The following is a 72089-nucleotide window of genomic DNA, read 5'->3' on the forward strand; positions in this document are numbered from 1 at the left end:
ACATATTCATTCGTATAAGCATTCCATAATAACATTCAATATTTCGTCATACACATATCATACACATGTCATACGCTTACCACTTAAGGTAGGTGTATTAACAACTATCACATAGGAGTATGCACACAGCCACGAAAACATAACAGATAAAGGGGCTAGAACTCACCTGGGTTCTGTTTCTTTCACCTGTTAATAGTAATCCCTTCCTGAGTTGTGCACGACTAACTGTGTAACACATCACGAGTGTTAATTATCTATTACTACTACTTCATACATCTATATTAATGAAACCCTCAACTAACGGGGGTCCGGGGGCAGCGCCCCTGGTAGCTGGGTCTAGGGGCGGCAGCCCCTAGCAGGGTCCAAGGGGCAGCGCCCCTGGCTGGGGTTGATAAAATTTCGCATGGAAGAATTTCGCTTCGCATGCTTTTTCGCTTCGCATGAAACTTTTTCACTTCGCTTGGTCATGCGAAATTCCTGCCTTGCGTTGATTTTACCATTTTAAAGCCATTTCTCCCATTGTATCTTCCTTAGGGCCCGATCCTACTCTTTTTATGGGTTTTGGGTTGCATCAACTTTGTATACTTGTGTTTTATAAGACCCGAACATCACATTTTCACCATATAACACTCTCGTGGGGTTATAACTTATCAAGTTCATATTTTTCTTCCATCTTACACCCCGATCTATCCTTCTATTGGTTTGCATGTCAAGATTAACCGTAAAAACTTAACCTTTTAAACTAAAACTCACCTTTTTCTTCGGGTTTGGTTCGGATTGTAGATCTGGACGTGTTCTTGCCATTCGAAGGCACTTGAACACCGAAATCTTCCTTACTCTTGCTTGGATCCGAATCCAGAACGCTTAGAAAGAAAGTGTGTATTTTCTAGTGTGTGTGTAAAGAAATGGTGGAAGGGTGGGGATGGCCTCATATAGAGTGCTATGGGCCCCACCACCCACTGCCCTTTCAAACCAAATCCTTATCCAAATACAAACATGCACACCATAAAACTAACGACACCCGATAACAACAAAACTTTCCGTTATTTATTAATCACAAAATACAAATGTTACAACAAAGCCGTTAGGAGCAATTCAGTTTAGTTTGTTTTTTTAAGTCAAAAGAGTCTATCGTCTTTCTTTCTTTTCTTTTCCTTTGCGCAAACTCTCCACCAGCATGCTGTAGTCTAAAGCCACCACCACCAGCAGATCCGTCCAATCGCCACCGCAAAATGTCACAACACACCGAACGCGACGCCTTCCCACTCAACCAATCCGACATCGACAACCGTAATCAACTACTCCGTCATCCCGGCCCAACCACCCACATCCAATCCAACTTCACGGAGCCGGTATGGGACACTAGATTTTTCAAGGATTGGGTGAGTAATTTGAAGCTCGTTTTGTTTTTAATTGTAGTTTGTTGATCATTGATAGTTGGTTACTTGGTGGATCTATAGTTGCAACTTATTGTGGCGGTTGGTTTTGGTTTGCATTTAGAACACTGAATATCAGTGACCTGAATTCTTCACCTTCCACTTTCTATACTCTACTCGAGTCTCATAATTTACAACTATAAACATCATAATCATTTAGGATCAAATAACTCGACTTGAACATAATCCGGCCAGAAACACATACCAAAACTCGACTACAAGAAGACAAACAAAAACTCTAATTGAACATATAAAAACCTCAGTTACATATCACAAACAAAATCATGAAACTAACAAACTATATTGTGCCCAATCTTAAACCACCGATCCAATATATCCATGGGCACCGCCAACTTACTCCCATCCACTCCACAAAACGACTGCATAAACTTGAAACAAGTTCTCACCGATCTTCTTCTCCGTATCATACTACTTAATCTCTTGGTATGGTACTATATGTATATGTTTTTGATCAATGTTTATTTGATTATTTTCATATATTTTAGTGTCTTATGTAGGACTGAATTGAAAGTTGTTGATTTTCTTTTTTTGGGAGTTATTTCTTTTTTTTTTTTGGTTATTCTTATTTATTCCCACTATCATGCACAAGTCAACCTTTCGAGTTATTGGTTTTCTCGTCATTTTTACTTGATTTCTATTGTTGCTGTACAAAGATAATAAAATGCTTCACGGTTGTGTGCTCCTGCTTTATTTTTATTTTAGTATTTTCATTTTCCACATTTCTATGCAAGTCTTTATATCTGGTTAAGATATCTTTGCATGCTTGTCAAGAATTTCTTCATGTTCAAATTATCTCGTTACAGATAAATTCTATTGTTCCTGATAAGCACTGGAATTGTAGAAGTATGTGCCCATCTATGGTAGATAATTTGTTTAAATGTACACTTTTTCTATCCCAATAGGGGGAATAAGAATTAAGAACAACCAGACCTGGGAATATGAATTGATGACTTAAAAAAGTTCTATGGCGAATTCATGAACGTTTGTATGAAATGTATATTGACGATTAGCGATTGTAGGCGTGACGTCCAAAAGTACAAACGTGAAGCTGTGAATTTGATTTAAAACGGTTTGTAATTTGTGTATTTGTTTTCTTTCAGTCTGAAGTTTTTGCTGTTGCTTTTGCACTACTTGCAACCGGTGCTGTCATCTTGACGTTGAATGTGCTACTGCTGGTACTCCACTCTACACACATAATATACAGGTATATTTATTACAAAGTCGATTATAAGGAGAGAACTACAAACTGCATAAACACTCACTACTAGAAAATGTACCTTTAATAACACGAGAATTATGATACAGAATCATTTTCATTAAAAAATGTCATCTTCTATAAAATATGAAGAAAACATAATAGACATTTTTGCATGTCATAAATTCTCAGTCATAAAAAGCAAAAAGAAAAAAAAAACACGGGGTACACTTTTAAAAGTGTCATGATTGAATGTCACTTAATAATTTCAAGGGCACTATTTCATCATCGACCTCTCGTACAAATTCACGAATTCATCATCCTTCCCGATCTCACGCTCTGCATTGTCGTCATCCTCAGCATGAATTCATCATCGATTCACGCTTTGCATCGTCAATTACAGATCTGAATTCATGTTAATTGAGTCTGTTACGGCTCTGCTGTGTTTGATTCACGATTACGGCTCTGCTGCGTATGTTTCACGATTACGTATCTGGATCTACGCTGATTACGAGTGTTTTATGGCTCTGTATTCATGTCATCGTCTGATTACTCACTATTACTCGGTCTGATTACTCACCGGAACTGATAACACCATCGCCGTCGGTATAATCTCTCGTTTCTTCTATTTAATCTATCAATAGTCCATTTTGCTTAAATTTATCGTCGTCGGTATAATTTGTTTGTCGATTTGATATATAGAGAAGCTTGATTGTTTACTGTTAGGTTTAATATATTGACATGATTATTAGGTTTAATCTGTTTATCAATTTGGTATATGGAGAGGCTTGATTGTTGATTGTTAGATTTAATTCTGTTGAAATGTTAGGTTTAATGTTTCTAATCTGTTTTGACAATTGTTAATTTCAGACATATTTTCAAGGGATTACGAACTTACGGTTGATATAAGCAGTTTGCTAATTGTTAGGTTTAGTCCATTGCAATGCTTAAATCATGTTTATTACTTTAGCGTAGGGAATTAATTGACCCAAACCGTGTGTTGTGCTTTGAAAATGTTGTGCTCAATTGCTTTAGTGTTTATCACCATTCACCAATTCACAAGCTATCACTAACTGATAAAGTGTATGTCTTCATTCTTATTTGTGTAGTCTTTTTACGTGTTCTGCATCACTTTAATCCATGAGCATTGAACACAACATTTTCAAAGCTCACAAAGCTTGTCCGCATGATTATGTTTCAATTGCAATTAGACACACAAATATTTATGTACTTGCCTATTTAATTTGATGCAAAAGATAATGAAATCTTTGTATGTATGCTTTTTTTTCCCCTCCCACTAGCAAGTAAATGAACAAGAATTTGAACCAAATGCAACCATTTCATGCGCAGGTTACGTTTTCATTACAACCATCAAGTTATATAATTCACTAGGTTTTAGTTAGAGGCGCCAATTTCAATCCATTTACTTACAAATGGGTCAATTTAGGCTATGTTTTATCTCAAACAGGTCAAATTACAAAGAAAGTTGACTAAAAGTTGTATATGTGAGCACAGACTTTATGTTTATTTAAGTTCTCACAACCCCTAATTTATTTTCATTCTAAGATTCAATTATAATAATGTTTTATCTCAAACGGGTCAAACATGTTGATTTAAGTTTCTTTAACATATCTAGAATTTGCTTAACTTAATTATCATTTGTAGGAGACAAGGGTATAAAGTAATTGGTTTTTTAGCATGCTATACCAAACTACTTTTTATATTAACAACTTTATTTATGCTTTACCTATGGGCAAATTATGAATTATTTAAACATGGTAATTCCTAGTTGACTGTAATATTGTATTCTGAATATAAAGTTAACTTTTTTTTTTAATTATAATTTCCATTTACACAACATGTTTTCAAGTGTCCAAGGTGCATGATGACAGTTAAGCAGGAGTTACACACATTCATGCAAATCAGTGCCGAAGCTTGGACGAGTTCGTCAAGGGGGCCGGACTCAAAATGTATTAAAAAAATTCATAAACGCAGGGGGGCGGCCTCAAATGGGTAAATTTACACTACGTATAAAAATTTGCGGCCGAAAACAGATAAATTTACACCTCTGCGTAAAAAAACAGGGGGCCCCGGGCCCTAACTAAGCTCCCCCCTGCATGCAATGAACTTATTTAAAGTCAATTCTATTGAGTCATTTGAGTGTCATATTTAATAAGTTCTTTTGGTATAAACTATATTAGTTTGATGAAAATGTATGTGTGCAACACTATTTTGATTACTTTGTTCTCATAATTCTAATGTCAGGTGCTACTCAAGTTAGAAAGGGCAAACCGATGTTTAGTCGACCTCTATCGGCTAACAATGACTCAAAATGAAGACGACTTTGCTAACCGGAGTACCAGACTAAAAGCAAACTGAAATTTGCATTGATAATATAAGTTTTTATATATTTAATCTTCTCTGCAGGTGGTAAATTGGTTAGGCTGTTTATAGGGTCAACATGAGACCCTTAAATAGTATGCTGCTATCTACAGTTTAAAACCTTGCAACCCAAAATGTGGAACAATGTTTTTATTTTTAAGTTTTCTACATGCCAAAATGAGTTTGCGTCGGCATTTTCCTAGAAAAACATGAAAAATTTATACCAAGTGTCTTAAAATGCATTTACTTTGATTTTAATTAATTAGCATTTTTTTTAATGTCAACCAAGTTGTCTTCCGCTGCAACATGCAGGGGCAAAAAACATGTCTTCCAATGTAGTTTCCTTTATGGTTCCCCTTAATCGTGTGTGGTCTTTTGTGATTATAACAGCTTTTGATCAGCGTTGGTGTTGTATGCTGTTGGTTCTGCACAGGGTGCTTGGCAGCTGAGTAGTCTAAGGCTTTTCTTTTATACACTTCCTTTTTTATTAAAGCAACTCTCAGATGACATAATTGCTCACTAGGTAATCAGATATTTCCAATTCTTGATTGTATTTTATCTTAACTAATTGGGGGAAACTGCAGTTTCATTAATGCATAATCAATTCCATGTTATCATAGCTAATCTTGATTATTTTACATCACATAGTGATGGTTTTGACTTAAAACAGCGAAGAATTAAAAGCGATCAGTCAAGGATTAAGCTGTCTGCATCTGTTACGGTCCGCGACAATAGTGATGGTTTAGACTTAAAAACGAACTCGAACAAGCGTGTGGAAAGTTAGCGAAATGTGTAAGCACATAAGGTGAGTTCATTAGCCCTCTTTTAATCGTTTTTTTTGTTATCATTAAGTCTTCATGTTTGTCTGTATGTATATAGATCTAATCATCATGAAGAAATGTACATTATGTAAAAGAAGCATATAACCGAATAGCACGAGTTAAAGATGGAAGATGCTAATGTATTTTTTTTATATATTGCTAACTATTTTGTTACTGCAGCACAAAGGCAATTAACAAGGGTATTGATGTGAATAATATGCATTACATTATTATGGTCTCTGGAAGGTAATATTTGTATGGTTTTTATATATTTAAACGTTAACACTTTTAAGAAACTATGAATTAAACTTCTGTCTTGCTTTGAGAGTTTTGTTTTTCTTGTTTTTTTAGGGACATAGATAAGGAAATGGGCAGATTGAGGGTAAAGTGGCAACAAGATGTACCAAAGTTATTGTTCCATCCTACATAACCATTTTGATAATTTGCCTACAAAAATCAAATTACCAAGTGATGTCCGCCCTTTCATAGATGCAGCAATGGGTCAGGTAAAAGTTTTCAACATAATTAATAAGCTTCATATAGTTTTAATCGCCAATCACTAATCTAATATTTTTCTCAGCTTGGGAGAGGGAATGATGAATACACAGATGATGATGATATTGATTGGAATTCGTGAAGAATGGTAGACCTTATTTTGACATCATTTAGTTACTAGTGAAATTTTGTATCAGCATTAATGAAATGCTAACTTTGTTAATATTGTTAATTTCGAATGCTTTTTAGTATTTTATGAAATATTATATGACATAAATTGTTTTGCTATGTATGAATTTTAAGTTGTATTATATACATTAACTGCGTGTCAAAAAATCATTTTTTAATACTTGAAACCATGACACGTAAATGCGTGTCATAAAAACATGTCAAGAATGTGTGTCAAGAACGCGTGTCATAAAAAGATGACACACAAATTCGTGTCATCTTTATTTTATAACATGGCCTTCCTTGACGTGTCATCTACCCCCGTTAATGACACGCATTACGCGTCATTAAAGACCTATTTTCTAGTAGTGACTTGCAACTTTGCTTTAAATGTTGCGATGCCTTTTGAAGTTATGGCAATCAAATGTTTAATAAATCCTTATTTTATTTAATAAATGAATAGAAAAGATGACAAAAGTAATGATTTCTTATTATTGTTAAAAATATTGAAAATTTAACTATGGAAGTCCATTTTTAGCTATACATACTTTATATAAAATGTTTACTAAGAATTTTGTTCTAAATTTTCGTATTTTTTAATAATTAAATTATTTGTAATAGCATATTTAATAACAAGAAAGTGTTGGAAAGTATATAAAATGATTAAAGTTAAAATGCAAATCTAAGACAAAAATGAGAAGGGTAAGGAAAATATGTGGCCATAAAAAAACTCCTTAAAAAATAATAAAAAACCAAATATATAAATAAAAAAAATATGCTAACTCAATATATAAATAAAATATATAACTGATCAATAATAAAAAAAATCATAACTCAATATATAAATAAAAAACAAAAAAATTAAAAAAACCAAAATATTTCCCCCGTCATTCCCGTTCCCAAAAAAACGACGAAAAGACACAATGCCGAGAAAAAAAAACATGATGCCGAAAATGAACAAACAACACAGTGATAAACAAAAAAAAGACACAATAGACCGCAAAATATAACACAAAGCCGAACAAAATATAATATAATCTTGAGTAATATAACACAATATCAAGGAAAAAAAAGACACAATCAATAACGAAAATAAACACAAAACACAATGATAAATAAAAAGACACTGATACTTTTCACTCAACATTGTTTCTTTTTTGAGGTTTTTTTTTCGAGAACAATGAAGACGGTGGAAACATTTTTATGTTTTTATATTTTTCGTTTTTGTATTAATTGAGTTGATTTTTTTTAATTAATTTTTCATTATTTTTGAGGGGGAGGGGGTTGCTACAAATCATTTTCATTGTTTTCATTTTTGTCCCTCTTTACAAAATAAAGTGACCCATATAAACTAACATATATTTTTAGGAATTAGAGTAACTATAGTTTTGTTGTAATTAGTAATAAACTGATTATTTACCACTAAGTTGTTAATTAAATAATAATCATACTATTCATTTATCCAAATGCTAGAAAGCTGAAGTCACAATAATTGGCTTAAACTAATAAAAAAAAATCGAAACCCGATCTTAAATTAACTTAAAAACCAACTTCAAATATTAAAAAAAACTCCACTCCATTTTTAGCCATGTCTGTTTTTCATAATTTCAAGTTTCTAACAATATTAGTATTACTCTTAACACAAACCCCTCAAAAAATCTTATATTATACATTTGGCTATACCTAACGTAGCTTCTTACGATGTGGTTGTTTGTAGGGTAGTCATATAATCTTCTTTCAAAGCCTAAGAGCATCTTCACCCATTGGTTTTTCTTGACATGGCATGACGTTTGAATTGATTTATGGGCGGAGACAAATGTTTGTGTTACGTTTGGTTTGCATTCTCAAACATTTGGAAGGTGGGTTTGTAGTGGCCCCACCACAACCACTACACACAAATCATATATATACATATATATACATATTTATTATATTTTAAAGAGGTTTAGATTGGTTTATGGGTGGAGGAAAAGTGAGGTTTTTTGGTGAAAAGTTTAGAATATGATATGACGATGAGGTGGACGTTTGAATTGGTTTATGGGTGGGGATGCTCTTAGCCTATTAAGATACTATATATTCCCCCTAGAGATTGGAGCCCTAATCTGCATGTTGAAAGACAACGTGATTTTAAAATTTGTGGTGGTTTGTATGTGACATTGGCATGGAGGTCGTGGGCTCCGCATCGATTCATAAGCATGGCGGTTAACCCGAGATGAAAACCCTTGCCCTTTATCCGGTCCTACTAATGTATGTATCTGCCGGGTTTCTTATCATTGCCATTGATTGATTAGTACCTCGCGATATCATAACTTCATTATACAAGATTCTTTTATGACCTTGTTGTGTATCATTGTGTCACCGATCTGACCAATGCTTTTGCATTTTATGTGGTGTAGTGTTGAGCATGATCGTTATATAGGAAATTTTTGAATGAACGATAGCAACAATGTTTGTTAATATATGGGTATATATGACCCCCCCCCCCTTTTTATTAAATGCGTTTATTTTTAAGCTCAAGATTAAATCAAAGCTCGTTTAAGTTTTGCTTTATTCAAGATTTTAGGTGCTTGGTCTTTGATAGTTTATGAGTAGCTCAACGCCTCGACTCTTTTCACCCTCTACAAACTCTAATATCAAACAATAAAACTGAAGCAGTATAAAAACTTAGGTGCACAAATTGGGTTTCTGGCCTGAAGAAACACTAATTGACCCCAGCAGATTACGGATAATCTGAGGGTTAAATAGATGTTTCCCACGAGGGTTAGGTCCGGCAAGATGGTTATTCTTCTGATGACCTGCAAAACAGACACCGTGAGCTCGTCACTGAGAAGGGGGGGTACCTCCTTGTGACCACCCTCCGGCGTGAGAATCAGACTAGATTGCTCTTGAATATAAGTGTATATTAAGAGAAATAGCTAGAGAGAAGATGATGATACCGTTCCAAGGTGTTGGAGTATTTATAGCCGAAGGTCGGTGTCCAAGAAGGTACAGCCGGCTGTATTATATTCCTTTTCTACCAACTGTGGGCTACGCACGTGCCGTGCTGGTGGTTGGTGGGTAGGCAGCGGTTGATAGTGACATGGACGGCTGTGTACTATTCCTTTTCCACCAACTGCAGGCTATGCACGTGCCACGACAAGGGTTGGTGAGTAGGCAGCGGCTGATAGTGACATTAAGTACTAGAGCGTGCTGCTCGTCGTACTGTTGTCAGTGAGCTGTTGCAGATTTGGTCAGATCTTTTGTCCATACCTTGGCAGGTATAGTACAAAAGGTCCTCCAGTAGCGTACGGACTGGCTCATTTGGGCGGGAGAATTCCTGGCTTTGGGCGGGAGTATTCCCGGCTTGCTCATTCCCTCTTCAGGTGACATTACTGAATTATTTGAGTTAGTGCCTTGTGCGTGTAGCCTTGGTGTGCGGGTAGCCTTCCCTGATGGCTAGTATCCGTAGCTGCGGGAACAGGCGGAGTACGTCACCATTGGGAGGCTTTTCCTGCGGGAACAGCTTGCGTACTGCGCGTAAGGACGTCGCGTCTCTGAGCATGGTTGGTCCTGCGGATCCAGTTGGTCTTTGCGCAGACGTCCCTCTAAGGAGTCTTGCGAGTTCAACTGTGCAGACGTCTCTCTTCGAGGTGAGTCTTGCGGGTCCAACTGCGCAGACGTCCCTGTTTAAGGTGAGTCTTGCGGGTCCAACTGCGCAGACGTCCCTGTTCAAGGTGAGTCTTGCGGGTCCAACTGGGCTCTGCTGGGACCTACCTCTTCAAGTCCCCCCAGTCCAATGTTCTTCTCATGAATTGTTAATAAGTGAGGTGAACTTTTGGACTTAAGCAAGGGGTTTTGAAAAGGGTTTAGTTTTAAGGTTTTCCATGGGGATTCTTCCCGCGGAAGTCCTAATGTCACGTGCAGAAATTCCCGACTTTTCTGCTTGATCTTTGGGTATGATGCGGGTAGGTCTGTAACCTCCTCGCAAGTCAGGAGCGTTGAGTTCCACTTGTGTAGATTCTCCATGAGGTTTTGGTAGTTTTAAACATAGTAATCAATTATGTTAAACAACCAATTCCATCTTGAAGCTTCAAACAATCTAGTTCTCAACGTTCCCGCTATGCGGGGATGTTATTTCCGTTTCCGCAAGCATGGCCCAGAAGATCCTTCTTGGTTTCAATTCCCTGTGAGTGCTAAGTATGTGAAGGGTTTTGCCTTGACACTGTACCCGCACTCGTCTTATAGTTACTTTACTTCCAAGGTATTGTTGGCTTCAATTCCCTGCAGGTGCTAAGTATGTGAAGGGTTTTGCCTTGACACTGTACCCGCACTTGTCTTATAGTTACTTGGTTGCCAAGGTATTCTTGGCTTCAATTCCCTGCATGTGCTAAGTATGTGAAGGGTTTTGCCTTGACACTGTACCCGCACCTGTCTTATAGTTACTTGGTTGCCAAGGTATTCTTGGCTTCAATTCCCTGCAGGTGCTAAGTATGTGAATAGTTTTGCCTTGACACTGTACCCGCACCTGTCTTATAGTTACTTGGTTGCCAAGGTAAGGGGGTATAGTCCCGCTTACTTTTGAATCTTTTTGAATTTTTTTTTTTAAATTCGAAGAGTTGGTGAAAGGATAAGAACAGTCTAACCGTTGAAGGGACGTCAGCGTGGTCTGACGGTTTCTTCTGACAGTTTCAGGACGTGCATGAAGTTATGGTGACGTGACAGTATATGGTCATTCCAGATGATTTTTCAGGCGCGTGGGCGCAAGTTTTCGGGCGCGTGGGCGCGAAGTTTACGGCGCGCGTCCTGTCAACAGCTGTTGCCAGCTTGCTTTTTCCACGTGTCATAGTTTCATTGCACCTGCGCTTTTCCGTCTCTCCCGCATTAAATTCATCGCATTCATTGCGATGAGTATATAAAGGGAGGAGAGGATTCATCTCAATTCACAGTTTCACTTCATCTTCTAAGCGATTTCCGGAGAATACTCTAACTTTTGTCGAGCATTCTCCTGAAATCGTTCTTCTTTCCATCCTCCAAAACATGTCTTCCATTCGTGATCCTGAGGCTATTGCCGAGGAGTCCGACGTGTACATCGAGAACCCGACGTCTGACAAGGACGATAAGAGTACTGCTGGGGAATGCCAGTGTGCTCTTTCCGTCGACGTTTATCAGTACATCGTCAGGAAGTTCATGCTCGAGCCCTTCGAGCCTGAGTTTCCTGAGCCTCACCAGACGGTGTACGATGCCCCCAAGGGCAAGATAGGGGTGTATGCTGCATTCTTCATCTATGGGAATCTCAGGTTCCCATTGACGAAGTTTGTGTACCGTGTTTTGGAGAGACACGGTGTACACCTAACGGAGGTGCACCCAATGGCGATCGCAAAGGTTCGCCATTTTGAATGGGTGTGCCATATTCTGGGCGTTGAGCCCCGCGTCGACCGCTTGATGACCTTCTACTCCTGGAGGTGCATCCAGGGCTGGTATACCTTCGTCAATCGGATCAAGGGTTTGAAGATCTGCGCTACCGAGCGCAGTCTTCGTTCTTGGAAGCAGGAGTTTTTCTATGTCTCCGCTCGCGTCGTCCCTATTGCGATGACGTTTAAGAACGGGAGGGCGCTCCCTAGCCTTCACGCCTCCAATTACCAAGAGGCGTAATGGTTCGCCAAGATCTCCCAGATCCAGACTCCGGTTTACCGCTTTGCGGAGTCTGGGATGGTGATGCTTGGGATGAGCCGGGTATGGAAGGATGCTGGGGCAGAGGCGCCACAGATTCCCATCGTCCTCGAATACGGTTTGAACTCTATCCCTTACGGTATGCTTCATATCTTTTTGCTGATTTAGGGTTTTTCTTCTAACTGCTTTTATGTTTATTTTCAGAGGGGAACAATTTGCAGTCGCTTCTGCAACCGCGTGAGAGCGGTGGTCCCGCTCGGCTGGGTACTCGTACTCTCGACGAGAACGAGTTGCCCATCTTGGAGCAAACGGCGGATAGGTTCGTGGAGGTCTACCCGCCGGGCCTCGAGATTTTGAGCGCCACGCGGCCAGGTAAGGGTTTCTTTAACCCCCGTCCTCTCCATGCTCAAACCTCTGCTGGAATTCCTCTAATTTTGTCATCTTCTGATGAGGAATCCGCAGACGGTCCTTTCTTCGTGAGGAAGAAGAAGGCAGCTGGCGCGAAGGGCAAGGCGAAGGTTGCCTGCACCGCCGATCAGGGGAACCGGTCTGACTCGGAGACCGAAAGTGAGGAGGTGGCGGGGAACCCTGGTGGTGGTGAGACAACTGTCCCGGAGGTTGAGACAGCTGTCACCTCCGATCCGCCCAGTACGACGACGGTGACCGGCGTGAAGAGGCCGGCTCCATCGGGTTCGTCCCCGCCTGTCAGAACCTTCAAGCTCAAGAAAACTCGTAAGTGTAAATTAATCTTACCCGCAATTCATTCCGCCATTGTTTTTAATATCTCGTCTTCATGCAGGCGTGGATGCTACCGCATTCCAGAGTGGAGCGGGGAGGAGCGTCTCTCGACCCATGACGGTAGGTTTGGTCAACCTACCCGAGGCGATGACCCAGGCGGCCGCGCCTGTTTCAAGTGTTGGTTCAGTTACTCACCCGGTTGAGGCAACTGTTCCAATTGTGACGTCATCTCCGCCGGCTGTCAGTGCCATCTTCACTGCATCCTTTACTGAGCCGGCGGTGATTTTTTCTGCGGGCTCCTCCGCAGCGGCGGCCACGGTTGTGAGTTCACCTCCCGTGAGTTCACCTCCGATGGTCTCTAACGCGGCGGCTTCAACCGTGCCTCCGGCACCGGTGACTACCTCGTCTCCGGCCGGTTCATCAGGTATGTTTGGGGCTTCTAGCCAATCTCTGCCTCCTTCCCATCTGCCTGACCTCTTGGATGGATATCCCTTAGGTTCGGGTGATGGGTTCGGCGGCTACCGGCCTGTTGTCGACCCTACAGGTGCGTAGGGTTATTTTGGCCTCTCTTTTTTTTTTTTTTTATATATCATCTTTTCCTAACTGTTTTTTGTTTTTACAGTGTCGGATTCCAATGAGGTGTATGTTCCACGGTGGAACATCCGCCGGGGAACAACACTTCGGACGGCTGTGGACTGCGTCGAGTGGGCGCGTCACGCGGCCCCAAGTGGCGCGATGGGGGAAGCCATGTCTAGCTACCAGGAGGGTAGGCTGACGAATGAGCTTCGGATTCTCCTTGCCCAGATGCAGCCGCGCGTCGAGTTGCTTTGTCGTGAAAACGACAAGTTAAAGGCGGCGCGTATCCAAGAAGTGGCTCAGGCGCGGGCTATCCGGGAAGAGAACAGAAGACTTTCCGCCGTTGCTGCGGAGAAGGAAAAGGCCATCAAGGCCCTCGAGGTTGAAGTTCAGGCCCGTCTCGAGGCCCGTTCCAAGGCTGCCCAAGCTGTTTACGAACAGCTTCGGTTGGCTAAGGAAACTGCGCGGAACGCGACCGAGAGGGCCACCAAGGCTGAAGCTGTTGCTGAGCCTCTGCGCGCCGAGAATGAGGAGCTTAAAGCCAAACTAGAGAGGCTCCAGCAGGCTCATGATGCCTTGGCCATGGAAGACGCCAAGAAGCTTCAAGAGATCTTGGACCAGAGGGGTATGCTTGACCATACTGAGCGTAAGCTAAAGGGCGTTGAAGAGGCTGCTGCTAAGGAAGTGTTGATTGCCAACCTTAACAAAAGTTAAGCCGAACACGCCCGTAACCAAGCTCAAGCTGCCCTCCAGGAGGCTCTGATTACCAAGGAATGGCTTCTACGAGAAGCGTTGTCGCAGGTAAGCTTAGCTTCATAATATCTTTACGCTTTTCTTTGTACTTAGAAAAGGTTTTGATACTTTGTATTTTTCCTTGTAGGTTGTGCATCGGATCTTCACGAACACATCTTATGACGATGCCATGAGCGCAGCCCTCAACGCTTCCCATGAGGATGGGGAAAAGGCTGGTTTCTTGCTTGGTCTGGGGTTTGTTGAGAAGGGCATCCCGCCTTCCAACTTCCCTCTTTATGACGTGGACACTGAAGCTGCCTATGACCAAGCAGTGAACCAGTATGCTGCCTTCCCGCATCCGGTGGTGGAGAAGGTGAACGAAATTGCTGCTGCTGATGATGGGCTAACCATTCTCAAGACTTTCCTTGAACCGCCACAGCCAACTGATGGTGCGGGTACAAGTGGGTTTGGAGGGAGTGGTCCTGAAGTTTGAACCTTGAGATCCCTTCCCACCGTTAGGATAGATTTATATTTCTGGTGGCGGGTAGATACCCGGCCATTCTTGTAATGTTTGAATTTTTTATGAAATATAAATGTTTGTGCGGGTAGGACCGCCAATTTCACTGGATGACTTGCTTTATAAACGTTATATGACTTGCTCATGCATATTATAGCTTAATTTGGCACTTGTTTTGCCGCATAAACAATATATGATTCGCTCGTGCATACTTTAGTTTAACTTAGCAATTTTCCAAGTGTTTTGAATAAGTTAACCGTTCGACGCGCGGTTGTCAATGGTTAGTGTTCAGTTTCCTCTATCATGATTGTGCGGGTAGGACCGTCACTTTCATTTAGTGGGATGACCAATCTTCACCTATAACTGACCTGCGTGAAGGTTTGCCGTTTTGTGTTTATGCGGGTTTTGCCGCCGTCCACAAGCAACGACTTCCCCACTTATTTATGCGGTGAATACCGGCATATCAGTGTTTTGAATAAGTTAAACCTTTCGACGCGCGGTTGTCAATAGGTTAATGTTCAGTTTCCTCTATCATGATTGTGCGGGTAGGACTGTCACTTTCATTTAGTGGAATGACCAAACTTTACCTATAATTGTCCTGCGTGAAGGTTGTCATTTCTTAGAAATTTTTGCCGTTTTTTGTGTTTATGCGGGTTTTGCCGCCGTCCACACGCAACGACTTCCTTTCACACTTATTTATGCGGTGAATACCGGCATATCAGTGTGGAAAGTTCACAAGTATAAATGTAAGACCATCAGCGTCAATGTGATAAGGAGAATCATTTCCATTAGAAGTGACTCTGGGCCTTTTCTTTACTAGTTTGGAATTGATCTACATGCAACCTGTGTAATTGAACTCCCATGTTCTTGGGATGGGGGTGTCATCGAGCCTTTCGAGCCGATATTCACCTGGTTCGGATCTCGTTGTTTACGCAGTATGTAGTCTCCAACATTGAAGCTGCAGTTTCATTCGTGTTTTCCCCAATTGGGGTTCTACACGCATTAGCCTGCTCAGCGTTCATTACGCCACGAGGTGTGTGAGTTTCCCCCCGCGTTCCTTGGTTTGAAGGTTTCTTCGAAATTCCTTCTCGGTTGGAAGTCCGTTTCCTTACGCTTCCCTTTCGCCCTATGGCGAGGGTTTGCGTCGGTGTCGGATTCCTCCCGATCATCGTCCGAGTACTCGCACTCACTGCTCATGTTGAGCTGTTGTCGAGTGCTTCCAAATTCGTCAGCCTGTTGGATGGAACGTAAGCGTTCGCCCAACTCAGCTTGGAATTCCTTCTGACGTGCTTCCGCCCACGCTTTAACTTGTTCAAGTGTTTGGTGGGGGAGCCTCGTCTGTTGTCTTTCCACCTGGGTATCAATGAATCCTAGGGGATGATTGTTTACTGCACTTGCCCCGGCTTGGGTAACCGGGGTAGTGTTCGTAAAATTTACTGCACTTGCCCCGGCTTGAGTAACCGGGGTAGTGTTCGTAAAATTTGTGTACTCGCCGGTGTTCCTCCCAGTAGATGGGGTTGTGATTACCGGGGTTTCTTGGTCACTCGCTGGCCTCGGGACCGGAGTAACGTTAACCATCTTTCCAGAAGTTTTGAAAAAACTGAAAAAGAATAAGTTCTAGCTTTTATGCACGGATGGCGCCAATGAAGAAACACTAATTGACCAGTCCCACGGATGGCGCCATGAAGAGGTAGGTCCCAGCAGAGCCCAGTTGGACCCGCAAGACTCACCTTGAACAGGGACGTCTGCGCGGTTGGACCCGCAAGACTCACCTTAAACAGGGACGTCTGCGCAGTTGGACCCGCAACTCACCTCGAAGAGAGACGTCTGCGCAGTTGAACTCGCAGACGTCCCTCTAAGGAGTCTTGCGAGTTCAACTGCGCAGTTGAACTGCGCAGACGTCCCTGTTTAAGGTGAGTCTTGCGGGTCCAACCGCGCAGACGTCCCTGTTCAAGGTAAGTCTTGCGGGTCCAACTGGGCTCTGCTGGGACCTACCTCTTCATGGCGCCATCCGTGGGACTGGTCAATCATGATAGAGGAAACTGAACATTAACTTATTGACAACTGCGCGTCGAAAGGTTTAACTTATTCAAAACACTGATATGCCGGTATTCACCGCATAAATAAGTGGGGAAGTCGTTGCGTGTGGATGGCGGCAAAACCCGCATAAACACAAAACGGCAAACCTTCACGCAGGTCAGTTATAGGTGAAGATTGGTCATCCCACTAAATGAAAGTGACGTTCCTACCCGCACAATCATGATAGAGGAAACTGAACACTAACCTATTGACAACCGCGCGTCGAACGGTTAACTTATTCAAAACACTTGGAAAATTGCTAAGTTAAACTAAAGTATGCACAAGCGAATCATATATTGTTTATGCGGCAAAACAAGTGCCAAATTAAGCTATAATATGCATGAGCAAGTCATATAACGTTTATAAAGCAAGTCATCCAGTGAAATTGGCGGTCCTACCCGCACAAACATTTATATTTCATAAAAAATTCAAACATTACAAGAATGGCCGGGTATCTACCCGCCTACAGAAATATAAATCTATTCTAACGGTGGGAAGGGATCTCAAGGTTCAAACTTCAGGACCACTCCCTCCAAACCCACTTGTACCCGCACCATCAGTTGGCTGTGGCGGTTCAAGGAAAGTCTTGAGAATGGTTAGCCCATCATCAGCAGCAGCAATTTCGTTCACCTTCTCCACCACCGGATGCGGGAAGGCAGCATACTGGTTCACTGCTTGGTCATATGCAGCTTCAGTGTCCACGTCATAAAGAGGGAAGTTGGAAGGCGGGATGCCCTTCTCAACAAACCCCAGACCAAGCAATAAACCAGCCTTTTCCCCATCCTCATGGGAAGTGTTGAGGGCTGCGCTCATGGCATCGTCATAAGATGTGTTTGTGAAGATCCGATGCACAACCTACAAGGAAAAATACAAAGTATCAAAACCTTTTCTAAGTACAACGAAAAGCGTAAAGATATTATGAAGCTAAGCTTACCTGCGACAACGCTTCTCGTAGAAGCCATTCCTTGGTAATCAGAGCCTCCTGGAGGGCAGCTTGAGCTTGGTTACGGGCGCGTTCGGCTTCACTTTTGTTAAGGTTGGCAAGCAACACTTCCTTAGCAGCAGCCTCTTCAACGCCCTTTAGCCTACGCTCAGTATGGTCAAGCATACCCCTCTGGTCCAAGATCTCTTGAAGCTTCTTGGCGTCTTCCATGGCCAAGGCATCATGAGCCTGCTGGAGCCTCTCTAGTTTGGCTTTAAACTCCTCATTCTCGGCGCGCAGAGGCTCAGCAACAGCTTCAGCCTTGGTGGCCCTCTCGGTCGCGTTCCGCGCAGTTTCCTTAGCCAACCGAAGCTGTTCGTTAACAGCTTGGGCAGCCTTGGAACGGTCCTCGAGATGGGCCTGAACTTCAACCTCGAGGGCCTTGAAGGCCTTTTCCTTCTCCGCAGCAACGGCGGAAAGTCTTCTGTTCTCTTCCCGGATAGCCCGCGCCTGAGCCACTTCTTGGATACGCGCCGCCTTTAACTTGTCGTTTTCACGACAAAGCAACTCGACGCGCGGCTGCATCCGGGCAAGGAGAATCCGAAGCTCATTCGTCAGCCTACCCTCCTGGTAGCTAGACATGGCTTCCCCCATCGCGCCACTTGGGGCCGCGTGACGCGCCCACTCGACGCAGTCCACAGCCGTCCGAAGGGTTGTTCCCCGGCGGATGTTCCACCGTGGAACATACACCTCATTGGAATCCGACACTGTAAAAACAAAAAACAGTTAGGAAAAGATGATATATAAAAAAAAGAGGCCAAAATAACCCTACGCACCTGTAGGGTCGACAACAGGCCGGTAGCCGCCGAACCCATCACCCGAACCTAAGGGATATCCATCCAAGAGGTCAGGCAGATGGGAAGGAGGCAGAGATTGGCTAGAAGCCCCAAACATACCTGCTGAACCGGCCGGAGACGAGGTAGTCACCGGTGCCGGAGGCACGGTTGAAGCCGCCGCGGTAGAGACCATCGGAGGTGAACTCACGGGAGGTGAACTCACAACCGTGGCCGCCGCTGCGGAGGAGCCTGCAGAAAAAATCACCGCCGGCTCAGTAAAGGATGCAGTGAAGATGGCACTGACAGCCGGCGGAGATGACGTCACAATTGGAACAGTTGCCTCAACCGGGTGAGTAACTGAACCAACACTTGAAACAGGCGCGGCCGCCTGGGTCGTCGCCTCGGGTAGGTTGACCAAACCTACCGTCATGGGTCGAGAGACGCTCCTCCCCGCTCCACTCTGGAATGCGGTAGCATCCACGCCTGCATGAAGACGAGATATTAAAAACAATGGCGAAAAGAATTGCGGGTAAGATTAATTTACACTTACGAGTTTTCTTGAGCTTGAAGGTTTTGACAGGCGGGGACGAACCCGATGGAGCCGGCCTCTTCACGCCGGTCACCGTCGTCGTACTGGGCGGATCGGAGGTGACAGCTGTCTCAACCTCCGGGACAGTTGTCTAATATCTTTACGCTTTTCTTTGTACTTAGAAAAGGTTTTGATACTTTGTATTTTTCCTTGTAGGTTGTGCATCGGATCTTCACGAACACATCTTATGACGATGCCATGAGCGCAGCCCTCAACGCTTCCCATGAGGATGGGGAAAAGGCTGGTTTCTTGCTTGGTCTGGGGTTTGTTGAGAAGGGCATCCCGCCTTCCAACTTCCCTCTTTATGACGTGGACACTAAAGAGGTAGGTCCCACGGATGACCAGTCCGTGCATAAAAGCTAGAACTTATTCTTTTTCAGTTTTTTCAAAACTTCTGGAAAGATGGCCAGTCCCACGGATACTAGCCATCAGGGAAGGCTACCCGCAGAGCAAGGCTACACGCACAAGGCACTAACTCTCAAATAATTCAGTAATGTCACCTGAAGAGGGAATGAGCAAGCCGGGAATATTCCCGCCCAAAGCCGGGAATTCTCCCGCCCAAATGAGCCAGTCCGTACGCTACTGGAGGACCTTTTGTATTATACCTGCCAAGGTATGGACAAAAGATCTGACCAAAGCTGCGACAGCTCACTGACAACAGTACGACGAGCAGCACGCTCTAGTACTTAATGTCACTATCAGCCGCTGTCTACTCACCAACCCTTGTCATGGCACGTGCATAGCCTGCAGTTGGTGGAAAAGGAATAGTACACAGCCGGCCATGTCACTATCAGCCGCTGCCTACCCACCAACCACCAGCACGGCACGTGCGTAGCCCACAGTTGGTAGAAAAGGAATATAATACAGCCGGCTGTACCTTCTTGGACACCGACCTTCGGCTATAAATACTCCAACACCTTGGAACGGTATCATCATCTTCTCTCTAGCTATTTCTCTTAATATACACTTATATTCAAGAGCAATCTAGTCTGATTCTCACGCCGGAGGGTGGTCACAAGGAGGTACCCCCCCCCCCCTTCTCAGTGACGAGCTCACGGTGTCTGTTTTGCAAGTCATCAGAAGAATAACCATCATACTGGACCTAACCCTCGTGGGAAACATCTATTTAACCCCCAGATTATCCGTAATCTGCCGGGGTCAATTAGTGTTTCTTCATGGCCTAAAATAGTAAAAATTGTTAGATTGTGGCCATGATGGCTTGCGTCAAAGAAAGTCAAAACACTATCTTCTGTGAAATTTATATATTTACAATTTGGGGGTCGGTGCGTTTCATGATTTGTACATTGTGAACACAAATTTGTACCATGACATCGCGCCTTTCTACATCCCTGTCCACCTACACCTATTGCTCAACGATCGTTAACCATCCAATCTCTCCTCTTCCGGCATCCATAACAAATTGTCCTATTAGGCCATTTTGCGGCACCGTATTAGTTCCTAATTTTTATTTTGTTTTATTTAATCTAGTTATCATAATGAACGTAAGGGAAATAGACTAAATGTCAATTTTTTTTGTTCCGGTACCATAACGAAGATAGCAAAACCGAGGGAGTAGACTCGCCTCTTCAACACCTGTGACTGACAGCGCTCGGGTTTTACCAACGCGCAAGTTTAGCGTCCGACGCCCCTTGGCCATTAGCTCACCTTCATATATATATATATATATATATATATAATATATATATATTTGTATGTATATATATATATTTTTTCATTTTTTAGCTACAGTATCGTAAGGAGAGTAATCAAAACGGACCGAATTCGTGTCGAATTACTGCCACAATGTCCGAGACTGACATCGTTTGTATTTTCCACCACTCGGGTTTGCCGACCAAATAAATATCGTTTTAAATATTTTATTTTTATATGTTAATATTTTTATAAGTTAAATTGATGAATTAATTTTTGGGCTATAACGCTCAAAATTTATCAACGATGTCTATACCCTAAGAACATAACTGATACTAACCAAATTCACGTCGACTCATCGTCTTAACGCTCAGGTTTTGCTAACGCTCGAGTTTCAACGATAGAGTTTTGTCAGCTGGCCCGACACAACACGTCGAGTAGAAAAACTAATTTAGGATATAATTTAGAAAGAAGAAAGTAATTTGAAACTAACTATTAATAAACACCATCTTAAATAAAAAAGTGATAATTTTAAATATTGAAAATTAGAAAATCACTTAATGTTTTGATGATGTACTTGAAGGGTCTCTATAGAGAAGCATAAAATCCAGTATCAGAGTCGGCGCGATGTGTTCTACCCAGAACTGGTTCCTGGTCGTATCCGATTCATAGCCAATGATGCCTGATGGGCACTACCCAGTTTCACACTATAGTTATTGGAATTCAGGTAAAATCACAAACACAAAGTTTGACTTAGCTAATTCATCACGCTTTTATTAGAGGGGAAGGGGCACAGGTTTATAGGTAGTTTATCACATGGCAAACCCACCTCTAACTATAGTTTGCCAAATTACAATTTGTGGCAAAGGTTTACCATTAATAATCAATTATTACATATAAATACCACTAACTTTTGACCATTTTTATCCACTCAACATTTCATCATTTTATTCATTCAACCCTCATCATTTCTATTCACTCAAACCCCAGTGACAAATTTCTCAAACCATGATCTCGGGATATTCATACCTCCGAACGATTCTGATAACGATATTTTTTTCAAATGATAGTAGCATAAGCTTTTTCAAAGATCTGATCGAGCAAGCCGAAGAGGAAGACACGGCAACTTCATCGCGCATTTCTACAAAAATCCTTCGACGTGATCGCGAAAAAGGTAACGAAGTTCTTATGAATGATTATTTTGTGGACGAACCAAAATACAATGACGATGTTTTCCGTTACCGGTTCATATGTCGAAACGGTTGTTCTTAAAAATTGTTAGTGATATGGAAGCACAATATCCATGGTTTCAAGTGAGATATGAAGGGAGGGTGAAAAAAAGTTTTATGGCAATACCAAAAGTCACGTCCGCCGTGAAACAACTTGCAACAAGTAATACTCCTGATTGAGGGCGATGAGTATTTATGTATGTCCGAAAGGACTTCGCGAGAATGCCTACAATTTTTCTGCAACGCCGTGACTAAAATATATGGCGATGGGTTCTTGCGTAGGCCGACAAGCCACGATGTAGCAAACTTGTACAAGGTGCATTCGATTATTTTTACACAACATATGCGTCGATGCCAGACTTGAACAATGAAATCAGTCCTACGCAATCGAAGAAAAAGGATAAAAGTCCTTTGGTTTGTCAAACCAAATTGGATTGGGTGACAAACTAAATGCGTACACGTTGAGAAAGGAAGCAACGCTTCAAGATTTGGTGGATCGATGTTAAAAAACAACAAGTGAAGGATTCTAGAGCGTTGATTACGGAACAACACGAGAGTATAGCCAAAGAGATGTATCATAGAGACTTTAAGACATATACTAGGCCACGCGATCATCTAGAGGACGAGGTGAAGAAAATCGCTATAACCGGCAAACGAGAAGTTGCGGAAAAATATAATTGGCCGAAGGATCATCTAGTTTAAATGTTCATGTTTTAATTCTTTTTGGTTTTGATCGTCATATTTTACTTTTCTGGTTTTCAATTATGTAATATTTTTAACTTTAATGAAAATTTAATTTTAATTACATTTAATTGCTTTATTTATTTTTAAATTTTAAAAAAAACAAAAAAAGTTTTAGAGTACTTTTACATAATTAAGAGTAAAATAAAATAATAGTATGTGATTGACCGATGCATGAGTAATACGATGCTCCTTCCATTCTTACATACCCCTAAGCATCTATTTTTAGTAACTAACTTTCTTTCTAAACAAACTATGACTCAAAGTCAAATAATACTAACAAAGAAAGGAAAAGTGTGACGTGGAAGATGCGTGTAAGTTGCATGTGACTCGAAGATAAGTTCTAATTTTTGAAAATTAAGAAGATTGTTTTAAACGTAACAATGATTTAATTGACTATTTAATTTTTTTTTTAATGTTCAAGCTTTCCTCCTACTATTTACATTATACCGCCAATGCCAGGAATCGAACCCTGGACCTCTCACCCAAAGGCCAAAGCCTTTACCATCCCACCAAAGTGGTGATGGCAATTGACTATTTAATGATATGCATGCGTGGCATCTATATCCCTATCAAATGCCGGCTAATGTTTTAGAAATCACTTTCCTAACTCATACTGGATTAGGTTAAAAAATGGTACTAACCTGGTTAAATAGTTTACTTTATAATTTCATATAAACGAACTTCAACTCAAAAATAACACAAAAGTATATGATTTCATAATAAAATATTCAAAACTTAATCCAAAATACACAAGCACTCGATTTTCAAAAAATAATCCAAAAGTTTACTCGTTTAATCGTTAAACGCTATGTTAAAAGTAACTTAAAAAAAATATATGGGCCGCAAAATATCAAAAATCTCTTGGCCTTAAAACCAGTATTTTAAAAAGAAAAAAACCGACAGTTCGATATTTTAGCAAACCGTCTAAAAATACGAGGCTCAAAATACTATATTGATATACGAAACTTAATATTACTAGTTCAATCAGCCGGTTTTAAAACACTGGTGTCAACTAAAAAACTTTTGAAAGTAATTCAAGTCCACATGACTTATGCATTAATCAACATCTATGCATCACACTTTTGGTTCTTCCTGATTTTCAATAATTTATTTGCTATTAAATAATAAGACTCATTCTAGGTTGGTTGTTAGTTTTAAGTCCTAGTCTAGTGCTAATTACTAATTAGCCGTTTATTATTATAATTTAATTTTTTCCTATTTAAGAGAATTGCATTCTCCTATTGTAGTAACTCATAAAGCTAGTATCCATCAGTTAATATCTCTGATTATCAATATATTGGTTTTAATTCCCAATCAATAGCAAAGGTTACATACAAGATGATGAAGATATCATCACTCTCAACATCCCCAGTCTTCTCTTCAGCTTCTTTACGATCAACGAATAATAATCTGTCATCCAAAAACTTCATGTCTCTCCCAATGCCATCAACAATCAATCATCCCAAACTTTCCATTGTTTCGGCTTCTCATGGATCCCAGCATGCATCATCCCAGGTATGATATAATTATATCTCGGCCTGCAAATAAACCGAATGTTCAGTGAACTATTCGTGAACTGCTCGACAAGAAGTTCGTTTATGTTCGTTTCTTTAATAAACGAACATATAACATGATCAAAAAATTTGTGTTCGTTGAATTAAATGGACGAACGTGAACACGTGTTTGTTTTGTTCATTTATGTTCATGAAGATTCGTTGTTTATGTCCATTTATTTATGTTCTTTTACGTTCTTTTACATGTTAATAAAAAATAATTAAATATCATCTGGATCATTAATCTACTTAATTGTTTTATTTATATTTGTTCGTTTGTGTTCATTTAAGTGTGCTCATCTATGTTTATTTGTGTACATTTACATTTGTTCGTAACTTCGTATATATTCATTTATGTTCGTTTATCTTTGCTCAGTTATTTTCATTTATGTTCGTTTATCTTTGTTCAGTTATATTCGTTTATGTTCGTGAAGAGTGCGTTTATATTTTAAATAAATGAACATGAACTTGTTCATTTTTGAAATACAGGAACATGGACACAAATATTTGTTTGATTAAGCGTTCGTGTTCGTTTAAAGTTATAGAACAAACACGAACATGCCCATTTTCGTGTTCATTTACAGGCCTAATTATATCTCATCACATATAATTTGTGTTTGGTATTTGGAATTTTTTTTACATAATATATAGTTATTGAAATTTAATGATCACAGGAGGAGGGTGACTCGTTCTTTAGGAGCGTGCTTTCAAGTATGGAACAAGTATATCTCAATCGAAACCCAACCGCTAGCGCAATCTTGGAGCTTGTGCAGTCCACAGATGCTAACCAAATATGCTATGATCATCTTGCATATCGCACATTCGGTGTAAGTATATATTTTATATTTTATATTCTAATATGAAATGTTATATATAACTTGTGTTTCATAATAATATGTACAGGTGAATGGTCATGGGATTGAGTCTATGTCAAATTGTTCCTAGATTTCGGGTATACTGAACGGGAAGAGTGAAGGTTTCCGAAAAAGAAGCTAAAAGCACTCTGGTTTTCTCCTCCTGATCATGGTGGATCAAGTGGCAGCGGCGTTGATGGACCGCTTCCTAGAGTCTTCATCTCAGAGCTCCTTGTAGATCAAATGAGACCAGAAGCTCAGGTTTGTGTTGTTGAATTGGTTAATAATGAGTTTATCAGTGTTGTAGAACTCCAGGCGCTAGCTAGTTTGGCGGTGGGGTAGGGACTAGCGATTAATCAGATTGGAATTTATATGTAAATTTTCAAATATACAAATACATATCAAATTTTATGGTTTTTTTTTTGGAATTTTAACCGATTTTAACCAAATAGCGATTAATACCATGGAGTTTATTTTGATTATGGTGACTTGATCATTGTGTTGATAGGAAATAATAATAAAATACACGGGGCTATCGAGTGCTGGACATAAACACAGTGCACTTTCAAGTGCTCTAGGTTGTTTGACGTGGCCGAAGCCATCACATTCGGAATTCCAGCAGTTAGCCAGGTGGGTTGTTTGCGATATATATATTTTTGTCTTGTTCATAATTAAATTAGTTTCAATCCATGTAGAGAAAGCGAGTATGCTGCGTGGACTCTGGTGAATGGATACGCATTGAATCATGTAACCGTATCAACTCATTGGCTTAAACCCCCCCTTGAACGACATCGACAACCTTAATAAATTTATTGAGGACAAGGGCTTTAAGTTGAACTCTGAAGGGGGTGTTCTCAAGGGTTAGTTTAGTTTTCGGTTTTCCTTATCTTTTGTAAAATAGTAAAACAATGAATTCTAAAGCAGCTAGGATGTGATTGTGACTGTGACAGTGAGCCCAGATGGTCTGCTGCTTCAACGTTCAACGGTTTGCAGATTCTGTACCGTTTGAATTTTCTGATGGAATCAAAGAACAAGTCCCGTGTTCGTACATAGAGTTTGCTCATCGCCTTGTATTGCCACAGTACAAGGACGTGTCCCAAGATAAGGTAAGGTCAGGTCGGATATGCTCTTTCTTTCTTTCTGTCTTTCTGCCCACGTTTTAAGGGAATTCGCTTTGTGTTGTGTAGGTTGAGGACGTGCATAGAAGAGACGGTTTTGAGGTGGGCAATGCCGACAAAATATTTGAGAGCACCTCGAAAGATCAGTTAACAAGGAGAGCTTGATTTGGTCTTATGTTAACTTGTTTGATGTTATGTATTCATCTGCCAGATGTGATTGGGTTTAACTTTGAAGGATTTGTTTCTTAGTCCCATTAAAAGATAAATCTTCAGCTAATCTCAATATTCTTATAAATATAATGTTATATATAAAATTAATGTGATTGTCTTCTGTACATAATGCATTTGTTATCAATCATTCTCATTTGTTGATTAATAAGGATTGCTTATACTCTGATATTCTCCTTTACCAAAGATATAACTGGATTTACTAATTAAAATTAGCTTGAATCTACTAAACCATTCTTTCCAGTAGCCATTTTAACCTAACAGGCTTATAACCAAAATCCACCGGCTACGAAAATCTATAACATAAACGTTGGTTATAAGCTCGGTTTTACAATACAGCTCGTTGACAATGTTATAGCAGCCTGATTAAATATCCAAAATAGGCGCCAAACAGAATAAAAAAATGTTCCTATGTGCATGTACATGTTTCCAAAACCGAGCCGCTCCATATTCCACCCAAAAACACAAAAGCTTCAAAATAACGAGAGGTCTTCCGAAAAGTCGAAAATACCCCCGCTCCATTTTGGAGTAATTTCGTTTGCTTGTTCGTCTCGTGGGGTGAATGAGAATCTTCTTTCAAATGATTTGACCCGGCTGACTTTTATGAACACTGTCTTGTTTAAGTTGTGATTCTTCATCGGTAGGGCTAACAACAGTATACACACTAGCAATAGCGGGTGCATTGATTGCTGCAGAGTTGGTTATAGCCACACCAATTGCAGGTCTTCTGATCGTCTGTAACCGACGTTTAAACCACATAAAGTGTATTGTGCAAGACAGTTAAGGTTAAGCAGCAAGATAACAACTAACATATGGGCCCATTCGTGCGGTTTCTAAGTTTTCCAGTATATTCTTCTTAACCTTATGATATCTTCTGGTCTCCATTAGATTTCTCAACTTCAAACACAGTGTTATCATTTGTAGACATTGTAATGCAGTCCTAATATGGTTTTTTAATCTTAACAGTTTATTAGATTGCTTCAAGGCCAAGTTGACTCAAAAACATTTGATATTCAGAAATCTTAATAATTATTTATAAACAATCATTGTCATATGAATAATAAAGTCCTAATATGGTTTTTTAATCAAGTTTATTTCTTTGAGTTTACCCATTTGAACCATAATAATAATTAAAAAAAACACTGAAATGGTCTGTTCATAAGTACATGAATCAAACCATTTTTCATTATATGGCAAAATTAAATGAAAAAGAACAAGCAACATGATAAATTGGTAACATGAAGCAGGAAGCTCAATCACGACAAAACAACACGCAACATGCATTTTAAATACAATGACTGACACTATAACAATATCTTTAGAAAGCGACCGTAATACACCTTTGATGAGAACTAACCTGCAAGAAACAGCTCATTCTTCCTCTGTCTCTGCATTTGAAATTATCAAATGATGATAATAATCTTTACATTATTAACTTATAAAAGTCTACTTCAAAACACAAACCAATTAAACTAGTTTACCGTATATTGCATCCATGTTGTTTTCCTTGTAAACACCAAGGGGTGAACCGTGAACCAACATAAGCATCTCACCCTGTTTCGGAAGCCTTAAAGTTTTAGGCGTCAAGCCAACCAACATCCTCCCGCTACTTACCTGCAATTATAACAACTCCTAATATTAAATTACTGATAATCAAAAGAATTTTTTTTTAAATAATAATTCTCATTATTCAATGAAAATTGAAGTATTAAACATATACAGATACCCCAGGAGTTTGCATAGAATCATCAATGCCAAGAATTTTAGTGTCCGATGGCTCCCCTAGAACCTATAGCATGAACCGAAAAAAAAATAAGAAAAAAAACCCAATAAATTCTTTGTAATAGAAAAACGACGGTAAATATAGAAACACGTATTAAAGTGCATAAATACATACAAAATCCTTCATCTGAAGATTATCAGTGTCAATGAAGCTCGTTCTTCCTGCCAACAAACCACATATAAGTAAAGCCATTAATTATGCATCAGATAAAAACTCAAATCGTTATTTGAATAGGAGTTTACCGGTTTGGCTTGAAAAGTCAATGGCACCAAGAGATAAATTTGCAGGATTAGCCAAGGCCATGTGTGGTAGATAATAAGGTATCATGTTCCTCCTGTCATAGATATATCGTCATCCTTATAATCTTTCCATTTAACTTCAATCAGTTGATGTATATCGGTTCTTGAAAGCGTTAGGTTCGGAAGATTTTCCTCAAAGAATTGAAGTAATCGGGTGTGTCGTTTTTCCTTGCTTATACTGGATTTTAGTAAGCGTATATCAGACTGTAATCTTTCAATTTCCATGTCACGAATCGTCCTGAGTGCAGCACTCTGGCGCTCAACTGGTAACGAGTTCACTAACCATTAATTCTTTCTACATTGTAATAAAACTTATATATAGCAAAAGAAGATACCTTCTTGGTCAGGGAATATGTTATCTTCTGGCACCGCACTGTCAACATTACACTTTGAATTATTCAACTGAGACGATGCAGGCTGTTTAGTAACCTTCCTTGCCTTGCGTTTAGGCATCAGAAACGCATAAAAGTTGCTCACAAAACAGCTTAGCTGAAACTCAAATACAGCAATTAGTATAATTAGAGTGTCAAAAGTAAATCAGCATTAATAAGCATTGTTGCATTTAAAGTTTAAATATCTTTTCCCTACATTAAATGAAAAAAAATAACATCTGCACAATCAATTATATATTTTACAGTTCCATTTTCCAAACAAAATTGACATTACAAATTAGTACTTTTACAAGTGTGATTTTCACTCATTATGCTAACACCAGCTAAATACCTAACTTGTAAAGTCAACTTAATAATTAAAATAAACTTAGTTTGAAGTTTTCTGCGTCTGTTCAAACAAAACCTAATTTTGAGATCATAATATCTTTTAAGTATCCAATAAATCTGTTCTAGGCGAGGATTAATCGCCAACTTCTCACTAATCGGCTGATGCGATTTCAAGTAATCAGCCCCTAAAATCAGTATTTAATCAAAATCGGATGGTCAAGATCTTTGAAGTATTTGAAAACTCATAGTTATTAATCCAATCCGATTAATAAGTTTAAAAAATTATACATACAAGATTTTAATGCTCAACTAGCGAGTTTTATAACACCTAATAATAAAGTTCTGGTAAAATAAAAATTATATGCATTTCATCAACAATTTGAGGGTGTTCAAAGTCGGATATCCGGGGATAGTTAATTTTGCTATCCATCCGAATTTCGGAGTGTGCGGATATCTGAAATTCTAATAAAAAAAAAGTTTGAGAACTAAAGTCACCCAATCTGTAACAACAAATCAATTAACAATAATCTGTAACAAACAAACAAAGGCAAGAACTAGTATAACAAATCTAATTGTAAATAGAAGATAAAGTTACATTTGAGAAGATTGATAACCACCAGAGTGGAAGGGCGGGCGATGTCAAAGGTCAAAAGTTTTCAAATTTTTTTATGTTTGAAATATAATAATTAATTATTATAACTAAATTTAAATTTTCGGATAATTAGAATTCGGATTTATATTTTAAGGGTTTCACGAAATAACTGAGAGTGCAAAATGGAACACGTTTAGGGCTTCCATAAGGTGTTGTGAATGAAGCGAAGAGAAAATACAGTGATTTTTCAGTATATTTAAAATATTTCTGTAACACCTTATAAATTTTTTAATATATTTTAAAAGTGGTTGTGAGTTAATGAGAGTGAAAAAATAATAATAAAAGTATAAAAAGTATTATTTAATTGAAAATAAGAAAGAAAATATAGTATGCTTTAGTGTAATTTGGATATGAAGATATGTAAGAATGCTTAACACCCCATTGATTGGATTTCATTCGTGTTACGAAGGGGAAAGTCTATCTAATGATTTATAATAAATATTAATTGTTTATTTTGATAATACTAAAAATTAATATAGAGGTGTTGACACGGTTTATTCAAAACAACCGTCAATCTTCCAATAATACAAGAGAAGAAGAGAAAATAGACCTAAAATAATAATTCTTTTTTTTTATCATTATGAAAACATCAAAACATTAAATAGGAGTAAAGTAAGATTTCAAATCCAAATCAAACACAATTAAAAATAAACAGATAATAATATTTAAATATTAAACTTATCCCGCAAGATTTTAGATAACCACTGCAATCCAAATATGAGTTTGCATCGTATCAACTCCCGACCCCTTGAAAACGTCCTTGTCCTTAAGGACGGAATGTCGTTGCCATGGTGCTCGCCACTTGAGTTGTACAACGACAAGTGAGGCGGTCTCAACGTAGCACCACTGTAGCCACCATTCGAGTCTTGCAGTGATATACTCGATCTTTGTATTTGCAGTAGGGTATGGCTTCGCTGAAGCATTAGGTGTTGGGTTTTTTCTCATCAGAAGTTTGCAACAAATTTATGCTGGTGGGACAAAAGTTCTTTGCGTTCTTCAGTCCACCGGTTGGGATGTGAACAAATGTTTTTAGCACCGATTTGGTTGTTTGAGTTTATGGAAGTGGTTGAGGTGGAATCGGGGATGGCGATGGTAGCGGGGTAAATGGCGGTGTGGCTGAAGACGTAGAATCATTGCTACGTTCAATCGAATCAGGATTATCTAGGGCACCAATACGAAATTGATGAAGCATTGCATCATTGAAAACATCCTATGCGATAAAGTATGAACTCTGATGCTGATCATTGAACCACTAGAATGCTTCATCAACGAAGGATTCAACAATATAGGGAAACCACTCGTCGCCATAGATTGCGTAAAAGAGAAAATATTGTTCGGCTTGAGAGATATAGGGCAGGATTAGATCCAGTAAAAAGAGGTAATTGTGGATGCTCCCACAAGAGTTCTTCCAAAGCCATCTAGGCTAAGGCTCAATGAAAGCAGCAATTGATGCGCTTTATTCGAGACAACCGTCAATCTCCAAAAAACACAAGATAAGAAGAAAAAATAAACCCAAAATAATAATTCTTTCTTTTTCATTATGAAAGCATCGAAACATAAAATAGGAAAAAATATAAGACTTCAAATCCAAAAAAAAAACACAATTAAAAATAAAACAGATAATAATATTTAAATATTAAACTTATCCCGTAAGATTTTAAATAACTATTGTTAATTCAAATAATAGTTTGCATGATCATATCAGGTGCCAAATATCATTTTAAGATTACTACGTTATCATAAGAATTGCCTCACTTTTTCACTTTTCTTACAACAATTAAATTTCATCTCAAATTAGCCATAAGAAATTGTATAGGAGTGCCACAATAGACAGACGAACCAAGGCCATAACGCTCTACTCAAAACGCACGAATAAGCCAATTGATGAATCCTATTTTGTTTTATAATTCTTTTAATCTTTACAAGTATGTCTAATAAATTATAATTGTAAATATTTTTGTATTTGTTAGCACGGTCAAGATCATTTTAGTTCTTTTTTTATTTATTTTTATTTTTTTATAGAAGTAATGTTCTTCAAACTACGGGTATGTTTGGCAAAACTAGCCGGTGGCTGGTAGCTGGAAGCTGGTGGCTAGAAGCTGGAAGCTGTAGTTTTTAGATATATTTAGGTGTTTGGCAGAGTAGCTAGAGCTTTTAATAAATGTATAAAATGACCAAAATGGGCATAATTAAAAAACAGTAATATTAAATATACTTATTTTGGAAGGTTATTTAAGTATTTAAGGAATTAAAATACTAAAAGTTTGTAGCTCTTTCTAAACGCTACTAGTTGGAGCTTTAAGCTTTAAGCCTTTTCTCATGACCTAAAAGCTTCAAGCTCTTTCCAACCAAACAAGGCTTTTAATTGAGTATGGGTTTTTTTTTAAAAGCTTGAAGCTTGAAGCCCCTAAAAGCTTCTTGCCAAACATACCCTACATGGATGGAAGTTACACTTGATTCTATTTATATACGGGATTGTTATTAAAGAAACCAATTAAGTACATGACTATAACATTAGCTCAAAGTCATCATGAGTTCATAACCAATGAAGCCGGTAATCCATTGGCAAATGCAAAGTTTTTAATGATATATTTCATACTGATTCGTTAAAGATAAGTTGAAGGCTGGCTAGCTCGATTTCAAGGGGAAGAGATCAAATCTATCTATTATTTAAGTTATACTTGAGTTTATATATGTTTATCGTTTATTTTTAACTAGTGGGAGAGCTCGCGCGTTACGACGGGGATGCCACAGAGGTTGCGGTTCGGTACGTGATTGCCATGGCCGGTTTTACATGGTCTTTTATGACATTTTTGTTCATATGGATATAAAATAGTTGTGTAGCTACAGTGTATCTATCATTGTTTAAAGCTATTTGAATCCTTTGGATAAACAAAACATTGTCCGAACCTTGGTACTGATTCGCGACGGGTATCTGGTTTTTAAAAGTAACTCAAATCAGCAGATACATGACAAATTTATCAAGATAAGAGTTAGCGCTTACGACAAATGTACACACTATTATAACATGATAGATATACACAAACTTTTTGCTTATATTTACACCTCTACATCTTACCATGGTATATATGCATCCTGTTATTATGAAAAGGAAAAGGAAAAAAAACAATAAACACTATCAAATATTAGTTTTTATGGTGTAATAAATTTAGGTAAAAACTTATTTACGATTTGCTATTTATAATGTTGATACTTGTGGTAAAATATTTACAACTTCAAATGAAAATCATCACCCCATTTATGTTAGAGTGAGGAAAAGAAAAATAAATAATATGTATATGTGTATGGGGATAGGAGAAAAGATAAGAGGGGAAATGATTTTGGCAAATTACAAGTTTCCTAAGTTACCTAATTCAAATCTTCTCATCATTTTTCATTGATTCTCCAACTTAGAATTTGATTTTATAACTTATAATAACATATATTATAATATGAACGTGACATGTAACATTTAAAATATTATTCCTAAGTATTCCAACTTTCCAAGTATCATGGACATGTATCACATTAGGTCAAGTAGCATGTAGTACGTAACATATATAACAAGTTGAAGCATCATGTACATATAACTCATGTAGCAATGTTTATATCTAAACTATATTTAATTTGTACTTCACCTTTTATTATCTGTGAATTAATTTCATATTAGATCACCAACTTACGCGGACAGACTTAAATGTGTGCTCACGTGACAAGCATGTGTGTTTTTTAACGGAGTTAATGAAAGTAACCAAGCTTAGTTAACAAAGTTAACCTGAAAATTGGCCGTTGTCACACTTGAAGTACTTGATATATGTGACAATGGAGTTTGTAAACTACCACATCAGATTAAAAGCTACTTGGATTGAGGTGTTTGTTAGGACCTTCATCGTTTCAACTCAAGCGAACTATGACATGATTATTGAGCTGTCAAGACTTGAAGAGGTGATCATTGATGTTAGTTCCGAAGTCCAAAAGAGCATTGAACTGCTTGAAGGTCTCGTTGAAAAAGTTTAGCACATTGCCCAGTGTGGTTACTTTTCAATTATATGTTCTCAATGAAGTTATAGATGTGATTCAAGTTGTTTGTGATGCTGTAAAGATTTGCATGCCTACAGAACACCAGCTGTTAAATTTTTTGGGGCGCAAGGCAAGATTTTGAAACACAATCTTTTCAAGTTTTCATTGGATGCTTTATTTCTCATGGCATTGAAATTCCTAATTTCGATGGCTATGACAGGTACCTAAAATATTACAATGGTAGGGGGGGGGGGTTACTATGATGTGATCAATAAAGTACTAAACTAAGTGCAAGCATTTGAGTCGATATTGAGAACCTATCAAGCAATGTCGTTGAAAGCATGGACTATGTCAAATGTTGTTTGATTAAAAGTTGCAGTAATATGAAGGCAATTGTGGTGTGTGATAGGACACTTAACAGGTCGTTACTGCACAACATGGAAAGGCTGGATGCAAAGAACTTGTCGAGATTCAAAATTATTTGGAAGGGCCATGTGCCACCAGGGGTGGCTCGTGGGACAGCGAAAACAAGTTAGGGCTTTAGGCTCACACTTACTTAAGGCCCCCAACTCCAAAAAAATATTATCTATAGATATATTATGTTGGAAGATTAAGCAAAATGTGTGTGAATGAATGTCTCAAAAATTGAAGTGGTGAAACTTTGTCCCACATCGGTTGGGGAACAAAATTGAGAATGGTTTATAAGGTGTCATTCTCACTAAACATTTGAAAATTTGTGATGTGTACTACAACTCCTACCCATGCGTGGGGGGGGTTATGTTTAGATAGATTTCTTTTCCCAGCCATAAAACAGAAAAAAAGCCTACACATTTGTAAGTGATAATGTAATGATGAAGTTATTGAAATGAAATATAACTTTCAAGGAGTAAAATTATGCCTTTATATGGTAAGAATGTTCTCTAATCTCATCTATGATTCGCTCTGACCCGTTTGCTAAAAAGTATTCAAAAACAGTCAAGCCCTGATGCACTTAAAAAGAAGTCAAACACGGGTTACATGTTCAGTTAGATAATGGGCATGAATAGAAAGAAATAAAACCGGTCAAACGTGTCAATGAAAAATAGGAAACTGGTGAAATGGGTCGAAGGGGTCAACTAAAGATCTATATCTACTATTAAAACAAGATGTTTTGTCTCTTTTTTATTGGTCTATTTGATTAATTTTCATAAATACAAAGCATTCTTAGAATTTCTTAGTAATATAATAATTCATAAATAAATTAAAAATCATCAATATCATTTGGAAACCTAATTTGCATTTATGCCAATTAACCATATATTCCTTTGTAATTTTGTATAAATGAAAAGAAACGACAACATGGATTTCTATCTGTTCAATTTTAATTTTTAAATGTCCTTCAATCAATAGAAAATTTTCAAACGGATTAAACCCTACAAGTAGGTTATGCATTTTTTTTATGTGTGTAATTTCATTAACTTAAGTCATAGAAATTATTTGCTATCTTTTTCTTTTACCAGGTTCAAGGCATTGAATAAACCACTAAGAAAGCCGCACGTCTTCTTTCCTCTCATACACAATATACACCAATGCAAACTTCTGTTATTTTATTTTGGCTTTGTTTTCATTTATATTTCTATCATGACTATTTGCTAAAAGTTCAACTTTGTATGCATATGCTTTTAAAAGAATAAAGATGTCTTTCAACTTTAATTAGTTAATGTTCTTCAATCTAGATGAAATTTTATAGATAAACTTTATGTAAAATTCAACACTTTATTATATAGAATATTAATTTTTTAATTATTGATATATGGTTAAATGCTGTCTAATACGCCAACAATCAAGTAACATAAGAGGAGATGAGAACAGAGTCGAAAATTAAAAATCTCAGTTTATTATTTCAAAAATTGAGGAACTAGACTAGGAGGTTGGATTATATACATCATATATATTTCTTTTGATCTTTTTTCTTTTTAAAATTATTCATCCACATTATAACTTACTATTTTCCCTTTCTTATTTTTTATAGTACACTTTGCATTATTATAACACTAAATATTAGTTTCAACTTTTCTTGAAACTTGATTTGTGAGTAGCGGTAATGTATATTGAATGTCTTTTAAAAGTTCTTTATAAGCATTGTACTATGTAATTTAATCTTTTATAAGTCTATATCTTTCAATTTTATGTTTCTGTATGAATGACTTGCATTTATAAATTATGTTTCCGTCTCACAAGCATATAAAAATATATTGTCGTTTGAAATTACATATGTTTAATTGATGATTTTTATATTTCAACCCGTGTAGTACACGGGTTAATAACCTAGTTACTGTTAATAAAAAAAAACCCTACCAAACAATTTGGTTAACATCATAATAAAATAATTTCGGTTATAAAATTTGGCACGATGACTATTTATGTACAAAAAATATTGGAGCAACAATAATCTTTCACGAAAACTAGTTCCCCCTCGCCCATTTTGTAGAGAGTTGTCCAAAAAGGGCTTGGCTCGGAGCTCTCTTAGAAAAAGCTTAAAAAAGGCCCCGCTTGGATTGGCTAGGTTTGAAACCGAGCCGAGTTGAGTTGGCTCAATTAGTAAGTGAGCCAAACCCGAGCCAATGGTGGCTCATTGATTAGCTCCGCTCGGTTTAGCTCACTCGTTAGTTCAGCTTGGTTTGGCTCAATTCCATGCCAAATTGAGACCGAGCTCGTTGGCTTGTCTCATGAACGGCCCTATTTTGCATCCTCGCCTCTGACTTAAAGAAATAGCATACAGGCTTTATTACACATATGAGCAGTCCAAACCTTGTACCCGTCGCGAATTTTCACATGCTTCGAAATATTCATGACTACATATGAATAAATGAGGATCAATACTTTCAGTTAAAAAAAGGATCGTTTGATTTTCCATTTTAACAAAAAGAACATATCATGCTAGTCTTTAATATCCGTCCTTGACTGATGTTTAATTTTGCACCGCTCTAAAAGAATAGCCGATGAATATCCGGCAGCTCAACATCCCATGGAAGATGTCTATCTTGTCAATATCATAGTTGTTTACTTGATTAAATACCTTACAAAATGAGCTTGTGTCAAACAAGATTTTTTTTATATAAAAAACATTTTATCATTTGAAAATTTTAAAATACAACTAGGTGTTGAACCAACATCCATATAGTTTACATTTGGATTAAAAAACAAGGCAAAAGACTGGTTGAATCAGGCTCGTACCCATGACATATTTGTTGTTAAATTAACAATGAGATTACACAACACTAACCATACTCTTACTCTTAACACTATTGGGTCCAAGTAATTATTCTTAAGACATACAAGCAAAATTTAATATACCGGATCTACTAAATATTTTATAAAAGATGATTGGGGTATGTGGACTAAAAGCATTCAAAATTACATTAATAAATCACTATATTTTCTCTATCTTTTTCAATTAAATAATAATTTTTTATACATTTATAATTACTTTTTCCCTCCCCTTTAATTTCATAAAATATTAAAAAATTTGTATGGTGCTATAAAAACTTTTCAAATATATAAAAAAATCAGTGCATTTTCTCTTTTTTTTTTTTACCTACAACACCCTAAATAGCTCCATAAATTATAAAAATCCCACTTACAAAAAATAGTGGATAGGATAGGAATGCTTTAACAAACTCTATTTGTGTCCGTCCCAATATACGACTTTCCCAAGTTAAGCTTATATTGTGACGAATCAACAACAATTCAACTCAAAATTAATTCACTAGCTCACTGTATTAGTTTGGCACATTATCCAAGGTGAGATGGGACTCTCGTAAAAACACAAAACAATATAACATGATAATTTTAATCACATCAAGCTGTTACTTTTATTCAAAGTCATACCTATATGCTTTAATCATTGAAATACAAGAAATAATTTAAAACACAAAGTTTACGTTCACACATATTAATCAATTTAGAACTAATACTAGTTATCCTTGGGAAGAAATCTCTTGTTGAAATAGTCACCGGCCAAATCACTATGCGGGTTGCCTGAAATGAGCATTGCATGCAAACATGAGCATATAAACACATTCATGCATACATGGGCTAAGATGAATGGGACATGGATGCTCGAAGTTAAATTTGGTTAGAAATAAAATATTTTGCAAGATGCAAATCAACACAATAATGTAAATCAACACAATAAGTAGAGAAGTAAAACAAAATCAGGTTTGGGTTTCCAAAAAGATATATACCTGAAAAAGCAGCACCGAACAAGACGTTCTTTGATATTAGAATCTGACCATTGTAATGCCTCCCACCAATCTTCATCCACTTCAATGCTCTGAAGCCCGATTGCGCTGCTTATATTGAAAGGCAATTCTTTAAGTGTGGGACAATCTTGTATTTTTAAGCTCTCTAGTGAAGTCCAAGCAAGTATGGAGCTTATCTTTCTTAAACTTGGGATATTACAAAGAATCAATGTCCTTAATTTCGGGATAACATGTGGATTTATATCCTGAGAACACATAACAATCTCTTCAACCCTGCAACAGTCTTGAACTTCTAGATATTGGAGCTCCCGAAGTTGCTGCACTATAACACTGCAAAGTACCCTGGTAATCAATGGACACTTACATAGAACCAAAGTCTTCAGTTTGGATAGGCTTCCCGGTTGCACACGACCCTTCCATATTCTTTCCAATTTAGGCATGTTCTTGACATCTAACCTTTCCAAATTCGGCAATAACGATTTACTTGTGCGGCAACCACCTACAATTGTGGTCATGTTCTGGCAACTTTGAATTAGACAACCTTGGACATAATCCATTTTCTCAATGACATTGCTAGATAGGTACTCAACGTCATGGTGGTTGATCAACTCAATTGCATGTACTTTGGTAAGTACTTCATTGATCCCATCATTTTCGCCATTCCCACTACAATATTTTAGGTACCTATCATATCGGTAGAATTCGGGGATTTCAGGGCCACAAGACATGAAGCATCCAATGTAAACTTGAAAAGATCGCTTATCAAGATCTTTCCTTCGTGTGAGAAAACTTATAAGGTGGCGTTCTTTGGGTGCATAGATCTTCACAGTGTCGTCAACAACTTGTATCACATCAATAACATTGTTAATAAGGCGAAACTGGAAACAATTCAGCTTTGGTAGCGTGCTTACCTTTTCAACTACTTCCTCAATCAAAGTATTACACCAATCTTCCATTTCTGAATCCACGTCAATGATCAACTCTTCAAGTCCTGATAACTTAAAAATCACATCATAATTGTCTTGAGTTGACATGGTGAAGGATACCAATAACCGCCTCATTCGAGTTAAGCCTAAAATCTGATGTGGTAATTTACCAACTCCACAGCCACGGATATCAAGCACTTCAAGAGACTTAAGTTGTCCAATAAAACCAGGAAGCTCTTTCAAAACACTGCAACCATTCAAATAAAGAACTTTAAGCCTCAATAGCCTGTTTATCGAAGATGGCAATGTCATGATCTCGGTCATGTATAGATCTAAAACCAAAAGGCGAGGCATGTGTTGAAAGAACGAATCAGGAATCTTCCTATGTTTTGAATATTTCTGGACAAAAAGTGTAGAAAGCTGAGATGAACGAGGTGCATTAGGTAAGTTATCAAGCGAGTTGTTGGCCAAAGAGATCCATTCCTTATCCGCCCACAAATCAACACACCGACGCTTTGGGATAATGTCATTGAGTTTTTGCACGGATTCATTCGTCTTCACCAAACACCTATCTTTCCTATCTTCAGACAATAGATTTAAGGCTGCTGCTCGGATTAACTTATGCATTGTTACACATTTTTCAGTTGCACCTTCCTCAAGTAAAATTACATTTTGTAGGTGGCGAAGTATATTTCTTCCACCAATTTTTCCATCATCACTACTCTTAAGAAAATTTTCCGCTTCCCAACAGTCCAACAATCCCTCTGTGGAAATTTCAGTGTCTTCTGGATACAATGCACTGTAAAGAAAACAAGGTTTATGCTCACGATCCAAGTGATCACAACAAAATTTAAGCAAGTCCTTCATTGGCTCATTGTTTCCTTTTTCTGGCCACCTTCTTAACGTTTGTAATGCGTCACTCCAACTTATCTCACTGAGATCATGGCTTTCTATGGATTTGAAGATACGCGCTGCCATTTTTATCATCAACGGATGACCACCGCACAAAGAAACTGCCTTATGAGCCATTCGCTGAAGCTGTGGCTTATTTTTTACATCATCGGGGAGGGATAATAGCCTATGGAACATGCTCCATGACTCACTTTGAGATAACTTCTTTACTTCAATACTAGAACAGGAAGGAAGCCGAACATTTCGGTACTTTGTTGTCATTACTACTTTGCTGCCTTTAGCACCTTCAGGAATACCCAACAATTCTAAATCAAGTTCTGCTTTCACATCATCAAGTAGAAGCAGATACTTTACACCAGCTAGATCTTTATTTATTCTTCTGCCGACTTTGTAAACATCTGTGGCGTCTTCTATGTCCACTATTAGTCTTTCAACAATTACATGTTGCAACATCTCTATGCTTAAATTCTCCTTATTGTTTACCTCACCTGAAACCGTCACCCAAATTACTCTTTCATACATACTAGCGGCTTTTTCATGGTTGTTCAAGTTCTGCAATATGGTTGTTTTCCCTGCCCCTAGCATTCCTAGCACCCTAATTGCTTTAAGATCATCATTTGATAGATCTATCAGTATTTTGTCCAAAACGCCTTGGAGTGATGGAATATACGAGATATCTGGGGCTGTCAACTTCACTACGCGCTCAGCAACTTTGTGGACCAAAGTATCCCCCAATTGATTTCCTTCGGTCACAAGTTCACTAATTTCTGAGCACATGCTTGCCATTTGTTTGCTCAACTTTGATCGGGGAAGTGCATGAATCCATGGTGAGGTTTGTTGTGTCTCCGTAAACTTGCTTTCAAGTTCTTCCACAACCTTTTCCACAGCCATAACCCTGTGAAACCAGTCCTCCATGGTTCGGTTTTTTGTTGACTTATATTTTAAGGTTCTATCTTTCAGATCATCTCTTACCGCACACAGAGTCTTCATTTTAGCCTCGAAACGTAAATGATTATCATTCATACAAATCGAAGCCTCGGTGATTCTTTGGATAGAATCCCATACTGTTTCACCTGTTTTTGGAAGTACTGTTGCTACGACTTCCTCAGCCATCAAGCTGCTACAAACCTGTAATATGCAACATGAGTAGTCAAAAAGTGATTTCCTGCCATTTTTTTCAAGTGGCTCTCATGAAGGGAATATAACAATTCTCACTTCCGATAGATATATATATATATATATATATATATATATATATATATATATATATATATATAGGCAAAGTATAGAATGAAAACTCAGTTGAGTTGTGAAAACCCGCGAAAACCCCATGTAACATCGTTTTTTTTTTGTTTTGTTACATGTAATATATGTTGTAACATTTAATACAAAACATCGAAACATTAAAAAAAATTGTTTTGCTATTTTTTAATATTTTTTTACTAATTTTTTTATATGTTTTTAGGAGAGAGAGAAAAAGTTTTATATATATATATATATATATATATATATATATATATATATATAGGGTTAAGTTAAAATAAAAACTCTAGAAACTTATTCTCAACCACATGTTTTTAATTAAATATTAAATCTTGTGGTCCACAATTAAAATTAATAAAAAATGTAAAAGTTTATTTACATTTTCTCTCTCCTAAAAACATATATAAAAATTATTAAAAAAATGTAAAAAAATAGCAAAACATTTTTTTATGTTTTCGATGTTTTGTACTAAATGTAACAACATATATTACATGTAAGAAAAAAAACAATGTTACATAGGGTTTTCATGGGTTTTCTCAACTCAAGAGGGTTTTTAAACTATACTTCTCCTATATATATATATATAGGGTAAGGTTAAAATGAAAACCCATTTGAGTTGTGAAAACCCATGAAAACACTATGTAACATCGTTTTTTTTTGTTACATGTAATATATGTTATAACATTTAATACAAAACATCGAAACATTAAAAAAATTGTTTTGCTATTTTTTAACATTTTTTTACTAATTTTTTTATATGTTTTTAGGAGAGAGAAAACGTTATATTTATATATATATATATAGGGTTAGGTTAAAATAAAAACTCACTTGAGTTGTGAAAACTCTAGAAACTCATTCTCAATCACATGTTTTTAATTAAATATTAAATCTTGTGGTCCACAATTAAAGTTAATAAAAAATGTAAAAGTTTATTTACATTTTCTCTCTCATGAAAACATATATAAAAATTATTAAAAAAAAATTTAAAAAATAGCAAAACATTTTTTTTATGTTTTCGATGTTTTGTACTAAATGTAACAACATATATTACATGTAACAAAAAAAAAACGATGTTACATAGGGTTTTCATGGGTTTTCTCAACTCAAGAGGGTTTTCAAACTATACTTCTCCTATATATATATATATATATATATATAGGTTAGATTAAAATAAAAACTCACTTGAGTTGTGAAAACTCTAAAAACTAATTCTCAACTACATGTTTTTAATTAAATATTAAATCTTGTGGTCCACAATTAAAGTTAATAAAAAATGTAAAAGTTTATTTACATTTTCTCTCTCCTGAAAACATATATAAAAATTATTAAAAAAATAGCAAAACACCTTTTTTATGTTTTTGATGTTTTGTACTAAATGTAACAACATATATTACATGTAACAAAAAAAAACAATGTTACATAGGGTTTTCATGGGTTTTCTCAACTCAAAAGGGTTTTCAAACTATACTTCTCCTATATATAGGGTAAGGTTAAAATGAAAACCCATTTGAGTTGTGAAAACCCGCGAAAACACTATGTAACATCGTTTTTTTTTTGTTACATGATATATGTTGTAACATTTAATACAAAACATCGAAACATAAAAAAAATGTTTTGCTATTTTTTAACATTTTTTTACTAATTTTTATATGTGTTTTCAGAAGAGAGAAAAAGTTATATTTATATTTACATTTTTTATTCCATTTAATTGTGAACCACAAGATTTAAAAATTAATTAAAAACATGTGGTTGAGAATGGGTTTCTAGAGTTTTCACAACTCAAGTGGATTTTTATTTTATACTTAGCCTATATATATATATATATATATTGATATATTTAATCCCGATTCGTTAAAGATAAAACCGAGGGGTGGTTAGGTCGATCTCAAGGGGAGGATAAGAAGGAGATTAAATTCAAATATATTAAGTTTTATTTATTTAAAGTTTATGTTCATCTTTTATTAGTTTCCTATTTGTAGTCAAACTGTTTTACTAGTTTTCTATTTCTAGTCAAGATATGATTGTTAGAGCATTCTCATCCGGTTCTCTATTCATATCTCTATAATTACAATAAAAAACACTATATTTCTCTCTTATGTTTAATTAAATAATATATTTTTGTACTTTATTCATTACAGTTTTCTCTCTCCATCCTATAATTTACAAAAAAATCATTACCCTTTCCCTAAATTTACAAAAAATCACTATCTTTTCTCTCTCTACCCTATAATTACACTCACAACCATTCAAACCTCCACCCTATAATTTACAAACTCCTCTCACAAACATTTAGGGAACCGGATGAGAATGCTCTTAGGCCTATAAATACTTTTGAGTTCTTTTTATAATAATAAATGAGAGAAGAGAGATTAAGTTGAAAAAGATTAAAGTTAAAAACAAAAACCCAACTATGCTGCTTCCGATTTCTTCACAATAATTTGGTATTCTTTGTTTTGTTTTATTCCAACAACCAATAACCATATATATATATTGGTCATACACTATCCACCGTCAACATCAAGTTTCGATTCTGTATTTACGATTCAAGATCACAGTTGAGGTTCTCACCAATTATTCTTCAACAATTGGTATCAGAGCGTAGGCGATCTACGATCTTTGGGAAGTTCAAGAACGGTGTGGGGGCGAATAACCACATCTGACCGACGGGAAACAATTTAGCCGTAAGGAGTACGGCTCATGTTTTTCTGTTCAATCAACGAAGACGGTGACTATGGGAGACGCGGTGCCGGGCGCGAACCAAGTTTTGCAAGCAAGGGAACCAAGTTTAACTTCGTTGAAATGTCCGAAGTTAACAAAAACAAACTACAACACGTGTGTTGTAATTATGGAATCAATCCTTGATGCTCAAGGATTATGGGAGGTGGTGAGCAAAGAAGGCGTAGATGTCAAAAAGCACAAGATGGCTAGAACTATTATTTTACAAGCCTTACCGGAAAACATGTTGATGCAAGTTGCAAGAACCCGTGATGCTCAGGAGATTTAGGAATCACTATGGGTAAGATTCCTTGGGGCTGATTGTGTGCAACAAGCTCGCTTACGATCATTAAAGCGAGATTTTAATCAATTGAAGATGGGTGAAAAAGAATCCGTTGAAGAATTTGCCGGGAAGATAACAAAATACGCCTCGCAATTTGACATTTTGGGTAGTCCGATGGATATGAACTCGTGAAAAAACTGCTCGATAGCGTTCCAGACCGGTTTATTGCTATTGTAGCAACTATCGAACAGTGGGCAGATCTTAACAGATGGTTTTTGAAGATAGTATAGCAAGGTTAAAGTCTTTTGAAGAGAGAACAAAGGAAAGGAAGCAATGGCTGAGATGAGAAAATTATTGTATGCCAAAATAGATAATCAAGGAAAAAATGACACCGATCATGACTGGAAAAATTATGCTTGGGGTAGTGGATCCTCGGGTTATGACCAACGGGGTCGTGGAAGAGGCCGTGGTCGTGGTTCGAGTAGAGGATGGGGTCGGTTCAAACAGAACTATGATAATCGAAGAGACGGTAACCAACCGAACACGAACAACCAAGGCAGAGACTACAATCAAGGTAATAATCATAACAACAAAAGAGTCAAAATCAAAGTAGAGATAAAAGCGGTGTTCAGTGTTATAATTGTAATGTTTTGGGCCACTTTGCGTGGCAATGTCCGAGACCACCGACTCAATAAGGGAATCTGAACCAAGCCGAGGCCAAGCCACCAACTCTTATAATGGCCTAAGTTGAAGTTGAGAAAGAACAAGTTATGTTGAACGGGGAGAAGGTTCATCCAATCCGTTATGCAAACGACTCGGTAAGCGATTCAATTTGTTATTTAGATAATGGGGCGTCTAATCACATGATCGGATGTAAAGCCCACTTTGCCCAAATTGATTATCGAGTGAGTGGTTTGGTGAAATTTGGAGACGGGTCCAAAGTGAATATTAAAGGGAGAGGTTCCATTATTTTCGACTGCAAGAATGATGAGCAATGGGTTATGAATGGCGTCCATTACATAACCGACTTATGTAGCAACATATTGTGCATCAGTCAGTTAACCGAAGAAGGGTGTAAGGTTTGGATAGAAAACGACTACTTGTGGTTATACGAGGAAGGAGATTACTTGCTATTGAGAGTCCCGAGAAGTCCAAACTGTCTTTATAAGATCGAGCTCAGAATTGGAACCCCGGTATGTCTTTTATCTTCCATTAAAGACCAAGGATGGCTTTGGCACGCTAGACTTGGTCGTGTTAATTTTGAAACATTAACTAATATGAAGTCTAAAAAATATGATGCATGGCGATATTCAAAATTTGCATGGTGAACATGTTTGCAATGCATGTATGCTTGGCAAACATAGTAGAAACCCGTCCTAAAACCCCCATGTTCCGTGCCACGAGACCATTCGAGTTGGTTCACACCGATTTATGTGGGCCAATCTCACCTCCTACTTTGGGAGGAAACTGGTATTTTATGCTTCTTGTAGATGACTATACGAGGTACATGTGGACTATTAAAAACAAGAACGATGCTTTGGGAATTTTCAAAAAGTTTAAACAGGAAGTGGAGTTAGAGCATTCGCTAAAGGTTAAAGCTCTAAGAAGCGATCAAGGTGGCGAGTTTCTCAACAAACTTTTGACCGAATATTGTGATCAAGGAGTAAAAAGAATGTTTACGGCTCCTTACTCTCCTCAACAAAACGGTGCAGTCGAAAGGCGAAATAGAATGGTCCTAAATGCAACAATAAGTATGATGAAAGCTATGGACCTTCCACAAAACTTATGGGGAGAAACGGTGAGACACTCGGTTTACGTGTTGAATCGGGTACGTACTAAAGCATTGAAGACGGTAACCCCCTATGAAGCCTTGAGGGCCGAAACCCAACATAACACACTTACGAATGTTTTGGGTGCTTAACATACATGAAGATACCCACCGCCAACCTCAAAAAATTAGATGACCGAAGCATGGAGGTTGTACATCTCGGAACTAAACCAGGATCAAAAGCTTACAGATTGTACGACCCGGCTCAAAACCGTATTTATGTGAGCCGGGATGTCCGTTTCGAAGAAAGTCAAAAGTTTGACTGGTCTCGACTCTCGACATACCGACCCGTGTCAAGTCGGAACCGGACCTGAATGGGTTGAATTTATAATCGAGCCGGTCCAAGAAGAAGTTCCAGCAATCGAAAACGAAGACTCGACCTTAACGGGCCTGGATTTGAAGACCAACCGGAAGAAAATCCCGAACCTGAGCTACGAAGAACTGGTCGTCAATCAGTCCCTCCTAAAAGGTTTGAATATTATGTAATGTTTTGTGAAGTAGAATGTCTGCTCCTAGATGAAAAGCCAGCTACTTTTGAAGAGGCAAAGAATTCTAAAAAATGGCGAGAAGCAATGAGATCTGAATTAGTCTGAATCGAACAAAAACAATACGTGGGACTTATGTGGCCTACCAGTGGGCCACAAGGCAATTAGTTTGAAATGGGTGTTTAAAACCAAATGTGGTTCATATGGGTCAATAACAAAGTACTAAGCAAGATTAGTCACAAAGGGGTACGTGCAAGAGCATGGGGTAGACTTTGACGAGGTTTTTGCTCTGGTGGCGAGAATGGAAACCGTACGTTTGATTTTAGCAATTGTAGTAAATTGTGGTTGGTTCGTTTACCATTTGGGCGTTAAATCTGAGTTCTTAAATGGCGAGTTGAAGGAAAAAGTGTACGTGAAGCAACCTGATGCCTTTGAAGTTCCCAGGAAACACCGTATGGTTTATAAGTTACGAAAGGCTTTATACGGTCTTCGCCAAGCCCCACGAGCTTGGAACGAAAAACTCGACAAAACGTTAAAAGGTTTGGATTTTATTCGGTGTCCGAGAGAACCGGCGGTGTACAAGCGGAATACAAGAACCGACATTCATTGTTGGTGTATATGTCATTGATTTTATCATGACTGGTTCGAGTCAAGCCGAGATTGAGAAATTCAAAATTCAAATGAAAAATGAGTTCGAGATGCAAGATCTCGGAATGCTTTCGTATTATCTGGGCATTGAAGTAACACAGAAGAAGCATGAGATAAAGTTGAAACAAGAAGCTTATGCTAATAAAATTTTAATGAGTGCAGGTTTAAGCGAGTGCAACTCGACTCGATTTCCTATGGAACATCGGTTGCAAGTAACGAAAGATGAAGAAGGAGAACCTGCTGATGCAACCAAATGTCGGAGAATAAGTGGTAGCTTAAGGTACTTAACACACACAAGGCCTGATTTGAGTTATTCAGTTGGAGTTGCTAGTAGGCTCATGCAAGAACCGAAAAAATCCCATATGCAGATTCTGAAGTATAGATTACGATATGCACAAGGCACGAGTGGATATGGTTTAACGTATGGATGCGATAGTAGAGAGTTGATTGGTTTTTATGATAGTAGTTACGGTATGGATCAAACGGATGGACGAGGTACCACCTGAATGGCGTTTTATTATGTGGTGCATTGATCTCATGACTCTCATAAAAGCAACAAACTGTAGCCTTGTCATCATGTGAATCTGAGTACATGGCAGCAGCAACCGAGGCTTGTCAAGCTATATGATTAAGGGGATTGTTTTGCGAGTTAACCGGGCATGAAGAATAGGTGGTCACGTTACATGTGGATAATAGATCTGCCATAGATTTGATGAAAAATCCTGTGTTTCATGGGAGAGGTAAGCATATCAATATTAGATTTCATTTCATTTGTGAATGTATTTAACGTGGTGAAGTCCATGTTGAGCACATTAGTGGAGAGAAACAAAAGGCGGATATTTTAACAAAAGCGCTACCGAAGTTAAAGTTTGAAGAGATGAGGAAATTGCTCGGGATTGAAAATCTGAAAGGAATGAATCAAGATTAAGTGAGTGAATGATATATTTAATCCCGATTCGTTAAAGATAAAACCGAGGGGTGGTTAGGTCGATCTCAAGGGGAGGATAAGGAGGAGATCAAATTCAAATATATTAATTTTTATTTATTTAAAGTTTATGTACATCTTTTATTAGTTTCCTATTTGTAGTCAAATTGTTTTACTTATTTGCTATTTCTAGTCAAGTTATGATTTTTAGGCCTATAAATACTTTTGAGTTTCTTTTTATAATAATAAATGAGAGAGGAGAGTTTAAGTTGAAAAAAGATTAAAGTTAAAAACAAAAACCCAACTCTGCTGCTTCCGATTTCTTCACAATTATTTGGTATTCTTTGTTTTGTTTTATTCCAACAATCCATTACCATATATATTGGTCATACACTATCCACCATCGACAACGAGTTCCGATTCCGTATTTACGATTCAAGATCACAGTTGAGTTTCTCACCAATTATTCTCCTAACATATATAACAAAATATATTATTGTTACATTCATCAATAACCGATTAGAGATTATTATGCTACAATAGAGATAGTTTCAGATATATGATGCTTAATTAGTTATTTAACAAACAAATATAGGATGAAGGCTATCGGATATAGTTAAGGATAGTTTCATTTCCCGAGTTTTTCTTTCTCCATTTTGTCATTGAAGTTTTTGTTTTCTTGCTCCATATAGAATCACGTGTTCAATAATCATTTAAGTTAATGTTATAAAAAAACCATATTCTTTGGAAAAATCTCACAACCACCTGGTTGGTGAGGCAACCCAAGATTGTTATGGGTTCTAGACACTTCCCAAGCTAGGAGTGGTTGTGATTAATATTCTTTGTTTTTTTCTTTTAATAACATTTAGTTTTATTAAAAATTTGATTTTTGTTAATAACTTATACTATTTAAATTTTCTAAAAAAATATAAATTCACGGCCTTGTTTAGTTTTTTTTTAATAATATTTAACGGAATACTTTTGTTTTAATATGAGTTCGTAAGTGGGTTTTTTTTATTTGTGTTGAACTTGTAAACAAATTGCTAGGTTCGAAATAAAATTTTAGTTTTTAGATTTATCTAAATACGGTATTCATTAGCTTTTTTTTTAATATTTAGATATAAATTTTATTAAAAACAAAAATTATTTTTAAAAAAAGGTCTTTTAAATAAATCATATATATATATATATGTTTAAGTTCAGAAGAAAAATTAAATTAATGTGAGAAATGAATATGGGCCACTAGTTTTATTTTAGGTTTTAAAAGTTTAAAAATAAATGAAAAAAATATAAATGCAATAATAAATGCATTCTCTCTTTTCAATTAATACAACAAATATAACCATAATAAATCACTATTTAATGATGGATAAACATATCCTATACGTGTGTAGGTTATATGTTTTTCGTGTGTAGGTAATATGTTTTTTTATTCTTAGAACAAGTGTATGCTATATGTTTTTGTTTAGGTTGTATATTTTTTATTGACTTTTAATGCTAACACATGTAAGATAGTTTTTTGTATTATTTCATCACAATGTACCTACGTGTTGATTGATATTGATATATTGAGTTGAAAGAAATTAGTTTTGGATAAAAAAAATTTAATATATGAATAAATTGTATTTGTGTAGGATAAAATTTCCAAGTGTAGGCTATATGTTTTTCGTGTGTAGGTTATACGTTTTCGTGTGGGATGTAGTTTATTGATGCTGAATTTTGTGTGTCAGTTATATGTTTTTCGTGTGTAGGTTATATGTTTTCTTATTATTAGAACAAATGTATGTTATATGTTTTTATGTAGGTTATGTACTTCTTGTTGATATTTAATGCAAAAACGTGCAAGATAGTTTTTTGTACTATATATCACAATGTAATTATGTGTTGATGGATATTAATATATTGACTTAGAAGAAATTGGTTTTGAATAGAAAGAAATTTTAATGTATGAATAAATTGTACTTGTGTAGGATAAAAATCAAGAGAAAAAAATAAGTTATAAAAATAAATGAATTCTTATTATTTTTCAATTATAATAATTTGATTAGTTATATTAATTGAAGAGAGAGCATGCGTTAATACTTTCCTCATTTATCTTTAAGCATTTAAAACATAAAATAAAACCAGTGTCCCATATTCATTTCTCACAGTAATCTCATTTCTCTCCTGAACCATCCCATATATATATATATATATATATATATATATATATAATATTAATTTAAGTTGGGTTGTGAATAAGAGTAAAAAGTTTGATTGGGTCGTGTTGTGTAGGTTGAATAAAGAGATATTAGTATTTTGAGCATGTTTGGGATTGAGTTAGAATATGCTTATTGGCTTATGGGCTTTTTTTAAAAAGCCATTTTGAAAAGTCAGGATTTGAGGCTTTTAGAAAACTGCTTTTTAACTTTTTTAAAAAGCTAAAATAAAAAAAGATTTTCGTAATTGCCAAACAAATTTTAACTTATTAGCTTTTTAAAAACACCAATAAGCTAATAAGGTGTTTTCAAACTCAATCCCAAACATGTTTATTAAAGGTTGAGTTGGATCGTAAATAAACGTAGTCTTATACCAACTTCATATTTATGCTAAATTCGTAGAGACATGTGATTTCGATTATATCAAAATTAAGATGGCAGTTACCAAAATTACGTAAAAAAGATTACACAAGTGATTAACCATTTGTGAAATTACCAAAAGATACCTGACTAGCTAGCTGACTAGAGACTCATGCTAAAATCGAAGTTGTCAATCCATCGGAAAGTTTGTATGAAGTTGATCAGAGCTAGGACGATGATGAATCTGGTAAGGAGACGAGGAAGAAAGAACATGAGTTGACTGACTTTTGATGGATGAATTATTGTAGAAGTGAAAGATATTGCCATATTATTATATCCAATGATTTATGGCAAGTTGTCATGAGGATTTTTAGTTTCTAAAATAAAATAAAGTTGGGAATATTGAATACGGTGCTGTCACTCGTGTAACATTACACGCAAAGCCAATCAAAACTACGTAGTTTTGATTTAACCTCCACATTTATCTAAAATCATTTCCTTCTTTATAAAAATCCTAATTTATTAATATTGAATAAAGAAAACATTAGCTGAACCTTCTCCACAAATTCCATCAAAGAACACAAAACAAGTTTTTCTTCTTTTTGGATCTTGCTCGAACATCAACCAGCTTCCAATTTCTTTAATTATTTAAGTTTTCTTTTGAATTTTAACTTCATACTAATATCAATGACTATAAATTTTTACATTGGTGGTTTACAATTTTTGGATTATTTTTTTATTTTAAGTTTCTTGTATTAATATATCAATGAATATACTGCCAAAATATTAATTATCCAATACAAACTCAAGAACCCCATGGAAATAATTGCAAAACTTTTTACTATGTAAAACCATAATAGTCAAATTAATTATCTCTCTAAAAATTGAAGCATTTGGATTTTTGGGATGGAAATCTCCTTAAACATACACTCTTCATTATTGAGTTGACATGGACTTATTGTAAACATGGAAAGAATTTAAAATTGATGAGGAGATTTAAATAAAAACTAGGGAATGATTTTAGATAAATGTGGAGGTTAAATCAAAACTACGTAGTTTTGATTGGCTTTGCGTGTAAGATTACACGGGTGACAGCACCGTATTCACTTTCCCCAATAAAGTTTTGTGTCCGTCTTGTTATGGCAATGTGTCATATATTGTCATATTATTATATCCAATGATTTATGTATGTTTGGTTATTATAGGTTAAGTTGGTTATGATACCATACAACAATGCCAATATTAAACCAAAATTAAATTAGTAAATGATCAGAATACTCGTATATTTTATGATACATAAAAAAAGTAGTAAGTTTAAAACGGTGCTTATTCAGTTGGTAAGACCCAGACGTTGTAGCAGCGAGTTGACATGAAATTGGAAGGTTTTGGTTACATTCGTTACAATACCGGAACTAAACAAAAGAACTTGTATAGCTTATGATACAAAAAAGTAACATTTAAAAACGGTGTCTATGTGGTCGGTGAAACCTAGACGTTGCGTCAAAAATGGACACGAATTGATCAGTTTCGATTATGCTCTTTACGATACTGGAACTAAAACAAAAAAAATGTTTACATATTTAAAGCAAAAAAAAAAATCAAAAAAGTGTTTTGTGTCGCCGGCCATCGATATTTATCTATAACTAATTTTCAACCCAGCGCGTTGCGCGGGGCAGGTTGGTAAATCCGAACGTTAGTAAGACATAAGCATTACCGGTCCTAAGTGTTGAGGCGGTAGGTTGACGTGAATTCGGTCAGTTTCTGTTACATGTGTTATTGTACGGAAACTAAAACAAAAAAAAAAGTTAAAAAAATTGAGATGGAACATTGGGATAGCGTTGGTCGTTGATTCGAGCGTTGGTAAAACCCGAGCGTTGTTGGTCCCTGGCGGTGAGTCTATGCAAATTTGGTTGGGTTTTTCATGTCCGTTATAAAACCGGACTAAAAAAAAGAATTGTCATTCGGTCAGTTTCGTTACGGTACCATAACTAAAACAAAATGCGCTAAGTCTACGCAAATTATGTCAGTTTTTATCACATCCGTTACGGTATATTGGTATTGGAACTAAACTAATTAGAAAAAAAACATAACAAAGATAATTAGAAATATAATTATCAAAATTTAAAACAAAAAACAAATAAAAAAAACTTGGTCCAATGAAATCTTGCCAAATGGACCAATCATAGTCCAGCGTCGCCAAACTTCTCTTTTATATATATTAGTAATAGGTAATAGACTCCGCGCGGTTCGCCGAGCGGATGGCATAGCCAATAAAAAATAAAATTAGTCAATATCTAAATAAAACACACATACTAAAAAAAACACAAAAACCACGCGTTTTTGTGGCTAACCAACAAATTTAAAGAGAAGTTTATTCGCTTGGTAAAACCTGATCATTGTGGTGGCAAGTGAACACGAATTCTTGTCGGTATCGATTATGTATGTTCACTCGATACCGGCCATGTTCGTTGTAGTAACAAAACTAAAAGGTTGGTAAAATTGTACCTACGTGTTGTGGCGCAACCAGATCTGACCCGAACGGTGAATCAAATAAACGATACCAAAACTAAACCTCAAAAATAAATTTGTCAACGTCCAACCGCACATTCGATCAATGTTGGTTATGTTCGTTACGACACTGGATCTTAACCACTGAATTATCATATTTAAACAAAAAAAATACGAGGCCCAACCAATGACCACCACATGACCCAATCAAGGCTTTGCAATAACAAAGTTCAAGATTTATCTATCCATCTACCGGTTGAGCTCCATGTATCACACGGGTTATATTTAGTTTTTTTTTTAATATTATTGATGCCAAAATTGAAAAAATCTGACATGTCAATACCATGGGTTTTCCACAAAAACATCAATATCCACTTCAAATATAGTCCTAGGTAGAGAAAGGATAAATAATGACTAGAATCTTTAATCGCTTCCAATAATATGTCAATTATAAAAGCATAAAACTAAATATACACATACATATATACACATTCGATCATTAATTATGTGAAGGAAGTGTGTAATCAAGTCCACTTCCAAATTCACGACCCGCTCCATTGTTTCCCCAAACTAGTAATCCGTAACCAAGATGAAAAAAAAATTGGCATATTGGGAGGAACGTTTTTGTTAACACTAGCTGGACGCCATTCACCTCTACCTCGACCAGCAAAAGATAACTGGCCGGCAGGCGGATGAACTTGACCCGGAGCTCTGCCAACTGCAGGACATGTTCCAGGAATAGGTGCGGCACCAGGTCTCACATATAATACACATTTTTAGTTACATACAAGAATTATTATATAAGCTTGGTATCAAATTATAACACAAATGAAGTATGAAACAATTCATTTCATGAAAGAAAAATATTTCAATAATCATTAAATTGAGTCAGTACAACAAAATAATACGTAAAAAAATTATCATCTTTACTAACTGAATAATAAAATATCAATCTATAGAACAACAATTTACATGTCAACAACTCAAGATCATTCTTGTATTGTAGTTATCACTTACCTTGAACTAAGAATGAAATGGACGATAACCATGACCATCAAATCCCATATTCTGTGCACTTACAGCTCCATTGTCACCTTTTCCATCACCGCCCGATTCGCTCCTTTCAACACCACCATTTCCCGCTTGATTAACAGCTCACCCCAATCTTCCATCTCCTCCACTGGTTAATGATTAACAATAACCAAATCGTCACCGTCTTCATCATCGTCCTCATCTTCTCCCCAGTCTTTCATCTCCTCCATTGATTAATGATTAACAATAAGCAAACCATCGATATTTAGATCAGACACACTATTCTTGGTCAATTAGGTTACCAAAACTATGTTATTCTACTAATAATCATAAGTCTTCAAATATAATTTAGGTTTAATTAACCGTGACCAACACACGATGAACCGCATGATTTAGTAATTGGATCTCTCCAAATATGGCGAACAAACGTTAATAGAAACAAAAATGTAGAAAGCATCTTTGGAGACAAATAAACTATTGCTAATTACAAAGATGGTGATCTTGATCCACTACCAAACCATTTTTTCGTAGTTTAACCAACACCTCCTTAACCAAGCTATAATAAAAAGTGACAACAGTTGATTTATATTTAAAGCTTGTATGCAGAGTATAACCTAAAGTTATGTTATTTACTTGTGCATCCCACTTACTAACTTCTTGCAAGATGATATACCAACTTTGTGACATTCATCAATTTTCAAACCCGAAATCTGACCCGTTTCAAAATTTTGATATAATTTAATATGCATTTATTGTTGAAAGTATTGAATTTCATTTCATTTATAATTCATGTTTATGATTTAGTTGTTATGATTTTTATTTTTAATGTTTATAATGTTACGGACCTGATCACAAACTCATTTTCATGGATTTTATTCTCAAATTTTATTTTATCAAAGTGCATGAATTTAAACTTGACAAAAATCAAACCTTCTTGCCATTTGACTTGTTAGATATATTTCATGAACTGTAACACCCTGGCTTAAGCGGAAACGCCTGAGTGTGAAGCATATATTGCTCAAAACACATGTGATACTATTAAGTAGCAATATTATCATTAATCAATTTAAAACATCACATACATAAGTTTGAAAGTAAAGAAATACAAAGAAATAAAACAACTTGCATCTTGATCCATTATTTTGATAATCTAAGCGTTAGGGGTCATTTTATCTCTATCCTGATCCTGAAGATTGTCCTGATAATTCGGATTCCCAGCTAGCCGCAGGATCCTGAGCTAACCGACCATGTTTATTTTACTTATGATATACTTGCATGTTACTCAAGGGAATAACGGTCCATAACGGCTAGTTGACTATTTCTACCTTAAAGCTCGGAGAAGCAACTAAAAATGCACGTGGGATGAAGACTAAGTCATTATATACTAAAGGCGGCTAGGGTTGCCAAAAAAAATAGGAATATTAGTTGTTTTCTCTTTCTATAAAAGGAGGTTGATTGAGAACGTTTTAGACACATGATTTTCTGCACTCACTACACTATACTTGTATTTAGCTTTCGTTCTCAAATAGTTCTCGAGCTGTAACCACTTTTTACATTTATAAATTAAGGCAGGGGATAGTTTTCCCCTCCCGAGGTTATTTTCCGATGATCCTCACTGGGATCCTAGGTTTTTTCCTTGCTATATCGCCGTGTTCACCTTTACTTTTGCTGCATTTACTTAGCTTGTTATTGAGAAACACAATACCTCACTTTACTAAGTTGTTCAATTATTACTTCGGTAGTTTTTGACCAAAACAGTTTTCCGCCCACCTTGGCAAGTGATGTTTTTCATTCTTAATTACATATTCACTTTCATTCTAAACAGTTACCTTACAAATCTATACTCAAAAATGACCTCTCTATCAAAAGCTCCATCTTATTCCATGTTATCCGCAATTTCCGGAGCCGCTCAACAGCTGCCTCCTCCACCTACTGCCCAAAAGAAGACAGCCAACGTTGGAATTAATATATCAGGAGCTAGAGGATCAAGCAGCATGCCTCCTCCTACAACAAAACCTTCAAGTGGCGTGCCACTCCAAAGATCTGGGTCTCTTAACATGAGGCCCATCTTTATGTCTAACAACGATATTTAATGCAGATGAAGGAGCATATGGAGGCTCAAAAGCAAAACAATAACTCAATCTTAAGGGAGCTCCGAGATATTCGGGCACAAGGGAAGAAGCCAAGGGAGGAATCCTTCACTCCATTGCTGGGTAAGAACCTGAACTATGATGTCTCAGGATCCCAAGGGAATCGTTATGATGATTTCCTTCCCATGCAATCAACAAACAGAATGGGTGATCCTATCCGGGCGACGAAGGCAACTCGTACTCGAGAATTTGGTGTTATTCCGGGATCCCCGGCTAGGAATCCTGATACTTGTAATTTCAATAATGCTATGTTGCACATGATTCCGGTATTAGCCCAATGGTAAAAAAAGGAGTTACAAAAACTCAAGGAATTAATCTCTAGCGTATCTGGGATAGTCCAGCCAATTCTAGAGGTGGCTCCAAGCAATCACAGGATCTCGAGATTCAGACCCCCTATATGTGATGTTGAGATCCCGAAGTGATTCCAAACCCCAAGCACGATGTTGTATAATGGAACCACGGATCCTGAAGAACATATTGCCCAATATCGAGAAAGAATGGAGATAAACCCCATACCTTAGAATCTCAAGGAAGCCTGCTTATGCAAAGGCTTTGCCTCAACCTTAACTAGAGCTGCGTTGAAATGGTTTCTGGGTGTCCTTCCTTTTTCTATTAAATCTATTGCTCATTTAGTTAATCATAATAATCAATTTTCTTGCAATAGGAGTTTTGAAAGGTTAACTAGTGACTTGTATAGAGTAACACATGGAAATGATGAACCCCTTAGGGATTTCGTCAGAAAATCTAGTAAGGAGGCTCTAGAGATCCCCAACCTGGATGTCACAATGAATGTGCAAGCTTTCAAGATGGGTCTCAAGAAGGATACTTATTTCTATGAGGGTCTCGTCATGAATCCTTGCAGGAATATGGATGAAGCAAGGAACGAGGCTCTAAGGATCATTAGGCTGGAAGAAGATAGGAAGATTCAGTAGAGGCTGGATGGTTCCAACAGCTACAACAACCCGAACATGAAGTCGGATTCCCAATCATCTAAACCATATCGATCTAAACCGTATACTAGAAATGATAAGGTTAATGTGATGGATGATGATAAGGATGATGAATCCTATACCAATTTAAACGATTATTGTTTTTCAGCTGATATTCCTAGATTAATGTGTGCTATGCAGGATCTTGGTGAAAAAGCAAGATGTCCACGAAAGAACGAGAAAAATGTTGTCTGGAAGGACAAGTCCAAATGGTGCGCTTTTCACGAAGATTTCGGTTATATAATGGATATTTCTCTAAGAAGGGAAATCAGTTACCTACTCAGCAAAGGTCACTTGAAGGAGTTTCCGGGAAAGAAAAATCGAAGCCCGGATCCAGAGCAGAATCCCAAAAGGGCGGAATCCCCACCTCCAGGCGCTCGGATTGTAAATGTTATCTCCAGAGGTTCAAACATATGCGGTACATCCTACTCGGCATCCAAAAGGAATGCCAATATAGCTAAATCAAAGAAGCCAGAGGGACGAGTGAAGGCGATGACTTTGCCCAAGGAAGCCGGTGTCTTGTTCGATGATGAAGAATGGAATAATATTCAGGGTCCTCATCATGATGGTTTGGTTATAACCCTTTATATTTCTAATAGTTTTGTAAGCAGGGTCCTGGTGGACAATGGAAGTTCGGTGAATATCATCCAATTGGATACCCTAAAAAGAATGAATATTCCAGAATCCGAGAATGTATCGAGATCTTCAGTTCTAATGGGATTCAATGGAGAAGCCAAGAGTACGGTGGGAGAGATCAAGCTTCCAGTCTGTGTCACGTAATTCCATGACAACTAAAGAAAGAGATACTCATAACTTCATGACCTCCACTAAAACATCATTTTATGTAAGCAAGTAGTTTGTATTAAGTATTTATAAGATAACTTACTTTCATATGATACAACCCTTTAAATTACTAAGTGATTTGTCCTTGATTTTTTAGTAAAAACAACCTTTGTATTATATTTAAAATACCAATTAAGATTAGTTAAGTTGTAAAGAGTCAACCTTGAATTATCAAGTATTGACTCGCACAACTATGGGACGATTATAGAACTCATGTAATAACCATACAAAAGTTGTTTAAAATAGGCTATGTCGCACACTCACTTGACAAGTAATTAACTGATTTTAGTGGAAGAACATCAACAATTCGTTTTCGCATCATTGCCAACATTCCCATCTTAAGATGATCAATTACTACTAATACTTCATTTGGTCCATGTTCATATTAGGATTTATGTTTTTTTTCTCAACCAAGCCCTTACAAGAATGGCAGTTCCCCGGCTTATCATTAAGCTCAGTACTTGGTGTCTCTTTTAAAGTTTATTATCCGAGGCCTCACTAGAGTGGCAGTTTCCCGGTTTATTATCAAGCTCGGCACTTGGGGTATCTTTTAAGAGTGTTTTAACATTCCTCATCAAGTGATAATTACAACATAACCTTTAATTATTATAAACCGATCACATGTTTAACCAATATTATTAAACTTCAATTAAGATTCATTATAAACCAAGATGATACTAAGAAAGTTTAGCCAATGATAATCATAATGTTACACATCAAAGTAATAGATAAAAACATAATCAAGTTAGAACAATCTAACCAATTTGGATGACTACTCTTTGATGTTGATGACTTCTTCCAAGAGCTTAATCTCCTTGATCTTCAAAGTGTGGATGGATGGGTGATGTTCGGGTATTTTGTATATATATTAATGTGTTAATTATGTAGTTTTGTTTAGTATATTGTTAGAACTTTGGTACTTCATACGTGCTTTTGTATTTCAAGTAATTGATCGTTTAAGATGCTAAATTGGAGACTTGTACGAGCATGGAATGATATCTCGGGAAGACCGAAGCATAAATTGAAGTTTTAGGAAGTGTTAGAAGGAGTTGGGAAAAGTTTAGATGAGAAACCTAAAGCCGATGCTAAAACTGAACAAGATAGGTTCACAAAAAGCGACCAGGAAGTAAAACGAGCATATCCTAGGCTAGAAAATGAGTTAGGAGACCCATAATATATGAATTTTGGGTTTCTCGATGAGAGGAATCTAAATATGAAGTTATCTTAGCCCATTGCGTAGCACGATGGTCCAGGAAGGGGGACCATCGCGCGGTCGGGAAAGTTAGGGTTTTAACTTATATTATGTTTTGACGACTCTAAACGCCATTATTCAGTTTCCAGAGCAGTTTTAGAGATGGAGAGCAGCCTACCATCACTTCCAATCATCTCAAGGCCTCATACATGCTCCATAACATCATAATTGAAGACCGATAGATGCCCAGACGCGGCTAGACCCTTCAGTCATACCCGGTATGTATAGTTTGTAATCTTTCAATTTATTTCTCATGTACTAGAACAACTAATTGTAATTGTCTTGATGTGAATCTATTAGTATTGATGTTTAGTATGTTCGTCCATTCAGTCGGTTTAGGTTTCTCTCGATCAGAACGATTAGTTTGTCGGTTGCTATAATAATTGCTCGTAGGGTTGTATTGACTAGTTAATTGCGAGAAAGCATACGTTTGCCCTTAGTTGAGTTGCACTGGCAGGGACTGTTTGATAACCGGTGCCGTGTGTTAGCGATCGTGGATGCCTAAGGTTTAACCAGTTAGTCAGTATATAGTTGACATAAGATAGTTAATCTGTTAACTTGCATGAGATTACTGTTAGTTTGCTTACTTGAATTCCCGGGTGTGATTTGCTTGTTATTGATTGAATCTTTGATTACTTGCTTGTTTATTATAAAACTCAAATTGTTTGTTATTGTGATCAGCATTGTTAATTGAACTACTTCATAATGTTAGGAATCAGTTTCATTGCACACTGACCAAATACTCCTCGTGGTTCGACACCCTACTTACCCTAGCTTGCTTAGATGTTAGTGAGCTTAGTGTTTTTGGGTTAATTGATTTCTTAGTTTAATTTAGTTGTTATTTTTATTTTTAGTTTAGTTTTATTTTTCCATTTTACGGGGTGTGTTATTTGTGCAGGTAACAGGTTTATGCACACCCGCCATTCAGGAAGAAATCCCCCACTGATTTACGAGCCAGAAATTGAACGTGTTGCTCGGCAGAACCGAGCTTAGAACAGAGAATCAGACATGGAAGGACAGAACCAGAATCATAACCGAAACCCACCACCTGATAATAATGTCTTCCAACCAGAACAAAATCCACCTAACACCCAAAATCCACCAAACAATGAACAATTGCCACCTATCAACACAAACCAACAACCACAAAATTCAACCCGACAATCCAGAAACCGAAACCGAAACCCTGACAGACCCGGGCCATCAGCCCCGAACAATAACCCTCGTCACCGACAGCCGATTATTCGAGATTTTGATCATGTCAGTATTCACACTAAAGACGAAGACGAAGGGGGTCACGAGTCAGATGAGGGACATGATAGTAGTAAGCTTGTGGTTGATTTTTAATAAGATCATAGAAACAATATTATTAATCAAATAAATAAAAGTGTGTGGCTAACCTAAAAAGCTGTAAGGTGATAGGTTATTTGATAGGTATTAGTTGGCTAAAATTGCTACATTTAGTTCTTCGTAAGGGGTACGTCTTTCAACTTTGTCTATTAATATCGAATGAATTATTAAACTGCCTTTGATTACCGGCGTTGTAAGATATGATTTCGTATTAAGGTACTTTTTCATAATTACTTAGAGAATCGTAAGGATGTTTAATATTAAAACCGGTGTTCTTAAGAATTTACTAGAAATCCATAGGTGTTTTCTTGAAAAGGATCAGGGGTCCTTTTCGGGTTTTCTTTTAAATAATTATTTTATGATCCCTGTTCCATAACAAAGCATTTTTCAATTATTTGTTAATCAAACTTTGGGGATTCTAGCCTAGGTGGCTTTTCATCGTCACCTGATTTCAAATCACTTTAATTGTCTTGTGTTTATTTTATTTGTTTTTCTTAATTAATTTAAAATTAGTTTCTAGTAAAAACCTCCTTAAAATAATAATAATTACATAGTCGTGCCTGTCAGTCGAGTCTAGTTAGTTAATTTACGTAATTTAATGAGTTTCGTGGGTTCGATATCCGGACTTACTTAGCTATACTAGATTCGACCGGTTCACTTGCCGATTAGTAGTTTAGTCGAGTTTTATAGAGCCTAGAGTATTACTTAGTGTCTAGATTAGCGTTATTTAGTTAATAATTATTAGATTACTTTTAGCACATCAAGTTTTTGGCGTCGTTGTCGGGGACTCTTGGCGATTGCGTTCATTAGCTTTGATTAAACTTGCTCGATACATAAGTGCTATTTGTATTTTGTTTTGAGTAGTAGGAGTTAGGTTAATATAGTTTAGTTTAGTTATTTTTAATTAGTTTAAATTTCTTTAATATATTGTTTATTTTACTATTATCTGGTGCCCGTGATCCTTTTCCATTTAAGTTTATCTTTACATTGATATTCATGGAGTGTTATTGCGTGAAACCTAAATTTTGTCTGGGGTTTGATAAGATGAGGAATGTTATCGGTTGTACAGACTCATCTGGCGTGATTATGGATCACATACCGCATTCAGAAGAGATATTAACGGATTTCTTACGTGCCATCTATAGCATTAATGCAAATGCACCACTTTTGAATGTTATAGAGGATTTCCGGCTAAGCTTAATGAGTTAAATACAAATTAGTGAGTCGACGATCGAGTTTGAGGATGTTAGGTTTCAGAATCAGGCAGAGGAATGCATTCCCTCTTGGGAGGACGAGTTAAGAGATGAGTTTGGTGAAGAGTTGGTGGGTTTAACCGAGATGGATGAGAGAGATTTTAACTCAGAAAGAGATATTGAGGAGCTTGAAGTATTACTACAAAAAAAATGTTGTATAGTGAAATACAAAAAATGTCACTAAAAAACAAAAAAGTGCCACTAAAGACCTTTCTAAGAATGTGTGGCACACAAAAAAAGTGTCACTAGAAGCAGTGACGCTAAAGCCTTTTGGGGGCACTTTTTAGATCTACCACACAAAGTTTTTAGATTTTTAGTGGCATTTTTTTATGCCACAATATAAAAAAGGACTTTTGTGGCACAAATTTTATGCCAATAAAAAGTAATCCTAATTGCATATCCATATTTGTTTTAGTGGCAAAGAGCCTTTTGTGACATAAGTTTTATGTCAGTAAAAGTTGTTTCTATTTAAATATATACTATTTTAATGGCACATAATATTGCCACATAAATCACATAATTTACAACATAAAATATAAAATAAAAGTTTGATAAAATTGTAAATGTGAAAATCATAATATTGTATCTTCAATAATAAATTGAATCCAAAACATATGCCAAATGTTAGGAAAAAATTGTGATATAAGTAACATATTCCAAATGTTACACTATGAGTCTAAGCTCTTTTGGGTGGGAATTTCACTTTCATAAAACTTAGCTCCAAAGCTTGTCATGATATCTATCCTGCCATCATCAACCATACAAACAAATATTAATATTGATTAAAAAAAATCTAAAAGTTCTTTTATTTATGAAAATCATTGTTTTATTCTTTTATTATGAAAATCATTGTTTTTATTCAAAATAAAAGCATGTACCTTGAAAGCTTCAAAAATGATTCTCTTGCAACAACAATTAGATCATTTGCAGCCGGTAAAACATGGAGTACCAACTTTCAGTTTATGAATTATAGGTACTATTTTAATACATTGCTTAGTCCCATGAAAATTACTTCTATTTAACTATTGAACGGTAATTTAAAATATGTTTATTAAACTTACTTTTAAAAACAGAGCGAAAAGCAAGCTCCATTTAAACAGAGCCACCCTCGGGCTCAAATTTTCAGCTCAGTTTCAAAGCCATACCGAGCCTAAGCTTGCCCTGGCTTGTCTCGTCTCGAATAGCCCTGCACTCATGAACAATCTTTATTAGCGTAATATTTTATTACAACCTATCGATTTTGAAACGAAAAATGAATAAATCCGCTAACTTACCAAACCTGGTTAGTTTGGTTTGTTGGTTTCCAAAACCGTAGGTAGTAGTTTGACCCAAATTTTAACCAAAGTGGGTTGAAGCGGGCCATGAACACCCCTCAATTTAATGTATGGACAAATCCATATCAATTACGAAATGTAATAATCAAAATGTGCTAATCTTGAAAACATAGCACATATGCTATTCTCAATGCAAGTAACATGCTAACAATCAACACTTTTGTGCTGCAACAACAAAGTGTTTTAATATAAACATAATCAGTATGACCTCACAAAAGTCAAACTGTACCTTTTTGAGCTAATTAAACTAAAACACCAATCTAATAGAGCATACCCACAAAATAACTTATATGCTCCTAATGTTTGTTCTAGAATGTGAGATATTCTCCTAACCCATTCAGAAGCCGTAAGTTAATTTTATTACTAATTTTTAACTTTCAAATCAAGTAAAACTAGAGGATCAGAAAATGCATAATTTGAGTACGTATACAAGCTTTTAGTTTAATAAAATCATGAATTATAAACTCACCTTCTCCTGGTTTTTTTCAATATCACAATACCTATATTACAAAGAAATGTAGTGTTTTTTAGTGTAATTATATGATATATATGGATATATATCCCTATATCCATATATATATCATATAATTACATTAAAAAACACTATATTTCTTTCTCCTGTTTAATTAAATAATATTTTTTTATTCCTTTTTCATTACAGTTTTCTCTCTTCACCCTATAATTTACAAAACAATCACACATTTTCCCCAAATTTACAAAAAATCACTACATTTTCTCTCTCCACCTTATAATTTACACTTACAACCCCACCCTATAATTTACAAACATTCCTCACATAATTTTAGGGGATGGGTTGGGAATGCTCTTATAGGTGACGCAAGGGCAGGAGGGGAACCAAATTTGAAAGGAGGCTGCCGCTACACAAGGAGGGGGAGAGCAAACACTTTGGTTTGAGCGGAGAGCGTTTGGGTTTAATACCTACTCATCCAAGCATTCACGTTATTTGGTTTGAATCTATTGTTTTCATCATGAATTTATTGTTTGAACATATTTATTTTCTTTTGTTCTTCAGTATAGTTGTTGGGTAAACCCCTTAGACCGCCTAGGCTTATGATGAATCTTTGACTGACGTTTGATTTTATTTGAGATTTTCTTTTCATTATGGGTTTATGAATCAGTAAATAGTTTAATATTATATATTTGATGCATAGGTGTGCTTGATTTTATTTGGTGAATTATATTATTTCACAAAGTCTTTGGTGATTGTTTCATATAATAGGATTCTGTTAGTTCGTTTACTGTGTGTTCTTGACTATCTTATGATTGATTTATAATAATGTTATAGAAACAATATTATTTATCAAATAAATAAAAGTGTGTGGCTAACCTAAAAGGCTGTAAGGTGGTAGGTTATTTGATAGGTCTTGGTTGGCTAAGATTGATAGATTAGTTCTTCGTAAGAGGTCCGTATAGGTTTGATTTTTCAACTTTGTCTATTAATGTCGAATGAATTTATTAAACTGCATTTGATTTACGCGCTGTAATGTAAGATTTTGTGTAAAGGTACTCGTTTACAATTAATTAGATAACCGTAAGGAAGCTTAATATTAAAACCGGTGTTCTTTAGAATTTACTAGAAATCCATAGGTGTCTTCTTAAGAAGGGTCAGGGGTCATGTTCGGGTTTTCTTTGAAATAATTATTTTATGATCCCGGTTTTATAACAAAGCATTTTCCAATTATTTGATAACTGAACTTTGGGGATTCTAGCCTAGATGGTTTTTCATCGTCATCTGATTTCAAATCGCTTTAATTGTCTTGTGTTTATTTTATTTGTTTTTCTTAATTAGTTTAAAATTAGTTCCAGTAAAAACCCCCTTAAAATAATAATAATTACATAGTCGTGTCAGTCAGTCAAGTCTAATTAGTTAATTTATGTAATTTAAAGAGTCTCGTGGGTTCGATATCCGGACTTACTGTCACACCCCGACCAAAGACGGAACATACCGGGGCGTAACGTATTGATTGGGCAATAGCTCAAAAAACACTAGTTAAAGTGACAATAATTATTTAACTTCACTAACATTAAACAAGTACACAATTACAATAAGTAAATACATCATAACTTGTAATTTGAATAAATATCCTAAAGTCAACTAACTATCTTCAATATTGAATATATCAAATACTTGAACCTGCAACATGTATAAAAATAGAGTTTGTCAACACAAATGTTGGTGAGAATACATAAGTTTTAGTTGTACGTATATATAGGTAAATCACAATTCATATGTAAATGGTGAGCATTACAACACTTATGAAAATGTAAACAACTAAATAGATGTGGACCCGTTCCTATTGATACAAAATCAATATACTTGGGTAAGTGTATGATCATACTAGATGAGAATAGATGAGATACCAACCACCAAACATAAAATAAACATTAAGCACATAGAGCATAATCATAAAGCATGCAATAATCACATATAGACATAAATTGAGTTGTGTTTTCAATAGATGAAAAAATAAAAAAAATGAGTAAAGTTAATAAGGTATACATGCTACCCCTAAAACATAAAAGATGGAAAAAGGGGGTATGTAAACTCACCTTGACGAGTGGATTAACGGAGATGGGATGACGATAAAATTAAGATAAACGCGGTTGATTTCCTCGAAATTTTTCAACAAGAGTCCCTAATTGTAACAATAATATTAATTAATTATGACGAAATAATAACAAAACTTACGAACGATTTGGGATTTGAGCGGGTATTAAATAACTTATAGATAGAATATTAATAGTTTATTTATCATTATTATTATTTAGAACAAAATAATAACAAGACTTATGATGGAATTAGGATTCGGTAGGGTTTTAAGTAAAATTTTAATTAAAATATTTTTAGTTATTATTAGTTTGAATATCATTAAATTTTGTAAAAATAATATAGGTAGCTAGAGGGTAAAACAACTAAAATAATGCAACAAGGCTTCAACGGTTTCTAATCGGTAAAAAAAAAGAGATTTGGAGTCCTTTAGGGTTTAAATTATTATTATTATTATTATTATTATTATTATTATTATTATTATTATTATCATTTTTCATTTAGGTTTGATTTCCAATAAAATAAATATCGATTATGGTTAAATACATGAATATTATATAGTTATATAAATTACGAAATTTATCTTGAACGTCATTAGTTCGGTTTAATAAGCGAGTGATAAATAATAAGCGAGTGATGAATATATATATATATATATAAGGAAAACGAGAGTTTAAAAACAAGAAAACAAGGAACCGAGGGTTCGGTTTATCAAAAATAATGTTTATCTAGTGAAATATCGTAACAAAAATGATCTAAAAAAAATAAAACCTCAAACCGGGCCTAGGGACTCGAACCCGCGCCCGAGGCCGGTTCACAACTTGAGAAACAAGTCGCTGGCCATCAGGCCAACACCTTATTTTGGTTAAAAGCTAGAACAGATACTCTAAGTAGACAATCATCAGTTTATGTTCTTTCCCAATACACCAACCCTAGAATTTGATTCCCTTTAATTGTAGTTTAATTATTGAAATTATGTTAGGGATTCGATTAAGAAACAAAAACCGACTAGACAACATATAACAATTACCGAGTATGAGTTCAAATTGATGGACAACAAGGCCTAGGTTTTCTGTGAAGAACACGAGATCAACAGGGGGCTACATGGCTTCTGTATCACAATTGGTTGAGGGTTTTGTGTCGAGGTGAGGTAAGGATGTCGTGGTGCTCGTTAATTGCAAACCGGTTTCATATTTATAGTGTTGCTAGGTCAATCAAGCCGCGGGTCTAATTATGACGAATTGGTTGTCAATTGTTCAAAGTTTTCTATAATTACAGTGTCGGTAGCACGCGTTTAGATCAAAGCAAGATTTGGTAACATCAATTCCGTGATTTTTGGCCGAAAATTTTGGTACAAGAAATGGGTTTGGGGATGGTGTCGGCCATCAGATAAGAAGAGTAGGAAATGGAGAATATTTGCTTTTTTTTGTTATTTTACAAATTAGTCCTTGGAGTTAACTTGGTTATTCAAGTTAGTTCAAAACCTGGATAAGGGTAAAAATTGTGCATGCTTAATAGTTACAATACTTTATAAAATAAGCGAACTAGAACCGAGTGACGCGTAATAAGGTGAACAATAATTAACCACATAAAATATTAATTAGTCAATCTTGTTTAACAACGAACGTTCGAACAATTAGTGAAACGAAAAGAGAGAGAAAAAATTAAAAATAAATAAACGGGTCGAGTTTCGGGTTTGAAAAATAACGAATTTTACACTTACTTAGCTATATTAGAGTCGACAGGTTTACTTATCGGTTAGTAGTTTAGTCGGGTTTTATGAAGTCTAGAGTATTACTTAGTGTCTACATTAGTGTAATTTAGTTAATAATTATTAGACTACTTTTAGCACATCAAAGGTTAAAAACAAAATCTCCAAATTTTTTTATATTTCTTGAAAACATTTTGTTTCTTGGTGAGTCGTTACATGAAGGGTAGCCCTTAGGAATGTTAGCAAAAACTTATTCCTTGTTTTTAAAATTTTTGGGCTTTGTTTATTTATTTTCAAAACAAATTCCTCAGGTTTTTTAATCTTTGGATTTGTTTTCATTTTCTCCTTTTTGGTTCTCCAAAAAGGTTTTCTTTTTTTCTTGTTTTATTTACCTTGGATATCACATCCATTTAACTGGTTTCACTATCAGTTTGACTAGTCCTTGACATCGAGCTGCTAGCAGCGGTTGATCGGAACTGAATAAACTGCTTCTGCATATCTCTTTATTTCCTAAACCAGTTCTTGTAATGCCTTGCAAGGTAAGATGAATTACCACATACAAAGTAGCATTTCCTACTTTAAACACCACAATACTCATCAGAATTTTAAGACTGGTGATAGTGCGGAGTAGATGATCTTTAGAAGAATGGATAATGGCCGTGTTGGCCACTAAATTTCTGACCATGATCATCAAAAGTATTTATGTAATGAGACTCAACATCATTTTGTTTTCTATGACCATAGTAGTTGTTATCAGTAAAGTTGTAAGATTGAGGATTCTTTTTGTGATTAGTTGTTTGAGAAAAAGATCTTTTACAAGGTGAAACGTATTTACTAGGAGTATTAGCTTGATTATCATTCTCAAATACTTTGTTTTTAGATGTATTATTCTCATTTTAAAACTTGATGATGAGGAACTTGGCACATTCATATCCACATTTTCATTTAAATTTTTACTATTTTCAACACAAGAATCATTTGACACATCAACACAACCAACATCTAAAATAACATCAATAGTTTCATCCAAAATATCACAAGTAATGCCAACATTAACATTTTGGAAATTAACATTAATATCCACAGATGAGTTTAATGTATTTTGTATAGAAAAAGAATTATTATCAGTACAAACAGAGTTGACATTTGATTGTTTTGAATTCACATCACACTCAAAAGGTGAATTTAAAACACCATTCTTATCACAACTCACGCCATCTCCCAATGATTCCTTATCCGCTAAACCACCTGCTGAATAAGATGAACTTTTATTAGTACTCATTGGTTCACTAATTGTATTTATAGTCATAGATACCGTAGGGATAAATATCTTACGCTTTGGTACGTGACCAATTCCGTAGACCATTTCATCTTCTGGTGGAATGTTAAAACTAAAGTGGGCGTAGGGAGTATAATTATTATTAAGCCATTTCATCTTCCTTTGTTTGACCCACATTTGTGAAACAATAATACCATTCAACTTATCAGAAGCTATTTCAAACTTATCTACAGTTATCTTTCCCTTGGAAAGATCTAGCTCGAGTTCTTCAATTTTAACATTTAAATCAAATTTACTCGCCTTTATTTTTGTAAGAATCACATTGTAAATTTGCTTCAAATAACTTTAGATGTAACTTTGCCATGCCATCATGATAAGTGTTAATTCTATTAGTAAATATGTTATGTTTTCAGCTTTCTTATACTCCTAATTTTGGTATCTAAGACCAACAAGTTCTTCTAACAACCTAGCATTATGGGCTTTATAGTTTTCTACTTTGTCAATACATTGTTTAGAGCACAAGTGTTTGTATACTCGGGAATGACAGGGTTTGCTTGGTTTCTTTTACTTGCACCACTTGTTGAAGCTTCATTTCCATTCACAAAATCCATTCTATTAAAGTTCATTGGCAGCATCAACTCACCCCCCATTTGATCTATCCAATCAGGCTTAAAGGATTCCCCCCGATTGTGTAAGCAGAGCCTTTCCATCTCCTTTGGAACTTATTTGACCAATTCTTGGAACCCCTTGACCGGATGAGCTGTTTTGCTTAATTTTTCTCCCCCCCAGTTCCAGGACCATTACTGTTGTCACCCTCAGTCAGATCCACAATCTTCACATCACCAGAAGGCTTTGATGGGTTTGTGCAATCCTTTGCAAAATGCCCCATTTCATTACAGTTGTAACAACAAAGCTTGTCTTTGTCAAACCCAATACTATTGTTTCTGCCGGTTGCACCGAGGCTGTTCTTCCCATACTTCTTGATAAAGTTTGTGGCCTTGTGAACTGCCATTGTCATCTGATATTTTATATCCAACCTCTCAAGATCTTGATCGTTTATCTCTAACAGGTTCCCTTGAGTGAAGGAAGGTGGCAGGATGTTTCCTTTCAACAGTTCTTCATGAGAAGCCATGAAGGCTTGGAACAGTGAAATGTGGCAGTAATTAACTTTAAGTGAGGGTTGGCTTGAACAGCTTGGACCGCTTAAAGGCTTGTTTATACCATGAGCATTCAAGGCTTGGTTGACTGCTTGGTTCACTACATCTTGAATGCAATTTTGAGTTACTGAATCAGAGAAACCAACATACGAAATGAAGGATCTGTTTGGTTCGGCTTGAGTTGCATATTGAATTCCTCTAACTCCACCAGCAACATGAACGTTTGTGTGTGATTGAGTCATAAAAGCACTTCCAACTTCTGAACCAGTAGACACACTAACTTGAATGAGAGAACTGATATGGTTATTCTTTCTAAGTTCCATTTCAAATGATCTGATGGTTGAGACTATGTCCATTACGGTTGTTGTGCTTATATCCTTGGTTCTTTTGATCGTAGTCACATTGTTGTTCCAAGTATACGGCAGTGAGTTCGACAACTTCTTGTTAAATTTAGACACATCCCAAAGATAGTAACACTTACTATTCTTGTATTCAAAGATTCAAATATGTCAATGAGTGCTGCAACAATCTCTCCTTGAATATGATTAAACATATTGAATTCCCTGTTCAACATCTCCTTTACGCTTTCTCTCATGTCCAAGTTTCCTTCAAACTTTTCAACCAATGCACCCCACAGTTGCTTTCCAGTTGTACATGGTCTAAGGCTTTGAGTGATCTTGGTGGATAAACACATGCTGAGATAATCATTGGCCTTTTGATCTTCAAGCAATCTTTGGAGATCAATTTGTATGAGAGCTTTGGGGGGGGGGGGGGGCGGCAACTTCAACACCATCAGCCATAGGCACAGCTCTATGAGGTCCATTTTCGATAGACCTTATTATCCCATAGTCGTTTGTTCTAATAAAATTTTTAAACCTCAATTTCCAATCATCAAAGTTGCTCTCAAAGCTCAAGAGTCGGGGTGGCTTATTAAAGGTTCCAGATTTATTATCAAGCGTCAAATAACTCTTCAACAAATTCTCTGAATCAGAAGCCATATTTAAAGAAATCAGAAATCACCAAAGCTAAACAGTCTTGAAATCAGCAGAAAAATTTGAAAAGTTTCTAAGTAGGGTGAATCACAATCGCAGTGAACAGTAATGTGATTGCGAAGTTGATGCGGACGCGATTCTGACAGTAAATGCGATCCTCTAAGTTTTCTGATTATGAATGGATATGATTTTGGATGGATGCGATTGCGATTTCGAATTTGGATGTGAGTGTAATTTCGGATACGATTGTGAATTTTGGATGCGATTGCGATTCATTACCTGACGATATAGATTCGCACACAACGCTGTTCAAATACGAGTCTTCACAAAACCAACCTTTTTGTCAAGTATGAAGCACCAAACAACCAGAACAACCCGTAGAACGTTTAAACACACCCTCAAGACCCTAAGACAAGACCAAAATCTAAGGCCGTGACCTAAGAACCTTAACTAGTAGAGCCGAAAGCTCTGATATCAGTTTAGGTCCTTATGATGGATCTCACAACTTGTTCTTGGATCAATCCTTGTTGTAAGCTAGCAAAAATCACTTACAACTAACAAGGATCTTGGATCTTGAGTGTTTGATTATTTACTATTTATGGTAAGTAAGAAAGATAAGGTAGAGAGAGAGAGTGTGTAGTTTAGGGGTAAGTAGAAAACCGAATTAACCGAATAGAAACTGAATTAACCGAAAAACCGTACCAAAAAAACCAAACCGAAACATTAACCGACGGTTACTGTTTTATTTTTTTGAAAAATCGAAATTTTGGTTTCGATTCGGTTATCCATTTTTTAAAAACCAAAAAAACCGAACCAAACCGATTGATGATGATAAAGATTATCAACATGATGAGGAATTGACTAAACTTTTAAGATAA

The 72089-nt window shown here is 36.4% G+C and overlaps 3 protein-coding genes and 1 pseudogene across 4 annotated transcripts; 2 read left to right on the forward strand and 2 right to left on the reverse strand.

The window, feature by feature from the left end:
- The first annotated feature begins 25000 nt into the window (after positions 1 to 25000).
- On the forward strand, positions 25001 to 26547 carry LOC143557536 (2-oxoadipate dioxygenase/decarboxylase, chloroplastic/amyloplastic-like; annotated as a pseudogene). The gene is made up of 6 exons (XR_013139594.1): positions 25001 to 25159; positions 25236 to 25447; positions 25695 to 25816; positions 25882 to 26046; positions 26137 to 26292; positions 26374 to 26547. The product of XR_013139594.1 is annotated as a 2-oxoadipate dioxygenase/decarboxylase, chloroplastic/amyloplastic-like (transcript).
- A 1212-nt stretch (positions 26548 to 27759) lies between these two features.
- Positions 27760 to 29126, reverse strand: LOC143557537 (uncharacterized). The gene is made up of 6 exons (XM_077046586.1): positions 28950 to 29126; positions 28558 to 28877; positions 28430 to 28476; positions 28259 to 28321; positions 28014 to 28146; positions 27760 to 27920 (listed from the first exon to the last, which is right to left on the reverse strand). The coding sequence occupies exons 2-6, from the start codon at positions 28640 to 28642 to the stop codon at positions 27904 to 27906; spliced, it is 345 nt and encodes a 114-aa protein (XP_076902701.1). The 5' UTR covers positions 28643 to 28877; positions 28950 to 29126; the 3' UTR covers positions 27760 to 27903.
- Positions 29127 to 37885: 8759 nt separating this feature from the next.
- On the reverse strand, positions 37886 to 51019 carry LOC143557538 (disease resistance protein At4g27190-like). Its single transcript, XM_077046587.1, has 3 exons — positions 50944 to 51019; positions 38232 to 41215; positions 37886 to 38025 (listed from the first exon to the last, which is right to left on the reverse strand). The coding sequence occupies exons 2-3, from the start codon at positions 41198 to 41200 to the stop codon at positions 38013 to 38015; spliced, it is 2982 nt and encodes a 993-aa protein (XP_076902702.1). The 5' UTR covers positions 41201 to 41215; positions 50944 to 51019; the 3' UTR covers positions 37886 to 38012.
- A 6431-nt stretch (positions 51020 to 57450) lies between these two features.
- LOC143557545 (uncharacterized) lies at positions 57451 to 58251 on the forward strand. The gene has a single exon (XM_077046590.1). It carries the CDS (start codon positions 57451 to 57453, stop codon positions 58249 to 58251), a length of 801 nt encoding a protein of 266 aa, XP_076902705.1.
- The last annotated feature ends 13838 nt before the right edge of the window (positions 58252 to 72089 follow it).

The sequence above is a fragment of the Bidens hawaiensis genome, unplaced genomic scaffold, assembly GCF_021521415.1.
Source record: "Bidens hawaiensis isolate Kalapana, Puna unplaced genomic scaffold, B.hawaiensis_p1.1 tig00019034_1, whole genome shotgun sequence".
NCBI lineage: Eukaryota > Viridiplantae > Streptophyta > Magnoliopsida > Asterales > Asteraceae > Bidens > Bidens hawaiensis.

Coding starts and splice junctions, on each gene's coding strand:
- LOC143557537 (XM_077046586.1), bottom strand. CDS start 28,642: ATGATACCTTATTATCTACCACACATGGCCTTGGCTAATCCTGCAAAT. Junction 28,477..28,557: donor TGACTTTTCAAGCCAAACCG/GTAAACTCCTAT, acceptor GTTTGTTGGCAG/GAAGAACGAGCTTCATTGAC. Junction 28,147..28,258: donor ATTCTATGCAAACTCCTGGG/GTATCTGTATAT, acceptor TTATAATTGCAG/GTAAGTAGCGGGAGGATGTT.
- LOC143557538 (XM_077046587.1), bottom strand. CDS start 41,200: ATGGCTGAGGAAGTCGTAGCAACAGTACTTCCAAAAACAGGTGAAACA.
- LOC143557545 (XM_077046590.1), top strand. CDS start 57,451: ATGAAGTCGGATTCCCAATCATCTAAACCATATCGATCTAAACCGTAT.